Source organism: Phyllobates terribilis, unplaced genomic scaffold (assembly GCF_046119375.1).
Source record: "Phyllobates terribilis strain yellow unplaced genomic scaffold, ASM4611937v1 Scaffold_1__5_contigs__length_1240528914, whole genome shotgun sequence".
In the NCBI taxonomy this organism is placed as follows: Eukaryota; Metazoa; Chordata; class Amphibia; order Anura; family Dendrobatidae; genus Phyllobates; species Phyllobates terribilis.
Window position 1 is genome coordinate 1031905517 of NW_027362761.1, and position 72089 is coordinate 1031977605.

The window sequence follows — 72089 nt, forward strand, 5'->3', positions numbered from 1 at the left end:
CTACACAGCTTGAGGAGTTATATAGATCCATTGTCATACCTAATGCAAGTTAAGATGTGTTCAGCTGACATATTTTGATATACACACTCATGATTTTTACTAATTTTTCATTTTCTTTTTTTCACTGTCTGTGCTGCATTCAAATTATAGTTAGGGTGTTCATTAGGGCATTCAGGAATACCGACGTTCAGCGCTAACATTAGGGTGCCAACCTGTGCAGCAAGGTAGGGTAATTGATAGGGTAAACTAGGGAATTGATAGTCAGATAGTAGTCTGTAGAAATTAGGGTAGGGTATATGGTAGACTAACCATAAATGAAATATCTCAATCACACCCATACAAATTCATTTTAGAATGTTTTTTTGCTGTGTGAGTCTTAGGGGTCTATTTGTCTGTTGGGTCATACCTAGTAAAGTGACATTGGTCAGAATTGAAAAGAATTGACCTGGTCAGAAAGGTAAAAACAGGCTTGGGAGTGAAGGGGTTAAACACTGTATGTTAAGTCTGTATGTTTTTTGTATCCTCCTATATGACACATCACCTTTATTATGAAGTGTGTGACATGCACAGAGCAGGTGCAGGGGGTGTGTAGTTTTCTTGGCTGGAAACAGTTTTAAGTTTGTGCTGCTCAGTGCATTGTCTATTAGGCTGTAATCAAATATTAGGTTTCAAAATAGAGTTAGGTGTACGGCAGAGCCCAGAAAGTAAGGCACGCGTAGACTTCTTCTTTCTTTAATCCCATTATCCAATGACTAAGGTCTCCTGCCCATCTTTCTATGGTGTCCTCTCACAAGGCATGACATAATGGAAAGCACAATAGCTGATGATATTTGGGTGGGTCATGATTCTACTAAGAGGAATGAGGGTAAACATTCATACAATTTAAGCCATGAAAAGAGGCACTTACTTCAGGGACTGTCCATAACATGTGCATGGAATTGTTACATTCCCACGTACACCTAATAGGTGGATTAGAGATTAGAATAATCTTGTTACTGTCCATACACAACATTTCATTATTTTTTTATTGCAAGAACACACTAAATTGTCACATCGATTCAGAGTCCAGACTATATTTTGCTTATTCAAATGAACAGACCATTTAGACAAATTTCATATCCTGAATGTGACTTCAACCTTCTCAACTCTTGACTTTATACCAGGGAAGTTTAATGATCTTGGTTAAAGAGTACCTATACTTTTTTCTTTTCTAATATGTGATGGCCTGAAATGCCCTGAAGATTGGTGGGTGTCTGGGTGATGAAAATCCTACTGATTACTAAAACATGGACGCTGCTCAGGAAAGAGGGGTATAGTATGGTATGGACTCAGATTTTCTAATGAGCCCATACAGCGATCTGTGTGCATTCATGCAAGAGAAGTGCACCTGTGGCAAGTGCTTTCAGTGATGGGTTGAGGCATCGGTACCGGAATGACCACCCTTTAACCCTGCTGCTCTGTTCCTATTTGCTATCCACTTGTACTGTTCAGGTCAATATGACCCGGACTATGAAAGTCTGCTAATTTTGACATTTAGCTACTCTAAGCGGATTATTTGAATACCAGTTGCATTATTTAACTGTATATGAACATGGTTGGCAAAAAATAAATGAAAAATAAAAATTTCAGTTTTCTAAAGAAAATAAAGCGAAGGGTTGTACACGTTCAATTATTGGTATATTCAGGCATTCTTACATTCTGCACAAAAATAACTCATATGTGCTCTACATAAATATTTACTAAGACTAGAACATGTAATATTTGTTTTATCACACAAAGATGGACAAATGCTGCATCTTTTCCATTTTAGGCTGTGTGCCCATGATGCGCTTTTCAAGCGGCAAAAACGCTGCAGAAACGCTTAAACGCTTGGTAGAAGGCCTGCCATGTCCCTCAATGATAATCCGCATGTGCTGTGCACATGCTGCGGAAATTTCCGCTGCGGATTATCATTGCGGAAAAAAACGCAGCACTACCAATTATTTTGCGGAAGTGCTGCGTTTTCGCCGCCATTGACTTGCATTAGAACGTGCCAATTCCGCAAGACTGCATCTGTACATGCGCAATTGGCGCGTTCTAATGTGCGGATGGTACCCGGGTGTGGAGGAGAGGAGAGTCTCCTCCGGACCTGGGTACCATTGAAAACTGTAAAAAAAATAATAAAATAAATATATACTTACCTTCCGGCGGCCCGCGGTGCGCTCGTCCTTGCTTGGCTGCAGTTCGCGATGGAATGAAGGACCTGCGCTGATGTCAGAGTCATGTGACGGGTCACGCGACGCTGACGTCGGCAGGTCCTTCAGTGTTCTGCTGCCGGCAGCCGGGACGGTGACGCAAGACAGCGCGGGCCATCGGAGGGTAAGTATACATTTATTTATTTTTTTTTTTACATTCTCTCAGTAACACTATATAAATCCATGCTGTTTGCATGGATTTATATAGTGTGACCAAGTTGACAAGCACTTTCCAAGTGATGCTAATCGCTTGGAGAGCGCTTGTCAACCCGCATGTGGAAATGCAACTGAAGAACGCTTCACTTCTGCATGTCCCTGGCAGGATAACACATGTACAATCCGCATGCGTTTTTTTCTGCCAGGGAGATGCAGAAACGCTCAGGAAAAAATCCTGAGCATTTCTGCATCGTGGGCACATAGCCTTAGCCTTTGTTGAGCATGCTGCTGAATATGGTTTACTATGGCTGCTGCTCCTTCCCTTTGGGGTTTTAGTTTTCTTCCTAAGATAGATGGCATAACAAGTGACTTTTCTAATTCTTCCAGAAAGTGTCTTTGGTTATGCAGTATACTGGGGTTCCGATCAGGGTTTATTTCACACCATAAAACAAAACCCTTGTAGGCAGATACATCAAGAATGTTATAAAATAAAACTATGGGCCACCGATTGGTTTTGCGTTTGCTTGTGTACGTAGCTATTAGTTGATGTAATGTAACAACTGCCCCTTTGGTGGAATTATAATTTAATATCATCTGCAGCTTTTTGTCATCTTGACTACTTTCTGCATTGTCATGGTGCATTGTGCTTATCAAAATGACCAGTTTGTTTTTTTGGGAAATGTAAGAAACCATTGTTGTATCTCCAGTAAAGTAAAACGTTGAACTATGAACATCTCTTTTACCAAGGATACATTGCAGCAGTTCAGACTTGCTTTTTCTTACAGTGCGCACAATTGTAAGTTTTCGTTTTAGCAACAGGTGCCCCAGTTGGTGCGATGTAAAAAAGTTGTCACATGTCACATTTTGTCCTCTTGGTCCATACGTCAAACCTGAAACGACTTGCATGCCCTGATGCTTTTCACGTTTTTCTCCAGGTTTTTTTCCTGTTTATACCTGAGCGTTTAGAGAGTATGAACTGCTGCTGTCACAAAGTCTCCATATCTTGATGCCGTACTTTGCTGGCTTACTTGGTATATATTGTTTGAACGGGCACCTACCTCAGAATGCCACAAGTTGTTCATCCACAGTGACATTTTCACTAGTATTGTGTAATTTTGGAAGAATCTCTATTTATTCCAAACTTCTCTAATAGCAGGCTATTTATTGGAGAATTATCTGATGTTAGGAGAAGACAATTTTCCTGCCAGGGCAGAAGGCTGCAAGTTCGAAATTACATTGCTTGCATCGGGCTAGTTGTCTGGGTATCGTGCATCATCAGATTCAACTTCAGAATCAGAATTCTCATAATCACTTTCCCCGCCACTTATGTGGTCCTCATCTTTGGACACTTTCTCCAGTTGGATATCTTCTGAATCTGTGGCGTTGGAAGCTTTTACAATTCAGCTCCACTCAATGGACGTCTTCGCCACATTTTTATCGAAACATCCAAATAATGGACACACGACTTTCACAGGGTTAAATGAGAATTGTGGAATAAAATAGCACTATATGAATAAACAACAATAATAATAAAACGGCAACAAAACACTAACCAGTGTAGCAACAATAAGAGTTTATATACTACAGTGAAACAAACTTGCACAGACCTGTACTCAAAGCCCATCCATCTGCAGTAACTTGCAAATGTATCGAGCGCACGGACCGGCAGGAACTGGAGAAATCGATAAACAATAGTAAATGCAATAGATAATCCACAATGATACTATAAATCGTTTACGTGACTGAAAATATGGCAGGAGATCTGTATAAAACACGTATTGGGTCATATTGACCCGAACAGTACATATGCAACAATTATTATTTTATACAGAAAGGGTTAAAATAATAAAAAAAAAAAAAAAAAAACCACTCATAATAACAACACCTATCCATAAACAAACTTGCCTAACCACAATTTGCAGATCCTCATAATAAATAATCTGCGGCTTTACAAACTTTTTTTTCAGGTCAAATAGACCCGAACAGTACATTAGGGTTAAAGGGGTTGGCCACTTTCTGCAAAGTGATTACATGTTGAGCATGACAGACATAAATGTTATACTGAAACATCTCTGGAAAGGCAGTGTGGGGTGAGGGGCAGAACAGCAGAGGTGACTGAAGTTGTTATGTACACACTTCTCAGCAACTGACGTGGCGTGAGCCTTCAAGGATTAATTTACATCAGCTCACTCAATCCAGCACTCAACCTTTGTTATAGGCAATAATGTGAGAATAAATCACTACTCATCAAATGGGATGATGAGTCCCCGAAATATGCTACTGTCTGACAATTAAAAAGGTCACACACTCTCTGAAAGGCTATGGATTCGTTAGAGAATACAAGGAACAAACTTTAAAGTTTTAAGCTTTAATATAAAAAATATAGCGCTCACAAGAAAAGGTATAAAAAGATAAAAATAAAACGACACACAAATATGCAAACCAGTTATACAATAAAAAGGTTGAAACAACAGAAATACCTAAACGTTTCTCCCTAGAGTGATTCTTTGGTTTCCTTGAGTGAAAGAGAAATTAGTTATGGATCATAACCAGCTACAGTTGACCCCCGCATATGAACACCTTTTGTTGTGTGACCCAGCTTTTTATACACTTGGTCCTGGGCTCATAATTCCAGGACGGCCTAGATTTTGATATTAAAATTGCTGACCTGTGACTGGACCATGGGTTAATTTAGGGGCGAGCACATTGCATATTAAATACCTTGTGTCTGTAGCTACCCCCCTCCATAAAGTAAATATCCATCATAGCTACAGTGACCATCCGCTAACTCTTTGAAGCTTGGTTCACTAGGCCAAGGTTTCATTAAAGGGGTTGTCCACTACTATTCAAAATAGCCCAATGTGTTTTTAAGCTGAATAGAAGCTTCCTTCTAATTACCTCCCTCTGCTGTTTCTGCCTGTGAGCGGCGCTATCACGGGCCGCTCACAGGCATCACGTGACCCCCGACTGCAGACGGCTCTGACATCAGCTGATGTCACGTCATGATTCCGGATGCAGCCGGGGGTCCCTCTTCTGCGTTCCACGGTGGCTTCTGGGTTGTGGTTGGGGTTACCCCGCGCGTCACACCCAGCATCCACCGCGCGCTCTCCCTCTCCCCATTCATTGGGAAGCGCACGGTGGATGCTGGGTGTGACGTCCGGGGTAACCCAGCAGCCACTGCAGGGATCCCAGAGCAGAGTCACGCCTTACTTGATGTGACGTCAGTGGGGGGTCATGTGCTGCCTGTGAGCAGCCCGCGATAGCGCCGCTCACAGGCAGAAACAGCAGCAGGAGGTAATTATAAAGAAACTTCTTTTCATCATAAAAATACATTGGGCTACTTTGAATAGTAGTTGACAACCCTTTTAATGACACCCTCCATATTCTTCTAGGAGACCCCCCTATGGTTCTGGGTTCCTGTGATACCAGTAAATCCAGGTTATGCCCTTTTGTGTAGAGACCTTCCTGTGGATGGCAGACTCAAATCAATGTAACTTTACTGCTGTTGTACATTTCCCCTACAGTGCTAGGAGAACTAATAGAAGGGTGTGTAATAGGAAACAACTAAACTCAGCCGTGCTGCCCCTCCCGCCACAGGACCCTTGTCTGAAAAGTGTTAGTCATCTGTGCTAATTATGCAGGAGTTTAGACCAGATTAGGGCTGTCTGTCATACATCTCATAAACCAAGAAACCGGCTCTAAACTATGGTGGAGGCATTCTCTTTTGTCCTTTGAGTGTTGCTGACTGCTTATGATTGGTCAGCATTAAAAAGGATAATAAGTCCATGCCCTCAGAAAAAACTATCTGATAACACCCACTTGGACTTAACTCAGGTGGCAAATAATTTGATACACTTTGCAGCCACTATTCGATTTGAAATGGCTGATGGACATATATGGTCACATTCTTCACCACCAGCAGCCACTGTACTTTGAAGTACTCGTTATGGCAGGTCTCAGATTCTGAGGGACATTCCTGGACTTTAGAGACTTGTTCCTAAACAGCTTGATTCCTCTATCCACCCTGCCTGAGAGTAATTGAGAGGAATCAGATATTCTGCTGACTGCCACTATCCCTTGGTATCAGTTCTGCATCTACGGGATCTATCGCAGGGCTAGAAATCAACTCAGTTTAAGGCTATGGCAGGAAGCCATTTCCATAGAGCTGTGACATGCTCCAGACCGCTTACTGGGAAATCTCTTTTGCGAGAATATCTCATATTGGGTATTTATGTAAAGTATATTTAAAAGAAAATTCTATTTTTTTTTTCGATTTTCCATATAACTATACAAAAAAAAAAATCAATTTTCACGTTAAACAGTAGACTCATAATTAGTGTTGAGCATTCCGATACTGTAATATCGGGTATCGGCCGATATTCGCGGTATCGGAATTCCGATACTTAATTCCGATACTTTTACAATATCGGATACCGGAATCGGAAGTTCCCATAATGCCTGCGCTCTGCAGTGTCTGTGAAGGATGACAAGTTGGATGGCAGCGCGATCCAGCCTGTCATCAGAATGCCATCCCAGCGGGGGAGAATTCTCCTGATTGTTTAAAAGCCGGCGCGCGGTATAAAGCCGCCGGCTTTTAAACAATCACACAGCCCCATACTGCTTCCCCGCAGCCTCCCACCCCGATCCTCCGCTCCCCTCGCCACCTCCCATCCCGATCGTAAGTTAGGACCGGGCGGGGAGCGCAGCTCCAAGGAGCGGGGAGCGCAGCTCCAAGGAGCGGGGAGTGAAGGACCCGGGCGGGGAAGCCGGCAGTGAAAAGACTTCACCGCCGGCTTTCCCGTTCTGTGCTGTGCTTTCCCACCGGTTATTTCAAATGAACAGCTGAGGTATCAGGTGATGCTGAGCAGCTGTTCATTTGAAGTAGCCGCGGTGCCCTCGGAGGGTTCATGTGAGTTCATGCTTGACTGCATTGCATGAACTCACATGAACTTTCCCACGGCCGCACAGGTCAGCCTCACCTCCCAGACCCGTCATGATTAGTGTGTGTGCGGGGTGTGTGTGCGGGGTGTGTGCGCGATGTTTGTGCGGGGTGTGTGCGGGTGTGTGTGCGGGGTGTGTGTGTGCGGGTGTGTGTGCGGGTGTCTGCGCGATGTGTGCGGGTGTGTGCGGTGTGTGTGCGTGCAGGCAGACATAGGCCGATGTGACACTACTACTCCCATCGGCCTATGTCTGTCCCCCGTCCACTCCTGCCAGCAGGATCAGCTCGATGGGAGCAGTAGTTCCCATCAGCCTGATCCTGCTATTTAAATTGCCCTACTGTGTCCCCAATAAATGTTAAATACATGTCATTGGTGGCCAGTGGTTACCTAAAAGAAATTAGTTCATACATTACCTGTCCCCGCCGATCGCCACCTAAAATAAAGTAAAAAATAAAAAACTACACCTATACTCACCAAGACACCTAATTCCCCGAAGCCATCGATCTCCTGTAATAAAATATAAAATAATAAACCACAACCTTATCCTTACCCCTCCGTAGCAGTCCACGAGTGTCCCACGAAGATCTCCAGTTCAGAGCAGCCACATAGAATGTGACCGCTCTGAACCGCTGCCGCCGCTAGAATGACGGGGCCATAAGGGTTCACCGGAGTTCAGGCAGCGCTGCTCCGGTTAGCTCCTTTACGGCCCTGCTGTATCGTGAGAAATTCCCACGGTACAGCAGTGCCGTAAAGGAGGTCTCCGGAGCTGCGCTGCCTGAATGCACTCCGGTGACCTCAGTCAGTGGCTCCCGCTGCCGGGAGCGGACGTGTTCCCGGCAGCGTGAGCTTACAGCAGCCATGCACAGCTGTCACCATCTCCAGATGTGACAGCTGTGCATGGGAGATCAGCGCAGGAACGTGGACAGGTAACTATTATTTTTAGTAAACTAAGAATTAAATAAAATTGTGTGTTTTATTTCAAATAAATTATTTTTTTCTGGGTGTAGTGTGTGTTTTTTCTTTTTAACACTTTGTAGGTTAGTAATGGGGGTGTCTTATAGACGCCCATCATTACTAACCTGGGCTTCATGGCAGCTGGCGCTGACATGAACCCCACCACTATTACCCCCTGCCACCGCACCAGGGCAGCGTGGAAGAGCGAGGCTAAGTGCCAGAGTTGGCGCATCCTATGGATGCGCCATTTCTGGGGCGGCTGACGACTGGTGTTTCTAGCCTGGGAGGGGGCCAATATTCATGGCACCCTTCCTGGGCTATTAATATCAGCCCCCAGCTGTCTGCCTAGCCTTTGCTATTAAAATAGGGGGGACCCCACGTCATTTTTTTTGGGGAGGTCCCCCATTTTAATAGCTAGTAAAGGCTAGGTATTCAGCTGGGGGCTGATATTAGTAGCCTGGGAAGCTCCGTGGGTTTTACCCCCTTCCCAGGCTTCAAACATCTGCCCCAGCCGTCTGCTTAACCTCCGCTAGAGACTAAAATTATGGGGGATCCCACGCTATTTTTTTTTTAAATAAATCCATTATTTTAACACTAAATGACATTTGAGGAGTTAATAAAGATGCAGTCCCTAAATTATTATTTATTTTTTAATTAATTTTTCCCAAAACTTTTGACGTGGGCTTCGCCATATTTTTGTATGCCAGCCAGGTACAGCATCCAGCATCTATGAACGCGCCATTTTCCGGGGCGGCTGCGGACTGCAATTTTCAGCGGGGGGCAGAAAGCTTGGGCCTCCCTGCGCTGCAGATTCCATCCCCCAGCTGCCTAGTTGTACCTGGCTGGACACAAAAATAGGGAGAAGCTCCACGTTTTTTTTTTTTTTTTAATTATTTCATGAAATTCATGGAATAATTAAGAAAAAAAGGGCTTCCCTATATTGTTGTGTACAACCAGGTACAAATAGGCAGCTGGTGGTTGGGGGCAGCCCGTTCCTGCCTGCTGTACCTGACTGGACACAAATATAGTGCAAAGCCCCACGTCAATTTTTTTTTAAATTATTTCAGGAAATTCATGAAATAATTAAAAAAAAATTATGTGGGGCTTCGCCCTATATTTGTGTCCAGTCAGGTACAGCAGGCAGGAACGGGCTGCCCCCAACCACCAGCTGCCTATTTGTACCTAGCCGGACACAACAATATAGGGAAGCCCTTTTTTTCTTAATTATTCCATGAATTTCATGAAATAATTAAAAAAAAAAATACGTGGGGCTTCGCCCTATTTTTGTGTCCAGCCAGGTACAACAAGGCAGCTGGGGGCTGGAATCCGCAGCGCAGGGAGGCCCAAGCTTTCTGGGCCCCACCCGCTGCAAATTGCAGTCCGCAGCCGCCCCGGAAAATGGCGCGTTCATAGAAGCGCCATCTTCTGGCGCTGTACCCAACTCATCCAGGGCCCTGGTGCGGTGGCTCACTAGGTAATAAAGGGGTTAAGGCCAGCTTGGCATTATCAGCTGGCCCTAAGCCCGAAATTCATGGGGTCACGCCAATATTAGACATGACCACCATGAATTTCTAGTAAAGTATTTAAAAAAAACACAAACACCCAGAAAAAAGTCCTTTAATTGAAATAAAGACACAATTCTTTATTGTTCTAAATTAAACCATACTTACCATCACGCCCATTCCAGCTGAAGCCAACGATCTCCTGCAATAAAAGTAAAATAATAAAGCAACCTCATCCTTACCTTTCCATGGTTCCCACGACAGCTTCAGCTCTGCTACATCGAGATGACAGGCTGGACCGCAGCAGAACGCTGCCATCCAGCCTGTCATCCCGCAGACACTGAGAAGCGCAGGCATGCTTGCGCTCCTCAGTGTCTCGCTGTGACGGCATCCAGATGAGCCGAGGTCATGTCCAATGAACTCAGCTCACCTCATGCACGTCACTGACAGCGTGGGAAAATTCTCCTGCACTCAGCGCTTCAGCGTGAGAATTTTCCCACGCTGTCAGTGACGTGCATGAGGTGCGCCGAGTTCATTGGACATGACCTCACCTCATGCACGTCACTGACAGCGTGGGAAAATTCTCACGTTGAAGCGCTGAGTGCAGGAGAATTCTCCCACGCTGTCAGTGACGTACATGAGGTGAGCCGAGTTCATTGTCGGCTCATCTGGATGCCGTCACAGCCAGACACTGAGGAGTGGAAGTATGCCTGCGCTTCTCAGTGTCTGCGGGATGACAGGCTGGATGGCAGCGTTCTGCTGCGGTCCAGCCTGTCATCTCGATGTAGCAGAGCTGGAGCCGTCGTGGGAGCCATGGAAAGGTAAGGATGAGGTTGCTTTATTATTTTTCTTTTATTGCAGGAGATCGTTGGCTTCAGCTGGAATGGGCGTGATGGTAAGTATGGTTTAATTTAGAACAATAAAGAATTGTGTGTTTATTTCAATTAAAGGACTTTTTTCTGGGTGTTTGTGTTTTTTTTAAATACTTTACTAGAAATTCATGGTGGTCATGTCTAATATTGGCGTGACCCCATGAATTTCGGGCTTAGGGCCAGCTGATAATGCCAAGCTGGCCTTAACCCCTTTATTACCCAGTGAGCCACCGCACCAGGGCCCTGGATGAGTTGGGTACAGCGCCAGAAGATGGCGCTTCTATGAACGCGCCATTTTCCGGGGCGGCTGCGGACTGCAATTTGCAGCGGGTGGGGCCCAGAAAGCTTGGGCCTCCCTGCGCTGCAGATTCCAGCCCCCAGCTGCCTAGTTGTACCTGGCTGGACACAAAAATAGGGCGAAGCTCCACGTTTTTTTTTTTTTTAATTCATGAAATTCATGGAATAATTAAGAAAAAAAGGGCTTCCCTATATTGTTGTGTCCGGCTAGGTACAAATAGGCAGCTGGTGGTTGGGGGCAGCCCGTTCCTGCCTGCTGTACCTGACTGGACACAAATATAGGGCGAAGCCCCACATCAATTTTTTTTAATTATTTCATGAATTTCCTGAAATGATTTAAAAAAAATTGATGTGGGGCTTCGCACTATATTTGTGTCCAGCCAGGTACAGCAGGCAGGAACGGGCTGCCCCCAACCACCAGCTGCCTATTTGTACCTGGTTGGACACAACAATATAGGGAAGCCCTTTTTTTCTTAATTATTTCATGAATTTCATGAAATAATTAAAAAAAAAAAATACGTGAAGCTTCTCCCTATTTTTGTGTCCAGCCAGGTACAACTAGGCAGCTGGGGGATGGAATCTGCAGCGCAGGGAGGCCCAAGCTTTCTGCCCCCCCCCCCCCCCGCTGAAAATTGCAGTCCGCAGCCACCCCGGAAAATGGCGCGTTCATAGAAGCTGGATGCTGTACCTGGCTGGCATACAAAAATATGGCGAAGCCCACGTCAAAAGTTTTGGGAAAAATTAATTAAAAAATAAATAATAATTTAGGGACTGCATCTTTATTAACTCCTCAAATGTCATTTAGTGTTAAAATAAAGGATTTATTTAAAAAAAAATTGACGTGGGGCTTCGCCCTATATTTGTGTCCAGCCAGGTACAGCAGGCAGGAACAGGCTGCCCCCAACCACCAGCTGCCTATTTGTACCTGGCCGGACACAACAATATAGGGAAGCCCTTTTTTTCTTAATTATTCCATGAATTTCATGAAATAATTTAAAAAAAAAATGCGTGGGGCTTCGCCCTATTTTTGTGCCCAGCCAGATACAACTAGGCAGCTGGGGGCTGGAATCCGCAGCGCAGGGAGACCCAAGCTTTCTGGGCCACCCCCGCTGCAAATTGCAGTCCGCAGCCGCCCCAGAAAATGGCGCGTTCATAGAAGCGCCATCTTCTGGCGCTGTACCCAACTCATCCAGGGCCCTGGTGCGGTGGCTCACTGGGTAATAAAGGGGTTAAGGCCAGCTTGGCATTATCAGCTGGCCCTAAGCCCGAAATTCATGGGGTCACGCCAATATTAGACATGACCACCATGAATTTCTAGTAAAGTATTTAAAAAAGCACAACACCCAGAAAAAAGTCCTTTAATTGAAATAAACACACAATTCTTTATTGTTCTAAATTAAACCATACTTACCATCACGCCCATTCCAGCTGAAGCCAACGATCTCCTGCAATAAAAGTAAAATAATAAAGCAACATCATCCTTACCTTTCCATGGCTCCCACGACAGCTTCAGCTCTGCTACATCGAGATGACAGGCTGTACCGCAGCAGAACGCTGCCATCCATCCTGTCATCCCGCAGACACTGAGAAGCGCAGGCATACTTCCACTCCTCAGTGTCTGGCTGTGACGGCATCCAGATGAGCCGAGGTCATGTCCAATGAACTCAGCTCACCTCATGTACGTCACTGACAGCGTGGGAAAATTCTCCTGCACTCAGCACTTCAGCGTGAGAATTTTCCCACGCTGTCAGTGACGTGCATGAGGTGAGCTGAGTTCATTGGACATGACCTCACCTCATGTATGTCACTGACAGCGTGGGAGAATTCTCACGCTGAAGCGCTGAGTGCAGGAGAATTTTCCCACGCTGTCAGTGACGTGCATGAGGTGAGCTGAGTTCATTGGACATGAACTCGGCTCATCTGGATGACGTCACAGAGAGACACTGAGGAGCGCAAGCATGCCTGCGCTTCTCAGTGTCTGCGGGATGACAGGCTGGATGGCAGCATTCTGCTGCGGTCCAGCCTGTCATCTCGATGTAGCAGAGCTGAAGCTGTCGTGGGAACCATGGAAAGGTAAGGATGAGGTTGCTTTATTATTTTACTTTTATTGCAGGAGATCGTTGGCTTCAGCTGGAATGGGCGTGATGGTAAGTATGGTTTAATTTAGAACAATAAAGAATTGTGTCTTTATTTCAATTAAAGGACTTTATTCTGGGTGTTTGTGTTTTCTTTTAACTTTGACTATGGGGTTAGTAATGGGGGTGTCTTATAGACGCCTCTCCATTACTAACCTGGGCTTGATGTCAGCTGGCATTATAAGCTGACATCAACCCCAACCCTATTACCCCCTGCCACCGCACCAGGGCAGCGTGGAAGAGCGAGGCTAAGTGCCAGAATTGGCGCATCCTATGGATGCGCCATTTCTGGGGCGGCTGACGGCTGGTGTTTCTAGCCTGGGAGGGGGCCAATATTCATGGCTCCCTTCCTGGGCTATTAATATCAGCCCCCAGCTGTCTGCCTAGCCTTTGCTAGCTATTAAATTAGGGGGGACCCCACGTCATTTTTTTGGGGGGGTTCCCCCATTTTAATAGCTAGTAAAGGCTAGGTATTCAGCTGGGGGCTGATATTAGTAGCCTGGGAAGCTCCGTGGGTATTACCCCCTTCCCAGGCTTCAAACATCTGCCCCAGCTGTCTGCTTAACCTCCGCTAGAGCCTAAAATTAAGGGGAACCCCACGCCAATTTTTTTTTAAATAAATCCTTTATTTTAACACTAAATGACAAGTACAGTAAGCAACACTGTCACTGTACTTCATATATATGTGACTGACATGTTTCTATCTACCTAATCTATGTGTGATTCTCTATTCCTTCTATTCTAAATTGTTGGGTACAGATGCTGAATTGCCGGCCGGCTTTTTTAAAGAGACGGTGCATGAAAACACTATTATTTTTTTAAATAAATCCTTTACACTAAATGACAAGTACAGTAAGCAACACTGTCACTGTACTTCTTATATATGTGGCTGACATGTTTCTATCTATCTAATCTATGTGTGAAGCTCTATTCTGTCTGTTATAAATTGTCAGGTACCGCTGCTGAATTGCCGGCCGGCTTTTTTAAAGAGACGGTGCACGAAAACACTAATATTTTTTTTAATAAATCCTTTACACTAAATGACAAGTACAGTAAGCAACACTGTCACTGTACTTCATATATATGTGACTGACATGTTTCTATCTATCTAATCTATGTGTGAAGCTCTATTCTTTCTGTTGTAAATTGTCGGGTACCGGTGAATGCCGCTGATGAATTGCCGGCTTTTCATGTCATTCTACATTATTCTTAGTTGTTTTACTTCATGTAGAATTAACCTACAAGGAAAGAAAGGGTTTATTTTCATTCCGATATTTGTGTCCCATTGACTTGCATTGGTTTCCGGTATCGGAATCGGCGATATCCGATACTTTTTGGGTATCGGCCCGATCCAATCCGATACGATATTTCCTGATATCGGAAGGTATCGCTCAACACTACTCATAATTCCTGTTCTGTACAGCAAACATTTCAGTCTAATTTATCATAGAATTACAATGACTAAGAACACAGTAGATAAACCAGGATCCACTATTCCCAGTAGGCCATGTCATAGCACCCTCTCCCTTCACAGTGACCTTTGCAGTTATAGGTATATATTCAGACTAGGAGCTGAAAACTAGGAGCCTTACAAAAGATAGGATCTGAGTTCATCTCTGGCTGCTAAAGTACATGTGCCCAATAGGAAGTAGAAGTCGCATATTAGGTCTAGAGGCCAGTGGGAAATGTGCAGGATTTGTAGTTTTAATATAACTAGTGAGATGAATAATTCAAATAAAAAAAATAAATACATTTAACATAACAACCTGAAATAAATATCAGCTCATTGTCCGAGGACACTCATGTAAAACAATAGCACAGTGCACCACTGTAGATGTCCCTTTGTTTATACCCTGAATGTTAGGAGGTAATAAGGAAAATGCCACATACAATGTGCTCCCTCCAGGAATTACGCGGCCCCCTCAGATCCCATCCTTTATAATGCATATTGATACAAAACAAATTAACAAATCGTAAAGACGCATTGGTAGGTTTTCAGTAAGAAGGCGAGACAGTCAATACTTTCATCAGATTCCACTATTCAAGATCTCTAGTGTGATACGGAAATCACTCAAAGTCAAGATTGCTAATATTACTATTATTTATTATAGCGCCATTCATTCCATGGCGCTTTACATGTGAAATGTTAATAATTTACAGAGGTATTTAATCATCAGTCATTGCATCCAAGTAAAACCATAAAAAAGTGTTCAATGGAGAAATGTCACTTCTAAGTGGATGTGATCTCTCATGGATTTTAATAATTGCACTTTCAGATGTGTGTGAACGTGACCCATATAAAAGTCCAGACACGTTTAGACTCTACATACGTGGGAAAAAAATTTCATACAAATTCCATGAAATGATTACATGCAATACACAGTAGTAAAAATAAGGACAGTATCGTTTTAAATTGTAACATCATAGAAAAAAAAAACCTTGACATAAGAATAGACATGGTGCGGTGTTCCCCAATCACGATTCTGTAAGGAGTGTAGATTTAACAAAGACACACATGAGCAGCACCATCTAGTGGCCAAATCAGGTCTTAGAAAAAGCCGTCAGGAGAGAACCTGATAATACAATACAGAAAGCCAGTATCAGCAACAAGTAGTTTTTCATTCCCTAAAAAAGAAAAGTAAAAATGTTAATGAGAAATGTAATTTACATTTATCTATAAACCTGCAACAAAAAAAATTGTTAAACAATGTTTAAGCAGTATTCAAGTACTAAGGATAGGTAGTGGGACAACTCTAAATATTCATCAAGTATAGCTCATTTCTGGCTTAATTAAAATATAGATGACGTTCTAATATATTATCTATATTAGATCTCAATGATTTTCAAGATCTCTGCTTGCTGACATACAATAGCAGTGTTAATGGGATAAGAATCAGTCCTGATGATGGGGATCCCATAGGTGCATTACAGGAGCTGTGATAACTGTACTGTAACTCTCAGGGTATGTTCACACGTGGAATATACACCACAGATTGTCCAAGGCATAGCTGCCACAAATCCCATCTAAAGAAATCTGCAGTGAAAATTGATCCAGGGTTCAGATTAAAAATCGGCAACATGTCAAATTATGCTGAAGATTTTCAACACAGAATTCCCCTTTTGCTATGCAAAAGGAAGAATCCACAGCTAAACTTGCAGCAAGTGCACCTTGAACACATGCAATTTTTTTTTGCAAATTTTGATGGGAATTTTCTGCAGAATATTTGTACATGTTAACGTACCCAAGGTGTAAAGCAAGATAGAATTGCTGTTATTTCACCTGTAGAAGCAGATTACAGATTAAAACAAGTGGGTGAGACTCACGTACAGTACATCTCTCCACATGCGGCAAAATATTAAATCTGCACTTTGCTCATTATGTTGGAGATTAGTTTTGGCTGTCATCACTTTCATGTCCGCATGTAGGGGCTTACTATACGCTGCAGAGTTACAGGCAAATATGTGCACTCATTAGCCCCTGCTCGTGGGCATGGTCTTCTACAGCATGTGCCATAGGAATAGCCCTAGGACCGGTTCCTGTAAATAGCGAGCGCCTGTGTGTCCATCACATGGAAGGTAACAATGAATGTTCCAAATGAATGACTGCAGATGTCTTGCAAACTGATCTAGAAGTGTACTGGAAAACGTCCAACCTTTACTGGATAAAGAACACATATGTAGAACTGCACATCTTGATCTGTAGTAAAAAAAAAAAAAAAGTGAGAGTTCAAAACAAATTTACTTACCCTAATTTCTTTAAATGCTAGAACTCCCCAAAGTGCGGCAATCAACCCAGGACCCTGTGATAACATCATAGAAGAAATCATAAAGCTGTGCAGACAAATGCTAACAGTACTCATGTCATTTCCACCGAGCAGTGGTCTTAAATAGGACCAATCACCAATCTGGAGCTGCCCCTTTTATTTAATAAAACAGTCAACAGCCCCAGATTGGTAATTTGCCTAAATATAATCTATTAACAAAATGGCTCAGAAGTTGCTTTAATGTACTCCCAACATCTGGATTGTGAGATCCCGGCATGCAGAGTGGGATCCCACAACCCTTGGCGGACGCTCCTGCGGTGAAATGACACTAACTGAGCTTTGCCACGTACGTTATCAAAGAGATTCATTAAAGAGGCTCACCACTACCTGGACAACCGCTATTTAAATAGAATAAAAATAATAATATATAATCCTCTCCTGTACTGGAATTGTTCCAGCGATGTTGGTGCAGGGTCTCCCGGGCTTGTATGAAATTGTTATGTCACGTGAGCCCTGCAGTCAATCTGCTGCCACTACTAGGCTGCTATGCCCTCACTTTCTTCGTCTGAACCTCAGACAAATGGAAGCATTGAGAGCGCAGAAGCCTAACAGTAGCAGCTGATTGGCTGCAGGGCTAACCTGTCATAAAAATGTCACGTGAGCCCTGGGAAACTTGTTGCCTTGATTTAAAAAAGGGTTGCCCAGGTAGTGAACAACCCCTTTAAGCTGTTACCGAGCAGTAACTGCTGTAATGATGTTACCATACGGTAAAAGCTTAATAAAGCATGCAACAGTATAATGTGTTTAATGCAAAGAGAGATGTTGCTAGAGGGACCACAGAGGGATTTCACAGCCTGTAAGTTCAGGCCCAACTTTGCTAAAAAAAAGTCAGGCCCTTTCAGAAGGACATTAGGGTAACTTATGAGAGGTATTGTTACTAGATTACTGTATATTTGGAAAAATCACCAATTTGGGGTTGCTCATTGTTTTGCTAAATAAAAAGTGCAATCCCAGATTGGTGATAGGTAGTCTTCTTTGTCAGTTCAAATCCCTTCCTGCTTCATGAATAAAAGCATTTGCGTGTAATGCTGTACATTTATGCACAGGGATAGTGCAGGCTCAGTAGCGGAGTCTGTGCCATCAACAGAGGGTGTCTATGGCCGGGATTGAAAAGAACTCTGATCCTGGCTATTTGACCCCTTAGATGTCAATTATGTCATCCCTGTAAACCAATTAGGTCCTGAAGTATGGTATAATAGTACTCCTGCTATAGCAGTGTATTATGAACAACAATATCAGCCTAACGGCTTAGATGACACAGTTGCGTTCCACTGTGGCATATAAAGGGTTAGACAGCCAAGAACGCCATCATCTCCAATCTGGCAATTGCAGAATTTCACCTAGTAAAATTTTAAGATATACAGGTGCATCTCACTAAATTAGAATATCATCAAAAAGTTAATTTATTTCAGTTCTTCAATACAAAAAGTGAAATTCATATATTATATACAGTTGTGCTCAAAAGTTTACACACCCCGGCAGAATTTTTCCTTTCTTGGCCTTGTTTCAGAGAATATGAATGCTAACAAAAAAATTTTTTCTCCACTCACGGTTACTGGTTGGGTGAAGCCATTATTGTCAAACTACTGTGTTTTCTCTTTTTAAATCTTAATGACGATCAAAAACATCCAAATGACCCTGATCAAAAGTTCACATACCCTGGTGATTTTGGCCTGATAACATGCACAGAATTTGACACAAATGCGTTTGAATGGCTACTAAAGGGAACATCCTCACCTGTGATCTGTTTGCTTGTAATCAGTGTGTGTGCATAAAAGCTGAGTGAGTTTCTGGGATCCAGACAGACTCTTGCATTTTTCATCCATCCACTGACGTTTCTGGATTGTGAGTCATGGGGAAAGAAAAAGAACTGTCAATGGATCTACGGGAAAAGGTAGTTGGACTGTATAACACAGGAAAGGGATACAAAAAAATATCCAAGGAATTGATAATGCCAGTCAGCAGCATTCAAATTGTGATTAACAAATGGAAAATCAGGGGGTCTGTAAAAACCAAACCACGGTCAGGTAGATCAACAAAAATTTCGGCCACAACTGCCAGGAAAATTGTTCGGGATGCAAAGAAAAAGCCACAAATAACATCAGGTGAAATTCAGGACTCTCTGAAAACTAGTGGTGTGGCTGTTTCAAGATGCATAATAAGGAGGCACTTGAAGAAAAATGGGCTGCATGGTCGAGTCGCCAGAAGAATGCCATTACTGCGCAAATGCCACAAAGTATATCGCTTACAATACGCCAAACAGCACAGTGACAAGCCTTCTGGAACAAGGTAACTTGGAGTGATGAGACCAAAATTGAACTTTTTGGCCAGAACCATAAACGCTAAATTTGGAGAGGTCAACAAGGCCTACGATGAAAGGAATATCATTCCTACAGTAAAGCACGGAGGTGGATTGCTGATGTTTTGGGGATGTGTGAGCTACAAAGGCACAGGAAACTTGGTAAAAGTTGAAAGAAAGATGAATGCAGCATGTTATCAACAAATACAGGTGGCAAATTTGCACTCAACAGCCTGGAAGCTGCGCATGGGACGTACTTGGACGTTCCAACATGACAACGATCCAAAACACAAGGCCAAGTCGATCTGTCATTGGCTACAGCAGAACAAAGTGAAGGTTCTGGAGTGGCCATCTCAGTCTCCTGACCTCAATATCATTGAGCCACTCTGGGGAGATATCAAGCTCGCAGTTCAGGTTAGACAGCCCAGGAATTTACAGGAACTGGAGGCTTTTTGCCAAGAATAATGGGCAGCTTTACCATCTGAGATATTAAAGAACCTCATTAACAACTACCACAAAAGCCTTCAAGCTGCTATTGATGTTAGAGGGGGCAATACATGGTATTAAGAACTGGGGTATGTAAACTTTTGATCAGGGTCATTTGGATGTTTTTGGTTGTCATTAAGATTTAAAAAGAGAAAACACAGTAGTTTGACAATAAATGGCTTCACTCAACCAATAACCATGAGTGGAGAAAAAGTTTTTTTGTTAGCATTCATAGTCTCTTAAACAAGGCCAAGAAAGGAAAAATTCTGCCACGGTATGTAAACTTTTGAGCACAACTGCAGAGTCATTAAAGAGTGATCTATTTCAAGTGTTTATTTCTGTTAATGTTGATGATTATGGCTTACAGCCAATGAAAACACAAGAGTCATTAACTTAGTAAATTAGAATAATTAACAAAAAACACCTGCAATAGGCTTCCTAAGCATTTAAAAAGGTCCCTTAGTCTGTTTCAGTAGGCTCCACAATCATGGGTAAGACTGCTGACTTGACAGATGTCCAGAAGGAAGTCAATGACACTAAGTACATGCAAAGTAAATTTTGCATTTCATTTGGAAATCAAGGTCCCAGAGTCTGGAGGAAGAGTGGAGAGGCACACAATCCAAGCTGCTTGAGGTCTAGTGTGAAGATTCCACAATCAGTGATGGTTTGGTGAGCCATGTCATCTGCTGGTGTAGGTCCAATGTGTTTTATCTAAACCAAAGTCAGCGCACCCATCTACCAAGAAATTTTAGAGCACTTCATGCTTCCCTCTGCCGACAAGCTTTTTGGAGATGGAAATTTCATTCTCCAGCAGGACTTGGCCCCTGTCCACACGGCCAAAAGTGCCAATACCTGGTTTAAAAACAACAGTGTCACTGTGCTTGATTGGCCAGTAAACTCGCCTGACCTTAACCCCATAGAGAATCTACGGGGTATTGTCAAGAGGAAGATGAGAGACACCAGACCCAACAATGCAGATGAGCTGAAGGCTGCTATCAAAGCAATCTGGGCTTCCATAACACCTCAGCAGTGCCACAGGCTGATCGCATCCATGCCACTCCACATTGATGCAAAAGGAGCCCCGCCAAGTATTGAGTGCATTTACTGAACATACATTTTAGTAGGCCAACATTTCGGATTTTAAAATAATTTTTCAAGCTGTTGCTATAAAGTATTCTAATTTACTGAGACAATGACTTTTATGTTTTCATTGGATGTAAGCCATAATCATCAACATCAACAGAAATAAACACTTGAAATAGATCACTCTGTTTGTAATGACTCTATATAATATATGAGTTTCACTTTTTGTATTGAAGAACTGAAAAAAATAAACTTTTTGATGATATTCTAATTTAGTGAGATGTACCTGTACTAGGAAACTTTTGGTTAAACTTACATCATTAAATGTAGTTACAAATAAATTATTTCTCCTTAAAAAAAATATTGCAGTTTCTTCAAGGTAACTAAATATAGCTCAGATACCCTGCCAATAAGATATAAAGGTCAGATCTTGCTGAGTAATTGGCTGTTGACATTTACCAGACATACATTTCTACTTTGTGATTCACCCAATATCTTTATATTTATCATGGAGAAACTACTGACCGCAGTTATTATGGGAAAGCTGACCACAGCACTTAGATAGTTATTAGCCAGGAACCAGCAGCAAGTGGCGATTGCCCAGAGGATGCCAGAAATAAATCCTGTAGTATAAAGAAATCAAATTAAATTCATATTCAGGTGAATATACAGAAGATTTTCATGCAATGCTCTAAAGAACATCTTGCATTGTGTATGACATAAAATATATAAGTATAAACTACAGTACAGACCAAAAGTTTGGACACACCTTCTCATTTAAAGATTTTTCTGTATTTTCATGACTTTGAAAATTGTACATTCACACTCTCCTTCTTGGCCAAATAGCCCTTACACAGCCTGGAGGTGTCTTTGGGGTCATTGTCCTGTTGAAAAATAAATGATGGTCCAACTAAACGCAAACCGGATGGAATAGCATGCTGCTGCAAGATGCTGTGGTAGCCATGCTGCTTCAGTATGCCTTCAATTTTGAATAAATCCCCAACAGTGTCACCAGCAAAGCACCCCCACACCATCACACCTCCTCCTCCATGCTTCACGGTGGGAACCAGGCATGTAGAGTCCATCCGTTCACTTTTTCTGCGTCGCACAAAGACACGGTGGTTGGAACCAAAGATCTCAAATTTGGACTCATCAGACCAAAGCACAGATTTCCACTGGTCTAATGTCCATTCCTTGTGTTCTTTAGCCCAAACAAGTCTCTTCTGCTGGTTGCCTGTCCTTAGCAGTGGTTTCCTAGCAGCTATTTTACCATGAAGGCCTGCTGCACAAAGTCTCCTCTTAACAGTTGTTTAGTACATACAATTCATGGAAAGAACAGGTAGTACACTTATCCCAAAACTGGGAGAAAGTCTATATTATATACAATTATAAATAACTTCAATAGAGACTACCAATTTAATGGACTTTTTATAGGCTAAATCGTACAAACAAGATAGTACAAACACGCAAGAAAACGATCAATAAGCCAGTATTTAGAAAAATAATTCAATAAGCTTTATTATAAATAGCAACAAGCATGATTTAGGGTAATTATAAATATAAATATAGCCATTCCGAACCTTGAAAAAAGATTGCTCCACTAAGTACAGCATTAAACATCTAATCCACAATTGAAAAGATACATGTATGTAAACAAATATTGACAATCAATACACATACCAGCGGGTGCATAATCTACCACTAGTCAATAAAGTGCCAAGGTGAGTGCATGTATAGTCATTTCAATAAGAGTATGCAGTCCATCATAGTCCTGTCTATACATACCAAGAAATAAGCGAAAGGGCTGCAGAGAAGAAATGACAGGGCACAGGAGCGTCACATTAACCAGCTGTACACGTGGAGCAACAGCCCCGACGCGCGTTTCGGATTTCCCTTCGTCAGTTGGGATTTCCCTTCGTCAATATTTGTTTACATACATGTATCTTTTCAATTGTGGATTAGATGTTTAATGCTGTACTTAGTGGAGCAATCTTTTTTCAAGGTTCGGAATGGCTATATTTATATTTATAATTACCCTAAATCATGCTTGTTGCTATTTATAATAAAGCTTATTGAATTATTTTTCTAAATACTGGCTTATTGATCGTTTTCTTGCGTGTTTGTACTATCTTAACAGTTGTTGTAGAGATGTGTCTGCTGCTAGAACTCTGTGGCATTGACCTGGTCTCTAATCTGAGCTGCTGTTAACCTGCGATTTCTGAGGCTGGTGACTCGGATAAACTTATCCTCAGAAGCAGAGGTGACTGTTGGTCTTCCTTTCCTGGGGCGGTCCTCATGTGAGCCAGTTTCTTTGTAGCGCTTGATGGTTTTTGCAACTGCACTTGGGGACACATTCAAAATTTGCCCAATTTTTCGTACTGACTGACCTTCATTTCTTAAAGTAATGATAGCCACTCGTTTTTCTTTACTTAGAATTTGTATTATGGCAAGAAAAAAGCAGCTAACAGTCTATTCAGTAGGACTATCAGCTACAGTTAGGTCCATATATATTTGGACAGAGACATTTTTCTAATTTTGGTTCTAGACATTACCACAATGAATTTTAAACAAAACAATTCAGATGCAGTTGAAGTTCAGACTTTCAGCTTTCATTTGAGGGTATGCACATTAAAATTGGATGAAGGGTTTAGGAGTTTCAGCTCCTTAACATGTGCCACCCTGTTTTTAAAAGGACCAAAAGTAATTGGACAATTGACTCCAAGGCTATTTCATGGACAGGTGTGGACAATCCCTTCGTTATGTCATTCTCAATTAAGCAGATAAAAGGCCTGGAGTTGATATGAGGTGTGGTGCTTGCATTTGGAAGGTTTTGCTGTGAAGTAAACATGCGGTCAAAGGAGCTCTCCATGCAGGTGAAACAAGCCATTCTTAAGCTGCAAAAACATAAAAAAAACATCCGAGAAATTGCTACAATATTAGGAGTGGCAAAATCTACAGTTTGGTACATCCTGAGAAAGAAAGAAAGAAAGCACTGGTGAACTCATCAATGCAAAAAGACCTGGGCGCCCACGGAAGACAACAGTGGTGAATGATTGCAGAATAATCTCCATGGTGAAGAGAAACCCCTTAAAAACAGCCAACCAAGTGAACAACACTCTCCAGGAGGTAGGCGTATCAATATCCAAATCTACCATAAAGAGAAGACTGCATGAAAGTAAATACAGAGGGTTCACTGCACGGTGCAAGCCACTCATAAGCATCAAGAATAAAAAGGCTAGACTGGACTTTGCTAAAAAACATCTAAAAAAGCCAGCACAGTTCTGGAAGAACATTCTTTGGACAGATGAAACCAAAATCAACCTCTACCAGAATGATGGAAAGAGAAAAGTATGGCGAAGGCGTGGTACAGCTCATGATCCAAAGCATACCACATCATCTGTAAAACACGGCGGAGGCAGTGTGATGGCTTGGGCATGCATGGCTGCCAGTGGCACTGGGTCACTAGTGTTTATTGATGATGTGACACAGGACAGAAGCAGCTGAATGAATTCTGATGTCTTCAGAGCCATACTGTGTGCTCAGATCCAGCCAAATGCAGCCAAACTGATTGGTCATCGCTTCATACTACAGATGGACAATGACCCAAAACATAAAGCCAAAGCAACCCAGGAGTTTATTAAAGCAAAGAAGCGGAATATTCTTGAATGGCCAAGTCAGTCACCTGATCTCAACCCAATTGAGCATGCATTTCACTTGTTAAAGACTTAACTTCAGACAGAAAGGCCCACAAACAAACAGCAACTGAAAACCACCGCAGTGAAGGCCTGGCAGAACATCAAAAAGGAGGAAACACAGCGTCTGGTGATGTCAATTAGTTCAAGACTTCAGGCAGTCATTGCCAACAAAGGGTTTTCAACCAAGTACTAGAAATGAACATTTTATTTACAATTATTTAATTTGTCCAATTACTTTTGGTCCCTTTAAAAACAGGGTGGCACATGTTAAGGAGCTGAAACTCCTAAATCCTTCATCCAATTTTAATGTGGATACCCTCAAATGAAAGCTGAAAGTCTGAACTTCAACTGCATCTGAATTGTTTTGTTTAAAATTCATTGTGGTAATGTCTAGAACCAAAATTAGAAAAATGTTGTCTCTGTCCAAATATATATGGACCTAATTGTATGTATCCACCTGACTTCTGCACAACACAACTGATGGTCCCAACCCCATTTATAAAGCAAGAAATCCCACTTATTAAACCTGGCAGGGCACACCTGTGAAGTGAAAACCATTTCCAGTGACTACCTCTTGAAGCTCATGAAGAGAATGCCAAGAGTGTGCAAAGCAGTCATCAAAGCAAAAGGTGGCTACTTTGAAGAACCTAGAATATAAGACATATTTTCAGTTGTTTCACACTTTTTTGTTAAGTATATAATTCCACATGTGTTAATTCATAGTTTTGATGACTTCAGTGTGAATGTACAATTTTCAAAGTCATGAAAATACAGAAAAATCTTTAAATAAGAAGGTGTGTCCAAACTTTTGGTCTGTACTGTATATAAATCAAGATATAAATACAATCTTCCATTTGAACTTTAACCAGTCCATAAGCAGAGGACCCCACTCCCCAATAGGCAAGGACAGTTGAGCTTTTGGGGTTTGAAACCTACACTTTTATGTTATCAAAATAATGTTTTAGATCTTTGTTTGTATTACATCGTGCTTTATTTTAATAGTTTAAACTTACCTGAGAATACTTTTTAAAGATGACTTATCAGCCTACACAGCCTATTATTTTTAACGGAAAAACCTAAACTCCCCCACACCCTCCCCAAGCATATTTATATTAGATATAGCTACAAAGATATCTATTTATTTATTTTACTCACTTATACAAGCGTATAGCGCCATTAATTCCACAGCGCTTTACAGACATTATGGGCCATCTATCTATCAATATATATATATCCACATACAGCGGGTGAAATAAGTATTGAACATGTCCCAGTTTTCTAAGTAAATATATTTCTAAAAGGTGCTACTAATATGAAATTCTCACCATATGTTGGTAACAACCCACCCAATCCACACCGGCAAAGAAATCAAGCCATAGATGTCCATAAATTAAAGTTATGTGTAATAATGAGCAATGACCCAGGGAAAAAGTATTGAACACGCTTACTGAATTTTATTTAATAATTTGCACAAAAGCCTTTGTTGGTGGTGACGGCTTCAAGATTCCTCCTGTATGGAGAAACTAGTCACATGCATTGCTCAGGTGTGATTATGATGGTGACCCATTCTTCCACATAAACACTCTTCATAGAAGGAGCCCATGGAACCTTCAGGATTTGAACTCTGAGCTTTAGTTCCTTCCTTACAATTTCTATTGGATGAAGGTCAGGTAATTGACTGGGCCATTCCACGAGCTTTAACCAATTAAGAGTTTCCTTAGCTATGTGTTTGGGATCGTTGTCTTGCTGAAATGTCCACCCTTGTTTCATCTTCATCATCCTGGTAGATGGCAACATATTTATAACAAGAATGTCTCGGTACATTTGTCCATTCATCCTTCCTTCAATATGAAGTTTGCCAGTGACGAATGCTGAAAAACAGCCCCACATCATGATGTTCCCACCTCCAAACTTCAATGCTGGTATGGTGTTTTTAGGGTGATATGCAGCGCCTTTTGGCCTCCAAACATGGTGTGTATTATGGCATCCAAAGAGTTCAATGTTTTTTTCATCTGACCAAACTATTCTCCCAGTATTTCACAGGCTTGTCTAAATGTTGTTGAGCAAACGTTAAACACTCTTGAACATGCTTTTTGTTCAGCAATGGAGTCTTGCATGGTGAGAGTGCATATAGGCCATGAAGGTTAAGTGCATTACTTATTGTTTTCGTTGAAACAATTGTACCTGCTGATTCCAGGTCTTTCTGTCGCTCTCCACGGGTGGTCCTTGGCTATTGGACAACTCTTCTGACAATTAGTTTCACTCCTTTGTCTGAAATCTTGCGGGGAGAAGATGGTTGTGGCCAGTTTATGGTGAAAAGTTCTTTCGACTTCCGGATTATGGCCCCAACAGTGCTCAGTGGATCCTTCAAAGGTTTAGAAATTCTTCTGTAACCAATGCCATCAGTATGTTTTGCAACAACAAGTTGCAAAGGTCTTGAGACAGCTCACTGGTTTTAACCATCATGAGATGTTTCTTGTGTGGCACCTTGGTAACGAGACACCTTTTTATAGTCCATCAGTTGAGCCAGCTGATATTATTTTTCACAGTGGCAGAATTGCTTTCTAATTACTGACAGATGTCAGCTGGTGTCATGATTTTCCATCAGGGCTGTGGAGTTGGTAAGCCAAACCTCCGACTCCTCAATTTCCATGACACCAACTCCAACTCCATGACTCTGACTCCCTCATACATGGCTCATGTTTAAGTGATAAATTTACTGTAGCACAGATTCATCACAGCTAAAAGTCTAGACCCTTAGATCAGGAATAGGACAGACATTTATAGGACATTTCATAACTTTCCCAAATTCTTACGAAAAAATATTCCCCACATACTGCATTGAACTACTGTACCCAATTTACTATATATTTTAGTAGTCAGAGTTGGTCCATTTTATACCGACTACGACTCCACCAAAATGGGCTTTGACTCCGACTCCACAGCCCTCCTTTCCATGGCTTTTTGCACCTCTATTTCTTCATGTGTTCAATACTTTTTCCCTGTGTCATTTCTTATTATTACTAATAAATTAAATTATGGACATATATGATTTGATTTATTTGCCTGTGTGGATTGGGTGGGTTGTTACTGATAACTGGTGAGAATTTCATGCAAAGAGCATCTTTAGAAATATATTTACTTTTAAAATTGGTGATATGTTCAATACTTATTTCACCCGCTGCATAATATATGTACACACACATATATTTCTCAGATATAGGAGATCTCTCATTCCTGACAGTGGATAGTGCTAGGGTGCTGGGGATACTGGGAACACATGACTCAGGTCGGATCTTTCATAATTAGCGATATTTCGAAAAATATTTATTGTAAGGGGCAGGGCTGTGGAATCAGAGTCGATATCCATTTTGGTGGAGTTGGTATAAAATGAACCGACTCCTACAATATATAATAAATTGGTTACAGTAGTTCAATGTAGGATGTGTTATAATTTTTTTCAGAAGAATCTGGGAAAGTTATGAAATGTTCTATAAATGTCTGTTCTATTCCTGATCTAAGGATCTCGGCTTTTAGTTGAGATGGATCTGTGCTGCACTTTATGTACATGCTCAGTAGGAGGCAGGGCTGTGGAGTTGGGAGTCGTGAAGTCGGAAGTCAGGGAAATTGAGGAGCCAGAAGTTTGGCTTACCGATTCCACAGCCCTAAGTAAGGGGTATGTTGGCTTTTCAGATAATGATAGGCCCCAATTTTCAGAATTTAAGGGGACATGGCAATTTTTTTTAATGGATTGTTTTACATTACTCCCTTCTAGTTGCTCATTAGCTGTTGGCCCCAGTTGCAGGGGAATGCAGTCTGCGTTCAAATATGATCCTAGGGAAGCTCACACAAGAAACGCATTCTCTAGCCAGCACATAGAGGTCATGCGATTTGCCATACAGGTACGTGTAGAGAACAATCATGAAGGCAGTGACTGTAATAAGCCTTCTCTGACTTCTGCTCAGGGGGGTCCAGGTGTCAGTTCCTTCTTTTACTGATTCACATTTTTTGTGTTACTTGCGCGTCAGCCCAATGTTTAAAGATATCGGTGGCCATAAGAATCGATCTTTTGAATCAGAGCAAAAGGCTAATATTTATTCAAAGTACATGCCAGGTAGTAATGGTTCTTGAGAATGATTACTAGTGGACTACATGCAGACTTGTGTCCTTGAGCACACTTACCAGGCAGTATCGCTTCTGGATAGACTTTGGGATGGTTCTTCATTACAGCACAGTAAATAAGGAAGTATACAGTGCTGGTGATGAATATCCCACTGAAGTGTGCAAACACATAATCAAGATCTGAAAGAGAGAAACCACATCACTTTAGCCACTTCCCAATATTTCCATTTTAAATCCATCAAATGAAAGAAAAAATAGTGTTAATGTTTCTCAAGTAGCAGTGAAATGGTCATCAAGTATGTAAGCAGTTAACAAGCAAAAAGTTCACAGCAATTTACTACCAGACATAAAATGATAAAACCTAAGCTAGAAACAAAATGAACATATACCCTGCTGTAAGTAAGTAAAAGCAGTAGTGCATATAAATAACATAGGGTATTTAGTAAACACTGTGTCACAAAAGAGCTGTCCAGTGACCAGGGAACAGGGGCTCCTATCCTGTCCCTAACACTAGGGGGCGCCCTAGCTCGCTCTATTCCCCGAGATACCTCTGAAGGTGAGGATGCCGGGGCCTCAGACCTCGCCCTAACTACTGAGTTAGTCCTCTGTCTGTTCTCCTCCCCCATCCAGGGAAGGGGGCGCTACTGTGCACCGTAGTACACCAACCTGACAAACAAGGCTACACAGACAGGGGTTAACAGAAAACTCCAGGCACACTAAATATTCACTCACATATAACAGAGGAAAGCATAGGGGTGTGAAGGTAGGGGGATAAAACAAAATGGAGAAGGATAAAGTATTACCACGCATACAAACCGAACAACAGTCACTAATAATTTCTCCAACTTTCTTTCTCATTAGAATTCCTCTCCCTCAGTTAGCCATGCAGCAAATGCTAGCTCTGTCAAGGATTAGTATCAGAGCCCAGATTATAAAGGGAAAAGGAGTGGCTAACCGTGCTCAGCTGTGAGCACTTCCAACATGGCCGTTTAACCCCTGTTCTGCCAGAAGAAATAAAACATGTTTTAAAGTGCTTCTTCTCGGAGCCAGAGTAGGAGCCATCAGACGCTGCGGTCTTCTGGCTCCACCTCATTGCGGTAACCCCATGACACACTGCTTTTGATCAAAAAAGCATAAAAGTCATCCCACCAGTGGCCAAGGTGTACCCAATCGGGACAGTCCTAACCTCTAGCATTAAAACCTTACCATGTGTCAAAAATTACCTCAATGTGAATAATGGCTGATCAGCACCGGACCCAGCTATGGACACCCAACCATAGAAGCTTTATAAACGTAATGCCCAGCTCAAAGAAAGGGAGTGCAAGATCCTAAAGCAAAGCTGAAAGAGATGAGCCGGAGTATACGCTGGTATACATGCAACGTGTAGGAGCATGTTTACACTGGCAATTAAACAGGCAAAACCTAAGACAGAAAAAAGTAAATATATACCCTGCTATAAGCAGAAAGCAATAGTGCACATAAATAACATAGGGTACTATAGGTTTTAATACCAGAGGTTAGGATCGTCTCGATTGTGGACAACTTGTCGCTGGTGGCATGGCTTTTATAGAGGAAGAGATGCGTCCAGCTTCAGGTAACTTGTAAAATCCAAAATCTTTATTAAATCAGTTAAAAAATATGTGGCTGGACAAGAACCATATTGTCACAACCCCGTGGGGGGTATGACCAGAGCAAATGCATTTCAGACCTAGTGATCCAGATATAGAACTACATTGCAATGATTAAGAACCACTAGGTCCGAAACGCATCTGCTCTGGTCATACCCCCCACAGGGTTGTGACAATATGGTACTTGTCCAGCCACATATTTTTTAACTGATTTAATAAAGATTTTGGATTTTACGAGTTACCAGAAGCTGGACGCATCTCTTCCTCTCTAATCAGTTTCCCAGCGGCTCAGCTGGCTCTTTGCACTCCGGGAACTCCGAGGGTGAGCTGACTCTTTATTTATTGTGTTTTCATGGCTTTTATACTTTTTTTTTTAAATAAAAAACAGGGTTTACGAAGTACCCTATCTTATTTATAAGCATTATGTCTTTTTACTTACTTACAGCAGGGTATATGTTAATTTTATTTCGATCTTAGGATGCTTTCACATTGCGCTTATCTTCACGTTCGTGGGTCCCGTCAGGGCTTGCATCCGAACCCCCCTCCCCCGCAAAAAGGGATTTGAACGTATGCGCTGCCTGAGCCATAGACTATAATAGTGCCAGCAGAGTACACAAGCTCTAACGTGTATCATTTTCAGGCAGACACAGTTTTTTTTTTTTACTTTTTATTTCAGTCCCTTGAAAGGACTTGAACCTATATATTATATACTGCAATACTAGTAAACTTCACGAGACGACGAAGATAAAATTCAATGCCCATGCCATAGGAAGTTCTGCCTTAAAAGGCGTTGCCCACTTTATCCTTATTTTAACAAAAATAATACTATATTCCACTTACTGACGTATGGTTATTACGAGTTCAGCACAGACGACCTGCTCTGGGAATTACAGCCCCTTTATTTTGTACAGTCGATTCCCTGCATGCACATGATGCTCTGTTCCACAAATGGGGCCACTAATGAAGGGGCAGTGACCAGGCCTGCCCTACTTAAATGTGGGACCACTGTAAATAAATGTGAATTATGGGGTCACCGTTTCTTTTGACTGCAAAAGCAGCAAGACCACAGAAAAAATATATGGAAGTTGCAAAGTTTATTATTTGTTTGAGGTCTAAGGGGTAACGTTTCTCCTTGTGGAGAGTGACATACCAACTCTGGCATGTCAAGGTAAGGAGGCTAAATTCGCCGTGCAATGCTCCTCTGGGAAATTTAATATGCAAATTGCCTCTTCAGAGAAAAAGAGGACTTGAACTCTATAGCGCCACCTATTGGAAGCAGCAATCCTACAAGTCACATTCAACCCTTTAACGAGTCGTGAAATATGACTTAGGATAAAAGCCAAATCACGACTCGTTAAAGGGTTGATTGTGACTTGTAGGACTGCTGCTTCCAATAGGTGGCGCTATAGAGTTTAAGTCCTCTTTCTCTGAAGAGGCAATTTGCATATTATTTTTTTGAGGGACTTATTAAAAAAGCACCAGGAAAATCCCTTTACAATGCCAAATGTGCTTACTCTAAACACATACAAATTCGGAATTACATTTTTCTTACCAAACTGACTTGATCCAGCATATATACTTTCATGGTTCTTACTGTGGTCTTTGATGTAAAGAACTGGAACAAAGCTGGACCCATAGAGAACTCCTGCTCCTACCGCCATTAATGACCCTCTGTTACAGACAGAAAGGACAAGAGGAAAATTAGTCATCTTGCTGTTAAAGTAAAATATACTTGGAGCCCCTTAGTTCATATTAGTGAACTGCATTAATGAGTTGTTCCCTTTCAAAAGTATTTTTCCTATAAGTTCGTTTAGTAGAAAAAAAAAAATCAGAGTCTCAATGGCAGCTCCCGATGTCTGTTGTCTGCAGTGCTGACGTCACATCAACAGCGCTGCAGAAAACTTAATTTAATGGCTCTGCCGGTGTAGATGGCACAAGCCACTCAGAGACGTTGATCTCGGTTGTCTGCAGCGCTGTTCACGTGATGTCAGCTCCTGAGCGGCTTGTGCCGTCTACAAAGGAAGAGCCATTGAGTTCAGTTTTCTGCAGCGCTGTTGATGTGATGTCAGTGCTGCAGATAACAACAGACATCGGGAGCAGCCATCGAGATGAAGCACTAGACCGGGACATGGTAAGAAAAGTTTAACAACTCAGGGCACTTATAAGAAAAACTTTTCTGAAAAAGGACAACACCTTTAAAAACAAATTCAAAAAAAGAAAAAACTGGCACAAAAACTGCATGTGTAATCATCCCCAGTGGCCTAATCATCAGTATGCTTTATACCTTTTGAGAAGCGGTAAGTTTACCATCTGATATAACAATATGTCATGCAGTCATTGTGAGTAGATAACTAGATGATTAATATGTGGGCTCATTGCAATCCATATAACTCAGACATATAGAACTGGTCATGGCAGAATGGTCCGAGGCGGCCATCTCTTTACATTTCGCCTATTGTACATCTGAATATGCTGATGATTTGCTTTTTTAATGAACACGATTTGCTTACATTATTCGCCTCTGTAAAGGTGATAATTGGTCCACCCATGATGAATCTGTAACAGCGTCTTCCTGAGTGTTAATCTGCAGGGAAAAAAAAAATCTGTAAAAATAATATACTGTAGGAAACTTTTCTACAATATATGTCCAATTTAAATTCCTCGCAACTTTGTGCAAAGTATTCACAGCAGCAAAGATTGTGTCTGTCGTTGTTGCCCGAATGAAAACGCTAGTACATTGTTACAAACTCGCAGTTGTGGAGCACGAGGTTTTCAAAACTGGGTTTGAACAAGAATGTTTTTTTCAGTGTCACAAACTTGGTAAACTAAAATCCAAAAGTACATTAAAGTCAATTTCCAGATATAGAACACCGATGGTATATCATTAGGATAGGTCATCAATATCATTTGGTAGGGATCGGACTCTCAATATCCCTACTGATCAGCCATCTGTAGGCACCGCAGCCACTTCAACATCTATAGTGTGTTCTCAATGGTGCAGGGTACGCCAGCATTGTACCATTCACTTTAAGGGGAGAACGCTGCAATGCCCTGCACCACCGCTACCAAGTACACACTGTGCAAGTAGATGGCACAACACAAAGAATGAAGCAGTTATAGCACTTGTAAAAGTACAGCAGCCCTTTGATCAAAGTGGAAGGTAAAAGCTGGTTTCCCACTAATCTCATATTGATCTACAGAATAGGTCATAAAAGAATGATCACTAAGGTTTTGCTCCCATGATGAGTATTTGGTGAATTTTTGATGTTGCAGATTTTCTGCACCAATTACGTAAATTAGTTTACTTGTGTTTTTTACATGCGTTTTTACAGCTGCAATTTTTGTCTTTTTTTTGGCAAGTCGTGTTTTAAATACAGTTTGTTTATGATACTTACTGGCATTTGGATTTTGACAAAACGTTATTGATACAGACGTGTGCAGATTACATGCAGAAACGCCCTAAAAATGCATATGCGTTTACACCTGCGAATTTTCTGCATCTAATGCAATTCTATGGGAAAAATCCACACATAAAACTCAATGCACCCACAAGAGAAATTGGCATGTTGGGCATTTCAAACACGCACAGCAGGTCAGTTTATATTTCGTACAAAATAAAAAAAACAATCTCACTGGGTGTAAGACTTCTATAAAGCTCATCCATATGCAGCATCAACAACTCATCAAGTGTCCCATGATTCATGATGTTGAAGTACTCCGGGTCCCCTATGTGAATACAGCAGTGGTAATACATGTGTACTACTGATCTTTAACTGACAGACAGTGGGGTGCACCACCAGAGACAAGTGGGGTGCACCATTCAGCTTTCAGTCAGTCCCACAGACAATGAATGGAGCGGTAGTGAACACCACTTCATTCAAATAATGTCCATGGGCCAAACCCTAGAAAAGACTAATTTAGTCATTAAAAGTTCTCAGCAGCCACAGTAAACTTTCCCAAAAAGTGATAAAGAAATATGATAAATATCTTCATTTTTTGCTAAAACCTCTACTCTTTCCCAACCAGATAAATAATACATTTGTACAGCAATATGGAAAAGAGAAGAGACATGTATTCTACCCACCAATACAAAGGGCTGTAACAGAAGGAGGTTTGTAGAATACGTACACTATTCCTGAGAAGTGGGGTGCTTTCTGATTCTGGGGTAACACTTTTTACTTCAGTTTTCACAAACAGAAAAATAATTGCACTAAAAAGCAAATACAGATGTTGCATTTAAAATAACCAGAATAAATCAAACACGTTTCACACTTCTAAATAGCCACAATCTGCAGAGGGATAATTTTTTTACTGATTTCCTAGAATATAAGGTATAATGTGTGCACACCCCTTTAACACATGGTACTCCTGGCACATAAGATCATGGCATATGAGATAATGGTAGAATTGTGGGAATCATAGACAGATATTTTGTCCACATCATCTGTCCATCTAATGTCAAAGTGAACTCCCCCTTGAGCTACTGTAGTGGTGCGGACGTGGGTTTCATTGATCTGATAAGGTTTTTTAGGTGCTAACGCTGCAGTCTGTGAAGATTGTACTTTTAGGCCAGGGCATCACGGCAACGTGCCATGTGCCATTTGAGATGGAATTGCGGAATCTCCTCTAATGATTTCCTGCATTGCGTCCTGTAACCTCCAGCCACTGCGACACCGAGTTGCAAATTTTTCCAAACATGTTGGATTTTCTGCTGCTGCGAGCAAGTCGCCTGCCGTAGATGTAATACAATTTGCATTCGACTGTGTCTTGGCTGTTTTTTCACAGCAAGATCACTTCTCTAAAATGGTAACGTGTGACAGCAAGTCGCAGCCAAGTAGCACAAATATTTCTGGTCGTGTGACTTGTTTGAGAAATGGAGTCGTCATGTGCTCCATCATCACAAATACTAATGAGCCAGGAATAGTCAAGCAGGTGTTTGTTACCCCAGACTAGTCCTATATGGACGTGTATTGATACTACGGTCCTAGCATGACAGGTATTGTTTGCAAGCTGTCAATCGTGGTCACGGAGGAATGATTACAAGTTCCAAGGCAGGATGAATCTGTGGGAGATACACAGGCAGGGATAGTGCTGCCTCATTAGCACGATTCTGTGGAATACATATGTCTACTGCAAAGATTGCAGAATAACTGAGCACATGAGATAAAAGAATCTAGATTCATACCGTAGTAGTGGTCATTGACAATGAGGGATCTGACGGGAACACTTTAAAGGGTTTGTCTGGCCTTGGGCTACGAGTCTGCAGTCACTATGTGACTGCAGACTTGAATCCTCACATCTCACGCACTGCATGCTGTGAGAATTCTCCAGTGCCAGAAGCAGAGGCCGCATGACCGCAAGTAAGCGATTTACACACTTGCAGTCGCGTCTCAACTAGACGTGTGTGACCTTGCTCAATGCAAGTGTAATGATTGATGCCGGACAGGTCTAGTCAGAATGTGGTCAGAAGTATGCAAATCGTACACTTACGGTCACATGACTGCCCGCTCCAGGCACTGGAGAATTCTCACAATATGCAGTGCGCGCGATGTGAGGATTCACAAGTCTGCAGTCACACAGAGTGACTGCAGACTTGTGGCCTAAGCCTGGACAACCCCATTTATACTTTTTGGCTATGACAAACAAATTCATTATTTCCCCTCTGTATGTATATGGTACTATCTCTGGGTACAGCAGTAGGTTTCGCTCCAGTTCCTGTGAAACTACAATTCCAGGGTATGACCTTACAGCTGCAGACGGCATGCTGAGAGTTGTAGTTTTACAACAACTGGGATGAAGTAAGTCGTTGACCCCTGAAATATCATTTGCAGATAGAAAAATTGATAACAGGTAGCGTGCAGCAGGTTGCTTAGCCTGGATCTAGATCTTTACAGAGGGGTAGAGGATATATTTGGCATGGAAGGTGCTAACTTAAGAATTTATTTCTAAACTTTACAGCCATGATTCATTAAGCTGTAGTAAGACACCTTAAGGGTACAGGCAGATGGCCGTATAAATGAGAACAAGATTGGAGCGCAGTGCACAGACTGGCCGGCAGCTCTACTGACCCAAGCGTGACAGGTTCATGTATGTATTCCTATGCAGCTGTCATGCTCGGAAGAGCCGATGGCCAGTCTGTGCACGGTGTTCCGATCTAAGTCTGCATTAAACTGACAGCACCTTAAATAGTCACGTAATTTTGACGCTTGAATCATGAAGTGGTGTGTGCCTCTTACTCCATCATGCCTCTTCATTGAGATTAGGTGTACAACACCAGTCTTAATGAATTGGGGCCTATGTCCTTTTGTATTACTCCCAAGATGCATGCTAAAATTAATATCTCACAATCATAAGAGGGAGATTTAATAATAGGTTGGAAAATATCCTGATGTAATACATAGCTCTTTTAGGTGTGCGTGATATTCTCTTGTAAATACTTATTGGCAATAGCATAGCTCACACAGTCCACTTTGTATCATCTCAATTTTAGGTTCAAATTTTGTGCCGATTTCAGTTTTTCTAGTTGTGGAGATCACCATTAAAAACAAAACAGAGGTGAAGCTCTAAATCCATTTATATAGATACACTGCTCAAAAAAATAAAGGGAACACTCAAATAACACATCCTAGATCTGAATGAATGAAATATTCTCATTGAATACTTTGTTCTGTACAAAGTTGAATTTGCTGACAACAAAATCACACAAAAATCACCAATGGAAATCAAATTTATTAACCAATGGAGGCCTGGAATTGGAGTCTGCCCCAAAATTAAAGTGGAAAAACACATTACAGGCTGATCCAACTTTGATGTAATGTCCTTAAAACAAGTCAAAATGAGGCTCAGTATTGTGTGTGGTCTCCACATGCCTGTATGACCTCCCTACAATGCCTGGGCATGCTCCTGATGAGGTTGCGGATGGTCTCCTGTGGGATCTCCTCCAGGATGGCACATCAATGCGAGCTGTGGCAAGAAGGTTTGCTGTGTCTGTCAGTGTAGTGTCCAGAGGCTGGAGGCGCTACCAGGAGACAGGCCAGTACACCAGGAGACGTGGAGGGGGCCGTAGGAGGGCAACAACCCAGCAGCAAGACCGCTACCTCCGCCTTTGTGCAAGGAGGAACAGGAGGAGCACTGTCAGAGCCCTGCAAAATGACCTCCAGCAGGACACAAATGTGCATGTGTCTTCCACAAACTGTTAGAAACTGACTCCACGAGGGTGGTATGAGGGCCCGACGTCCACAAATGGGGGTTGTGCTCACAGCCCAACATCATGCAGGAAACTTGGCATTTGCCACAAAACAGTCGCCACTGGCGCCCTGTGCTCTTCACAGATGAAAGCAGGTTCACACTGAGCACATGTGACAGACGTGACAGAGTCTGGAGACACCGTGGAGAGCGATCTGCTGCCTGCAACATCCTTCAGAATGACCGGTTTGGCAGTGGGTCAGTAATGGTGTGGGGTGGCATTTCTTTGGAGGGCCGCACAGCCCTCCATGTGCTTGCCAGAGGTGGCCTGACTGCCATTAGGTACCGAGATGAGATCCTCAGACCACTTGTGTGACCATATGCTGGTGTGCTTGGCCCTGGGTTCCTCCTAATAAGATAAGATAAGATAAGATAAGATATACTTTATTTATCCCGGAGGAAATTGCGGTATCACAGCAGCAGAACACAGATCTCGAACATGACACATATGATAACATAACATTTGGAATGCTTTAGACATTGCTTTTCAGACATTTGTTAAACACCCCCATAGCTGTTGGAACAAACGATCTCCTGTATTTTTCCTTTTTACACCTTAGTTGTATTAGGCGATTGCTGAATGTGCTCTTCTGTTTCGCAAACAGTTCATAAAGCGGGTGTGTGTTGTTGCCCATTATAGCTCTGCACTTCTTCTTAATCCTATCCTCTACCACCTCTTCAAAAGTCCCAAGCTGTAGGCCCACCGTCGCGCTAGCCTTCTTTATAAGTTTGTTGAGCTTGTTGGCGTCAGCAACACGCACACTGTTACCCCAGCAAATTATTGCCGCAAAGGTGGCACTAGCCACAATGGATTGGTAGAACACCTCAAGCATTTTGCCACACACATTAAAAGACCTTAACTTCCTTAGGAAGTACAATCTACTCATCCCCTTCTTGTAGACCTTCTCCATGTGGCACTTCCAGTCTAGCTTGCTATCCAGGTAAACCCCCAAATATTTGAAACTGTCCACCATCTCCACATCCTGACCGTCAATGGTAACAGGTAGGCATACCTTCTTGCACCTTCCATAGCTCATCACCAACTCCCTGGTTTTCTTAACATTTAGTTCTAGATGGTTAGCCTGGCACCATACTACAAAGTCCGCAACCACCCTTCTATATTCCTCTTCATCCTGGTCCTTCCCAATACCGCCAACTATCACAGAGTCATCCGAGTACTTCTGGAGGTGACAACGGTCTGATTTATACTGAAAGTCAGCTGTGTACAATGTAAAGAGGAATGGCGACAGCACTGTTCCCTGCGGGGCTCCGACACTGCTCAGTACACTATCTGATGTAGCCGTCCCCCACCTAACAAACTGTGGCCTATCCGACAGGTAGTCAATTATCCAATTCACAAGTCCCTCATCCACCGCCATTTTAATCAACTTTCCACGCAGTAAGAGTGGCTGTAATGTGTTGAACGCACTAGAGAAATCAAAGAACAAAGCACGCACTGTGGTTCCATCATTGTCCAAAAAGGAATGTACTGTTTGTAGCAGAGACGCTATAGCATCGTCCACCCCCAGTCCCTGCCGGTACGCAAACTGAAGAGCATCAGTATGCGCCATCACCCTCGGACACAAGTGAGCAAGTACTATTCTCTCCAAGGACTTCATCGCATGCGATGTTAAGGCCACCGGTCTATAGTCCCCCGGGGAAGCCGGGAAGGTAGTCTTGGGAACCGGCACCAGGCAGGAAGTCTTCCATAGCACTGGTACTCTCTTTGATTGTAAGCTCTGGTTAAAGAGATGCTGGAAGACAGTACACAACTCATTTGCACACACTCTGAGGACACGTGGACTGAGACCGTCAGGCTCTGCTGCTTTGCCAATGGCCAGCTTACTAAACTGGTCCCTCACATCATTTTTGGAGACCGAGAAATGATCTATTTCACCCCCTGTTAATTTAGCTAGTTGTTCCCCGGCCTCCTCCCCCTTCCCTGCTGCTACCGCACCTTTATTGCTGAATCTATTGAAGAACTCATTCATTTCATTAGCCATTCTAAGTCCACCACCCCCCTGCTCCGACCTTGCCTTAAACCCAGTCACTAGCTTCATTCCAGCCCACACCTCTCTGGAGCTTTTTTGTGCAAATTGATTTTCTAATTTAACTCTGAATGCCTCACGAGCAATCTTAATTTTCCCCTTTAGGTCTCGCTGTATAATTTTCAATGCCTCCTTGTCCTTCCTTTTAAAAGCCAGTTTTTTCATGTTTAGTAAATGTTTCAACTCTTTTGTAATCCATGGCTTATTGTTTGCATAACACCGAATCTCTTGAACAGGTACTACAATGTCCATACAGAAGTTGATGTAATCAGTAACTCTGCCAGTAATCTCATTAACATCACAATTCTCTTTCATGGTACACAACTCCTCCCAGTCTGTACAATCAAAGCAGTCTTGTAACGCCTCCTCTGCTGCTGGACACCACTTCCTTATCTTTTTAATTGTCACTGGTTGTTTGCGGACGTCTGGTTGGTAAGCAGGAGACAATAGTATGAGGTTGTGGTCAGATTTCCCCAGGGGGGGTAATGCAGCCGATGAATAAGCATTCTTAACATTAGCAAAGAGGAGATCCAGTGTGTTGTTGTCCCGTGTAGGACATTTGACATATTGATAGAACTTTGGTATTGCAGATGAGATCTTTACTCGATTGAAATCCCCAGAAATTACAGTTAGAGAGTTTGGGTGTTTAGTCTGAAGCCGGGCCATCACCCCTGACAACACATCCCCAGCAGCCTCTGGGTTCGCACATGGTGGTATATACATCACAACTACAATAACAAGAGTGAATTCTCTAGGCAGATAGTAAGGCCTGAGGCCCACTGCTAACAGTTCAATATTTGGACAGCAATGTTTCTCCTTAACAGTTACATGCCCCTGATTGCACCATCTGTTGTTAATGTAGAGTATCACTCCTCCACCTTTTTTCTTGCCGCATCTAACTCTCTCTCTATCAGCCCGAACCATTTGAAACCCTGGTACCGAGACACATGAATCTGGGACCTCCTCATGCAGCCAGGTTTCTGTAAAGCACATGAGACTGCATTCCCTAAACTCCTTCTGGGTCTTACTCAGAGCCAGCAGTTCATCCGACTTATTTCCCAGCGATCGTACGTTACCCATGATAATGGATGGGACCACTGGTTTAAACCTTCTCCTCCAGGACTTGATCTTCTTGCCTGCTCTGCAGCCTCTGAAAGGTCTCCTTATTTCCCGTGGAACATTCAGTATTGCCACTGCTGGAGAAGACTTTATCCTGCGCAGTTCCAGAAGACGATCCCTAGAATACACTGCTCGTTTAGCAACAGACCTAGGGTCCACCATCCCGTCATTGTTTCCACCCGTCACACCAGTCCTCTCCATGGCAAATCGTATGCAGTGACCTCCACCGCTCACATATGGCTGTATCCCTGTCACAGGCTGTGGGTAGCAGCATGCATCCTTCAGTAGCATTAGCTGAGATGGTCCGTATTGCGTGCCCCAGAGTGTCTGTACCTGCAGGAGACTTGTAAGTGGTAGAGGAAGATCCAGGTGCAGATCTCGTGCTGTGTGCCCAGCAGCAGTTGATAGTGTGGGAAGTGTTGCATCTTCCATCCCCAATAGACAAGTATACAGGAACGTTGCAATCCAGAGAAGGTAATAAAATAATAAAATAAAATAACTGTAACAAAACTGTAACTGAAATAAAGTAGAAGCTTCTGCTGCTGCAATGGGCTGCCAGTAGTCCGGCGCCGTATTGTCTCCACCAATACAGGACAATGCCAGACCTTATGTGGCTGCAGTGTGTCAGGAGTTCCGGCAAGATGAAGGCATTGAAGCTATGGACTGGCCCGCCCGTTCCCCAGACCTGAATCCGATTGAGCACATGTGGGACATCATGTCTCGCTCCATCCACCAACGTCACGTTGCACCACAGACTGTCCAGGAGTTGGCGGATGCTTTAGTCCAGGTCTGGGAGGAGATCCCACAGGAGACCATCCGCAACCTCATCAGGAGCATGCCAAGGCGTTGTAGGGAGGTCATTCAGGCACGTGGAGGCAACACACAATACTGAGCCTCATTTTGACTTGTTTTAAGGACATTACATCAGAGTTGGATCAGACTGTAGTGTGTTTTTCCACTTGACTTTTGGGGGAGACTCCAAATCCAGGCCTCCATTGGTTAATAAATTTGATTTCCATTGATGATTTTTGTGTGATTTTGTTGTCAGCACATTCAACTTTGTACAGAACAAAGTATTCAATGAGAATATTTCATTCATTCAGATCTAGGATGTGTTATTTCAGTGTTCTCTTTATTTTTTTGAGCAGTGTATATTAAACAATGCACTGAATGGTAAAAACTATATAATAGAAATGAATAAAATGATATTCATGGGAAATATTCACACTAACCTAATGGCTATTGTGACATTTTTACTTACCAATACCCCGAGTGCATCACAGTCACATTGTATATACACTTAAATAAATCACCACTATAATCACCAAAAATAACAGAAAATACCTTAATGCTGAGAGACCGGCTCCTGCATAATTCAAATACGGCCTTTCCACCTCTTCCGGATTTATTCCAAACAGTCCAAACCTGTGAATACAAAGTCTTGTAATCTGCACCCGGCATCCTAATGCTCCAGCAGCATGAAGTAGTTCCTTACTGGCCCAGTGTCAATGTCTCTGGAGACGTGCATCCTGGGAATTATGGTCTGCACACTGGGCTACATACGGTTTTATGGCATCAAATCACCTGTCCGACTGCATCTCAGGAGAACGGCCAAGTTGTTACAGATGCGAGTACAAGCTTATTGTCTCCAATGTTTCCATCAGGAGTGGGACAGACCGGGCTATTATGGCCTTAAAGAGAACCCGTCACCATGAAAATGCCGTCCAATCTGCATGCACCATGTTATAAAGCAGCGGGAGCGGAGTTCATTGATACAAGTTTGAGAGAAAAGATTCAGTATAACCTGTGTTTTCATCATTCACACCTCTGATCTTTCTGGGATTTTGGGTCCAGTCGCGGTCCGATCAGTGACTGACAGCTGTCTCTGTATAAGTGTGCATATAGAGACAGCTGTCAGGACTGTCCACTGGACCCAAAATCCCAGAAAGATCAGAGGTGTGAATGATGAAAACACAGGTTATACTGAATCTTTTCTCTCAAACTTACATTCAGTCTGATCAGCTTTTACTGCTCTATAACATGGTGCCAATAGATTAGAATGCATTTTCATAGTGACAGGTTCCCTTTAATGACACAATTTGTTCTTTTACATTTAAAGAAGCCCTCATCCTCCTCCTCCTCCTCCCATCAAAGTTTTTATCCTCTTAATATATTGCAGCCATCATATTATATAGCACTGTGTACTTACAATTGCTCATTTTGCCTTTCTACCCAGCTAATTCTTCTCTTTTCCATTAGGTCTATGAGATCACGTGATTAAAAACAGACTAGCTGAATCCTTCAAAGCTCTATGTAGAAACAGGAGGTCAATTTTCCCAGCATGAGTCATGAGTCACTGCAAAAGTCAATGGCAGGGGGGAGGAGGGAGCAGCAGAGTCAGGAGTTGAATAAGGGAATGATTTCTGCAGGGAAAAATACTTCCAGTTTCTACATAGAGCAGAGAAAAGAGAAGAATTAGCTGGGCAGAAAGACAGAATGAGCAATTGTAACTACACAGTGCTGTATAATATGATGATATATTAAGGGGATAAAATCGCTGACGGGAGGAGTGCTTCTTTAAATATTGTGATGTTTACCTGGAAGCAAAAAAAAACCCCCAAAACATGATATCCTTATTTTGCGGCCATGGAATTATTACAGTAATATCTATTTTATATAGTTTTCTTTATTTAACTTTTTTTGCATAATACAGGAACTTTAAGAAAAATCCTTTGTTTTTTTTTGTATCACTACCTTCTAAGAGCTATAGCCTTTTATATTTTTTTGCTGAAATGGCTTGTTTTTTGTGGGTCGACACATTTTCCATAGGTAACATTTTGGGAACATGACTTTTTGATTACTTTTTATTCTGGAGGCAGAATGCACATAAACAGCAATTTTGACATTTATTATTGTTTAAAGGGGAGGTCCACCTTTAGGGACAATCTTTGTTTCTAACTTAAATTAATGTAACAGGGGGTAAAAATCATTTTAGCAATTGGTTTCAATAAAAATTTTGTGCGGTTTGCCTCCTGTAGCCGCAGTATTACATTGTCTATGCAGAATGAGGTAACGGGGTCAGCCACATTATATTTATTTTATCAGATGTGTTGAGGACATGATTTATGGCACTTAATATTATATAGATATGACAGGTTCTCCTCCTGCTCTTGTTCCTCCCAGACTGCACCGCTCTTCTGTCCATACAATGGCTGCTCTTGGAGGAGCATATGACCAGACCTGTCCATCAGCCTCCTCCAACTGAAAACCTCACATGAAAAACTGCTTTTCTATTGGAGGAGGCTAATGGACAGGACTGGTCACATGCTCATCCACGAGCAGCCATTGTATGGACTGGAAAGCAGTGCAGTCTGTGAGGAAAGCTGAACTAACAAAAGCAGGAGGAGAACCTGTCATACTTACAGTGGGTACGGAAAGTATTCAGACCCCTTTAAATTTTTCACTCTTTGTTTCATTGCAGCCATTTGGTAAATTCTAAAAAGTCAAAAAACTGAAAATATCACATGGTCATAAGTATTCAGACCCTTTGCTCAGTATTGAGTAGAAGCACCCTTTTGACCTAGTACAGCCATGAGTCTTCTTATGAATGATGCAACAAGTTTTTCACACCTGGATTTGGGGATCCTCTGCCATTCTTCCTTGCAGATCCTCTCCAGTTCCATCAGGTTGGATGGTGAATGTTGGTGGACAGCCATTTTCAGGTCTCTCCAGAGATGTTCAATTGGGTTTAGGTCAGGGCTCTGGCTGGGCCAGTCAAGAATGGTCACAGAGTTGTTCTGAAGCCACGCCTTTGTTATTTTAGCTGTGTGCTTAGGGTCATAGTCTTGTTGGAAGGTGAACCTTTGGCCAAGTCTGAGGTCCAGAGCACTCTGGAAGAAGTTTTTATCCAGGATATCTCTGTACTTGGCCGCATTCATGTTTCCTTCAATTGCAACCAGTCGTCCTGTCCCTGCAGCTGAAAAACACCCCCATAACATGCTGCTGCCACCACCATGTTTCACTGTTGGGATTGTATTGGGCAGGTGATGAGCAGGGTCTGGTTTTCTCCACACATACTGCTTAGAATTATCACCAAAAAGTTCTATCTTCATCTCATCAGACCAGAGAATCTTATTTCTTATAGTCTGGGAGTCCTTCATATTTTTTTGAGCAAACTCTATGCGGGCTTTCATATGTCTTGCGCTTCTGTCGGGCCACTCTGCCATAAAGGCCCGACTGGTGGAGGGCTGCAGTGATAGTTGACTTTTTGGAACTTTCTCCCATCTCCCTACTGCATCTCTGGAGGTCAGCCACAGTAATCTTGGGGTTCTTTTTTACCTCTCTCACCAAGGCTCTTCTCACACGATTGCTCAGTTTGGCTGGACAGCCAGGTCTAGGAAGACTTCTGGTGATCCCAAACTTCTTCCATTTAAGGATTATGGAGGCCACTGTGCTCTTAGGAGCCTTGAGTACTGCAGAAATTCTTTTGTAACCTTGGCCAGATCTGTGCCTTGCCACAATTCTGTCTCTGAGCTCCTTGGGCAGTTCCTTTGAGCTCATGATTCTCATTTGGTCTGACATGCACTGTGAGCTGTGAGGTCTTATATAGACAGGTGTGTGCCTTTCCAAATAAAGTCCTATCAGTTTAATTAAACACAGCTGAACTCCAATGAAGGAGCAGAACCATCCAAGGAGGATCACAAGGAAATGGACAGCATGTGACTTAAACATGAGTGTCTGAGCAAAGAGTCTGAATACTTATGACCATGTGATATTTCAGTTTTTCTTTTTTAATAAATTTGTGAAAATTTCTACATTTCTGGTTTTTTTCAGTCAAGATGGGGTGCAGAGTGTACATTAATGAGAAAAAAATGAACTTTTTAGAATTTACCAAATGGCTGCAATGAAACAAAGAGTGAAAAATTTGAAGGGGTCTGAATACTTTCCGTACCCATTGTATATAGTAATAGGTGCCACAAAATCAAGTCCCCATCACATCATTTTAATGAAACGTTAATGCAACAATTGCATGCATTTAAATGGGTATTCCTATATACAAGATCCTGTCCCAATATGTAGCAGGTGTAATAATAATATTAGCAAATATCATCAATTAGAGATGTAATATAGTTCAGCATTAACCCCTTAAAGAGGTTGTCCGGTCACAGTGCATTGATGACCTATCCTGTTGTTTTGAATAGGAGCTGTGCTGCAAAGGTCGGCAGCGGCCGCTACCCATTGAACGGAGCTGTAAAGTACAACTCTATTCTGAATGTTTACATCCGGGGGCCGTCTCACCAAATGACTGATGACCAAAAGAACAATTCATAATTAGTATCCGTGCGTTCAAAATGACCCACACTCTACAACTTTTAACATTTTTTATTTTTTTATGTAAAGAGCATAAAAAAGAATACTTACACGGGTATTCCCATCTCCAAGATCCTTTCCCAATATGTAGTAGGTGTAATAATATTCACTAATCACAAATACTTCCAATTAGAAATGTAACCAAGCAATGTGAACTGAGGTCTAAGATGGTAGACATGCAAGAAATAGGAGCATGTTCAAACTAGCAAAAAGAAGCAAAACCTACAAAAGACAAAAATATATCTCATACCCTACCATCATTATATATAAATGTAAAGCAAAGTTGCATAATAAATATAGGGTACTTAGTGAACTATTTTTGATCAAAAAAAGTATACAAGCCGTCCCACCAGCGGCAAGGTGACCCTAAATTGGGACGGTACCTATACTGCCTATATTAAAAACCTTACTGTATATCAAAGTTGAAGTAATGCATATAAAAGGGTAGACAAATAGGACCGGGTCCCAACTCCAGACCACCTAGGCCCGTGGTAAGCTACATATATACCAATCAGCTCAACAAAGGGGATGCCACACCCTTAAATTGCACAGAATGCAAACAAGACAAAAAACCAAGCAATGTGAACTGAGGTCTAAGATGGTAGACATGCAAGAAATAGGAGCATGTTCACACTAGCAAAAAGAAGCAAAACCTACAAAAGACAAAAATATATCTCATACCCTACCATCATTATATATAAATGTAAAGCAAAGTTGCATAATAAATATAGGGTACTTAGTGAACTATTTTTGATCAAAAAAAGTATACAAGCCGTCCCACCAGCGGCAAGGTGACCCTAAATTGGGACGGTACCCTTTGTTGAGCTGATTGGTATATATGTAGCTTACCACGGGCCTAGGTGGTCTGGAGTTGGGACCCGGTCCTATTTGTCTACCCTTTTATATGCATTACTTCAACTTTGATATACAGAAAGGTTTTTAATATAGGCAGTATAGGTACCGTCCCAATTTAGGGTCACCTTGCCGCTGGTGAGACGGCTTGTATACTTTTTTTGATCAAAAATAGTTCACTAAGTACCCTATATTTATTATGCAACTTTGCTTTACAATTAGAAATGTAGTATAGTTTTTCTGATTCACTATGTCTCTTTCCTCAAGTGCAAGCATTGCAGGACCTTAGCTATCCATGGTTACGACCACTGATAAAGTGACAGCTAGTTGCTAGTGGTCGTAACCATGGATACCCAAGGTCCTGTAATGCCTGCACATGAGGAAAGACATAGCAAATCAGAAAAACTATACTACATTTCTAATTGGAAGTATTTGTGATTAGTGAATATTATTACACCTACTACATATTGGGAAAGGATCTTGGAGATGGGAATACCCGTGTAAGTATTCTTTTTTATGCTCTTTACATAAAAAAATAAAAAATGTTAAAAGTTGTAGAGTGTGGGTCATTTTGAACGCACGGATACTAATTATGAATTGTTCTTTTGGTCATCAGTCATTTGGTGAGACGGCCCCCGGATGTAAACATTCAGAATAGAGTTGTACTTTACAGCTCCGTTCAATGGGTAGCGGCCGCTGCCGACCTTTGCAGCACAGCTCCTATTCAAAACAACAGGATAGGTTATCAATACACTGTGACCGGACAACCTCTTTAAGGGGTTAATGCTGTCATCTATTAATGTATATGAATTCTATATAGATTATATATGTAATACAGTGTTCATAAGAGGACATTTTAGGGGGAAATTTATGAGCATTCTGAACCAAGATTTTAACCCTTTCTAGTGTACATGCCATGTGACATATTTGCTAAGGGGTTTAGATACTTTTTACACCCCACCAGACACTACTAAAGACAGAGTGCCTAAAAAATGTAGTATGGATAAAGATCTGCTCCAGTTTTCTAGTTAAAAATTGTCTTAACCTAAACCAAAGAATAACTGGTATAATTACTAGACAGTCTAAAAAATGCACCGGATTAGCAGCCAGCATGGGTCACTGTGACAGATTTGCAACATTTTAAGATTGTCTAGTCTGAATTTCTGCTCTGTATTATACAGAATTTGTCAGTCTGCCCCAAACTTTTCAACAAGGCAGATTGTCTTAGCTAGTGCAGACTTAGACCAGACAGTGTTAAAATGCGCCAGATTTATCATAGTTATGCGCTTTGATAAATGTAGCGCATCTTTAAATTATCCACTCTGAGATAACATCACATATTCTTCAGCTTACTTTGCTCCAAAAATGTGCACCAAGATTGTAAATATATACATTGTCAGTACCTTGAACTCGCCCAGCCAGTAAGAAGGTTTGTAGAAGCCCAAAGAAGAAGTCCTAATCCAAGTCCTATTGTCTTTACAATTGGAACGACTGTTATATTACCTGGAAAGAAAAAACAACATTACACAGCGGCACAAATATCTGATGTTAGATGTGTTTTCCACAACAAATAGCCCTCTCTCTTAAGCTCAGTCATTCAATCTAGTGCAGGGGTACCCTGAGCTGTTGGTATTTTGATTGACAGCTCAGCTGTCCAATCTGAGACTGGGAAGTGCAGACCTTCCTTCAGTTGTTTCCTGTTCCAAGTGATTACCCAGCTACTTTGCTGAGCTATCAGTCCCAGTTCTCTGCCAGACGTAGCATTTGCTCGGTGTTTTGCCTTGTATTCCTGTGCTCTGCTTGTTTATCTATTGCTGCATGACCTTGGACCTCGTTCTGACCATCCATTTGCCTAGCCCCTTTGCTCTGATCCGTTATCTTCCTGGTATTTTGACCTTGGATTATGACCTGACTTCGCCTTTCTCTTTACCCTTTAGTTTACTACGTGCTCTCTGGCTAGATCCTGAACCATGTGAAAGTCAGTAATGGCCAGTGATGGTGCCCCCTCGGGACCTAACATTTATTATCCATCTACAGCTTAGAAACTCATTAAACAAAGGCAGGCCTAGCAGGACCCTAAAATAGCCATAATACTATGTAGATGAGGGTAATGGCACAGAAGCAACATCCTGATGAACAGTCACTCACACACCCATCATCCATGAAGGTGTGGGGCAGAGGTTAGTCCCAAGGTTACTTGTAGTGCACCACGCTCTCGAATAGCAATTAGTGCCGCCTAAACTATTACATCAGTCAGTCCGCCCAGCACCTTCTAAGTGCATCACACAATGACCTGACAATCTCTTCTGTATGTATTATTTGTTTGATAAAGGCCATTCTTAATAATTCAGCAGCTGATTAAAAGCCAGTTCCAGCAAGACGCAAAAAAACCCACAAAACTATATGGGAAGATTCTACACATTCAACATACTAATGAAAAGCCGGTCACATACCAAACATTCATGAGACACACGACAGTTTAGCATTTCAATTAAACACTGATAAGGCATCATATAGAAGTGGTGCGTCCATCATGCTCTAAACTAGCCTCTGAGACCAGTGAGAAAATCACAAGATCTTTTTTTATCAATACAGATTGTAATATAAAAAAAAAAAGCCAATTATTTTTAAAAATACATTTAACATAAAAATAAAAATGTAAACAATAGTTTATTTTCTGATGATATATTCCCTTTAAGTGATAAATGATCCTGTAGATGCACTAATCACTTATACAGGGCTCTCCAGCCAGGCGGGTGGACAGCAGCGTACTGCCACTCCACAGCTGAGTGATGATCTGCTTCACTCCACTGTGACGACACAGACAGAAGTGATTTTGGCTTGTATCCTTGAGACACATTATGGAACGTTGCGCTATTGTTGTACTTTAGTCAGAACAATTGGTCGAACAATAGGCTAACGTACAAAAAGCTTTCTGGTGTGCAAGGTGGTGACGACATGTTTTTTTCTGTGCTCTCATGAAGAAAATGTAAGGCATGCTCTAAAGGCACATTTAGAGGGAATCTGTCAGCAGGTTTTGCTATGTAATCTGATAACAGATTGATGGAGAGGCAGAGAGTCTGATTCCAGCAATGTGTGACTTACTGATTTTATTGAAACAGAAACATACAGTCTAGTGTTTTATCAGCAGGAAATGTACAGGACTAAGTGTCTCGTGACATGTAGTCCTCCTGCTCTGTATAACCCTGCCACCTCCACTGATTGGCAGCTTTCTGCCTATGCACAGTGTACACAGAAAACTGCCAATCAGTGGTGTGGGAGGGGTTATACAGAGCTCAGCATTCATAGAACTGGGAGATCTGCAGCAGAGAAAACAGCATGAAGACCAATACATGGTACACTGTGGTAATCGGGGTCTCAGCCTCTACATCATTCTGCTCTCAGATTACATAGCAAAAACTTGGTGACAGTTTCCCTTTAATAAAGTAAGACTCTGAAGACACATACGTAAAACACTGTGAAAGGTGGCAGGCGACCATTGTTTGGGCCAAAAAGTGGCAAAAACGGAATAAAAACTAAATGTGCTTTTTTTTTTTTTTACCTGTAGCCCAAACACAGCCTCCAACCATAGCGAGAGGCCAGAACCTGGGACAACGAAGAATTAAATTCACCACTAAAGCCACTATCCATATTGACGCGCAGAGAATCCACTGGAAGAACATGCCTAAAGACAGAAAGCATCAAATCAGTGGCAGGAAATGAAAGCCATCATCTTCAAGATTCTCATGCTTTTATAAGATTTCCACACAATTTAAGCTAAGTGCACATTGCGTTCCTAACCACTATACTCCTCAGGTATATGATTGAAAATGACCCCCTTCTGGATGGCTGAAATGGCATAACAGGGCTCCATAGAAATAAAACCTGTACAGCAAGTTATACATTTCTTATGATGGCCCTCCGTACAGGAAAGTGCATACCAGCCATATACAGGTGAAAAGACAGCTCTGCTGGCCTCTAGTGAAGTGAACAACGGGCTATGGAAACATTAAAGTATATGCCAGGAGCTTCTCCCAGCGTACACACTTGCCTAAGGGTACAGACACAGATACATACAGTGCCTACAAGTAGTATTCAACCCCCTGCAGATTTAGCTGGTTTGATAAGATGCAAATAAGTTAGAGCCTTCAAACTGCAAACAAGAGTAGGATTTATGAACAGAAGCATAAATCTTACAAATCAAAAAGTTATGTTGCTCAGTTGAATTTTATTAAATTTTAAACATAAAAGTGTGGGTCAATTATTATTCAACCCCTATGTTTAATATTTTGTGGAATAACCCTTGTTTGCAATTACAGCTAATAATCGTCTTTTATAAGACCTGATCAGGCCGGCACAGGTCTGTGGAGTTATCTTGGCCCACTCCTCCATGCAGATCTTCTCCAAGTTATCTAGGTTCTTTGGGTGTCTCATGTGGACTTTATTCTTGAGCTCCTTCCACAAGTTTTCAATTGGGTTAAGGTCAGGAGACTGACTAGGCCACTCCAACACCTTGACTTTTTCCCTCTTGAACCAGGCCTTGGTTTTCTGGGCTGTGTGCTTTGGGTCGTTGTCTTGTTGGAAGATGAAATTACGACCCATCTTAAGATCCTTGATGGAGGAGCGGAGGTTCTTGGCCAAAATCGCCAGGTAGGCCGTGCTATCCATCTTCCCATGGATGCGGACCAGATGGCCAGGCCCCTTGGCAGAGAAACAACCCCACAGCATGATGCTGCCACCACCATGCTTGACTGTAGGGATGGTATTCTTGGGGTCGTATGCAGTGTCATCCAGTCTCCAAACGTCACGTGTGTGGTTGGCACCAAAGCTCTCGATCTTGGTCTCATCAGACCATAGAACCTTGAACCAGTCTGTCTCACAGTCCTCCAAGTGATCATGAGCAAACTGTAGACGAGCCTTGACATGACGCTTTGAAAGTAAAGGTACCTTACGGGCTCGTCTGGAACGGAGACCATTGCGGTGGAGTACGTTACTTATGGTATTGACTGAAACCAATGTCCCCACTGCCATGAGATCTTCCCGGAGCTCCTTCCTTGTTGTCCTTGGGTTAGCCTTGACTCTTCGGACAAGCCTGGCATCGGCACGGGAGGACACTTTCAAAGGCTGTCCAGGCCGTGGAAGGCTAACAGTAGTTCCATAAGCCTTCCACTTACGGATGATGCTCCCAACAGTGGAGACAGGTAGGCCCAACTCCTTGGAAAGGGTTTTGTACCCCTTGCCAGCCTTGTGACCCTCCACGATCTTGTCTCTGATGGCCTTGGAATGCTCCTTTGTCTTTCCCATGTTGACCATGTCTGAGTGCTCTTCACAAGTTTGGGGAGGGTCTTAAATAGTCAGAAAAGGCTGGCAAAAGAGATCTTTAATCCACACATGTGAAGCTCATTATTCTTGGTGCCTGAACTACTTCTTAAAACTTTAGGGGGACCAAACAGAATTCTTGTGGTTTGAGGGGTTGAATAATAAATGACACTCTGAATTAACTTTTAACGTTTTTAAAAAAAAAAAAAAAAAAAACACAAAAACAAAATTTGCTGCAGTGCATTTCCCACTTCCAGGCTGATCTACAGTACAAATGTCACAATCCCAAGTTAATTCCGCATGTGTCAACCAGCTAAATCTGCAGGGGGTTGAATACTACTTGTAGGCACTGTATATATTTTAGCGCGTCCTGTGTCGGTTTGTAACCAAAATATTGCCGCCATGTGGTTGAATGATCACATAAAGTGCTAAGGCATTTATACACATTGGCATTGGGACCTGATTTCTAATTATTTATACCGTACAGGACACTGTGGTCCGCACCACCAGCAGAGTAGGGGGTGTGGAGGGAGACCGATGCCGCATCACCCACTCACCAGTGTAGCGGAGATTGGGTCCTACTACACTCAGTCAGTGCCCACATCGAAGCACTGTACAGGAACATACAGCGTGACGTGGGTGGTACCAAGCAGGAGGATAAGGATGCCATCGCCTCCACACTCACTCCACTGTGCCCTGCACTCTGCAGTGTGGCGGCGAGCGGCCCCCCGCTATACTAACCTGCGAGTTTGGCTCAGTTGCTCCGGCTTCACCAACCTGTGGCCTGGCCGCTCCTTCTGCACTAGCCGCCCACATTGATGTGCTGTTTGTAATTCCGCTAGATCATTTTCATGAGCATGGATATTATATATACATATACCCTGCAGTCGTTGCACTCTGCCCATAAGTGGATGTATTCTCTATTGCACCATCCTTGTACAAGCTATTAGTATCCATATATGTCAGTACATGAGCAACATTCACCAAAAATACACAAACCATGGTGACGTGTACACCAGGATTTCTTACCATCTCCAGTGTCAAACTTCTTTACAGGGACAAAGTTAGACCCAAATAAAACAACCGATATGACGGAGGATGTGAAGCCGAGGGCTAAATGAGAGCTGTTACTGCTGTCAGTATGGTTACTGTCCGTCAGCCAGTCCTCCATGACTCAGTTTCTATGGGATCTGTCTCTTGATCTACAAAATAAAAATGAAAAAAAAACGTCTCTTTCAAAAGAAAGTCATAAAAAAAAAAGCTACACGGCCAAACGTCATCATCACATGTAGGCGATGGTTACACAGAGATATCAACCCTAAAATGTCCTGTTTTCTACTTATATTTAGCATATACCATGTACAGCCACATCGGTAACCCATAGACTTAATGGCATCTATTTATCACCCATCATGAGCTTTTCAGCAGCTACTATAGCCTATGGGTGACAGATGGCCTTGGATCACCCATTTGATATATTGGCATCAGTTGAACATATATGTTGTGAATAGTTATTGAAGAGCTCATCAGGTATATATCTTATTGATGCCTGTGATGCATGTTATAAGGTGGCATCCATCACTGAGAGATGGAGTAGCCTAGCCTTCCCCCTAGCAATGCTCTGTGATCTGAACTGCTGGACAACAGACTCAAACATTATAGCAGTGATCCCCAGCATGCGTAACTTCAGCTGTTTATAAACTACAATTCCCATCATGCCGTTAGCTGCAGACTGTCCAGGACTGACGGGAGGTGGAGCGCCACAGGTCAGGGACCACTGCAGTATAGCAGCAGAGATTTGTGCATGAACACCAATACATGGTACACTGCGGTAATCGGGGTCTCAGCCCCTACATTGCAGAAAGCGAATGAAGAAGAATCAGTTCTGAAGTGGTGGGGGTCTCGGGTCGGACCCATATACTTATTAACATTCACAGGATACGAGATCATTTATTGATAGGCTGATGGGGGTCTGAGACCCACAGAAGGGAGCAATTTTATCCCCACTGGACAGAGCAGTAGTGCAGATGATGAGCCGCCACTCCTGTTATTAACTATGGGGCTGTCAGGCCCCGCACTCGGCTTTTCCCGGCAGCCCCATATGGAATGAATGGAGCGGCGGTGAATTTGCACCCTGACAGTCCATTCTAACAGGTCAGTGCGTCACCCAGGGGTCTGCCCCACCACCACCAATCAACAGTTATACCCTATACTGTGGATGGGATCATGGCTTTCACAGGACGACCCCTTTAAGGAAATATAACTTAAAAAAAAATCACATTTAATTTATTAAGTTAGCAGTTTTAAAAGCATAACTGCAAGATGTCCAAGAACGATGGGAGTTGTAGTTTTGTTACAGCCGATCAGGGAACATTCATGTAGTAAAATAATAACGATGTGTTACAGTCTGTCCTTATAATAGAGCGCTTGTCGCTCACTGTCTGGTGCGCTGTACTGGCCCGCACCTAACATCACTGCAGACAGTTACTGACACCGTGCAGAGCTGCGGAGAGACCAGACACAGGCGCAACTCACCGGCTCTGCGGCTCTCACCCCCGGACTCAGCGCACTGGGCTTTGTTTCCTCATGCAGCCGGTCAGGTGACTTTCTTCCTGATCACGTGACATAGAAGTCCGGTTCTGTATTGTGTCTGCTCACCTCCTAGCGCGCAGCCGAGAAGCAAAGCAGATGGGCGTGGTCTGTAGCTGCAGCCCGGCTGTTCTGGTGTGCGGTCAGGAAGGGGCAGTGCTGGTGTGCTGTCAGGAAGGGGCATTTCTGGTGTGCTGTCAGGAAGGGGCATTGCTGGTGTGCGGTCAGGAAGGGGCAGTGCTGGTGTGCGGTCAGTAGGGCCATTGCTCGTGTGCGGTCAGGAGGGACAGTGCTGGTGTGCGTCAGGAAGGGGCATTGCTGGTGTGCTGTCAGGAGCGGTATTCCTGGTGTACGGTCAGGAGGGGCATTGCTGGTGTGTGGTCAGGAGGGACAGTGCTGGTGTGCGGTCAGGAGCGGCATTGGAGGTGTGCGGTCAGGAAGGGGCATTGCTGGTGTGCGGTCAGGAGCGGCATTGCAGGTGTGCAGTCAGGAAGGGGCATTGCTGGTGTGCAGTCATTAAGGGGCATTGCTGGTGTGTGGTCAGGAAGGGGCTTTGCAGGTGTGCGGTCAGAAGCGGTATTGCTGGTGTGCGGTCAGGAGGGGCATTGCAGGTGTGCGGTCAGGAGCGGAATTGCAGGTGTGCGGTCAGGAGCGGAATTGCTGGTGTGCGGTCAGGAGCGGAATTGCTGGTGTGCAGTCAGGAAGGGGCATTGCTGGTGTGCAGTCATTAAGGGGCATTGCTGGTGTGTGGTCAGGAAGGGGCTTTGCAGGTGTGCGGTCAGAAGCGGTATTGCTGGTGTGCGGTCAGGAGGGGCATTGCAGGTGTGCGGTCAGGAGCGGAATTGCAGGTGTGCGGTCAGGAGCGGAATTGCTGGTGTGCGGTCAGGAGCGGAATTGCTGGTGTGCGGTCAGAAGCAGTATTGCTGGTGTGCGGTCAGGAGGGGCATTGCTGGTGTGCGGTCAGGAGCGGAATTGCTGGTGTGCGGTCAGAAGCAGTATTGCTGGTGTGCGGTCAGGAGGGGCATTGCTGGTGTGCGGTCAGGAGGGGCATTGCTGGTGTGCGGTCAGGAGGGGCATTGCAGGTGTGCGGTAAGGAACGGTCCTTGTGCAGAGGGGGATTCGCTGCATTTATTACTTTACTAATCTCATCTCTGTCTACATACAGCTTCCACCAGTGTAAATTACTCACAAGAAGAAATGTTATTGCGTTTGGGTCACAATTTAAGCAATAAGGGCAATATTCTTTAAACATGCAAGAACTGCATTTTTTCTAATTGAGTTTTTTGGAACTGAAAATATACACTGCTCAAAAAAATAGAGGGAGCACTTAAACAACACAATGTAACTCCAAGTCAATAACACTTCTGTGAAATCTACCTGTCCAGTTATGAAGCAACACGGATTGTGAATCAATTTCTCCTGCTGTTGTGCAAATGGAACAGACAACTGGTAGAAATGATCGGCAATTAGCAAGACACCCCCTATAAAGGAGTGGTTCTGCAGGTGGTGACCACAGACCATTTCTCTGTTCTCATCCTTTTTAGCTGTTGTTTTGGTCACTTTTTCATTTTGCTATTGCTCTCACCCTTAGAGGTACAGTAGCATGAAGCAGTGTCTACAGTACAACCCACAAAAGTTGCTCAGGTAGTGCAGCTCATCCAGGATGGCACATCAGTGCGAGCTGTGGCAAGAAGGGTAGCTGTGTCTGTCAGCACAGTGTCCAGAGCATGGAGCAGATACCAGGAGATGTGGAGGGAGCTATAGGAGGACAACAACCCAGCAGCAGGACCGTTACCTCCTTTGTGCAAGGAGGAACAGGAGGAGTACTGCCAGAGCCCTGCAAAATGACCTCCAGCAGGCCTCAAATGTGCATGTGTCTTCACAAACGGTTAGAAACCGACTCCATGAGGGTGGTATGAGGGCCTGACGTTAACAGATGGGGGTTTGGCAGTGGGTCAGTAATGGTGTGGTGTGGGGTGGCTTTTCTTTGGAGGGCCGCACAGCCCTCCAAGTACTCGCCAGAGGTAGCCTGACTGCCATAAGGTACCGAGATGAGATCCTCAGACCCCTTGTGAGACCATATGCTGGTGCGGTTGGCCCTGGGTTCCTCCTAATGCAGGACAATGCCAGACCTCATGTGCTGGAGTGTGTCAGCAGTTCCGGCAAGATGAAGGCATTGAAGCTATGGACTGGCCCGCCCGTTCCCCAGATCTGAATCCGATTGAGCACATCTGGGACATCATGTCTCGCTTCAACCATCACGTTGCACCACAGACTGTCCAGGAGTTGGCTTATGCTTTAGTCCAGGTCTGGGAGGAGATCCCACAGGAGACCATCCGTAACCTCATCAGGAGCATGCCCAGGCGTTGTAGGGAGGTCATACAGGCACATGGAGGCCACACACAATATTGAGCCTCATTTTGACTTGTTTTAAGGACATTACATCAAAGTTGGGTCAGCCTGTAGTGTGTTTTTCCACTTTAATTTTGGGGGTGACTCCAAATCCAGGCCTCCATTGGTTAATAAATTTGATTTCCATTGATGATTTTTGTGTGATTTTGTTGTCAGCACATTCAACTTTGTACAGCACAAAGCATTCAATGAGAATATTTCATTCATTCAGATCTAGGATGTGTTATTTGAGTGTTTCCTTTATTTTTTTGAGCAGTGTATTATGGAACTGTGGGAGGTGATCCTCTGTGTGTGTTTTGAAGGCTACGGTGGAGTACCACTATTAGCAGCAGACCATGTGGCTTCTTTGGGCATTGTCGCCACCCTCCCATGTGACCTCTTTGGGCATTGTCGCCACCCTCCCATGTGACCTCTTTGGGCATTGTCGCCACCCTCCCATGTGACCTCTTTGGGCATTGTCGCCACCCTCCCAGTGTCTTGACTCCAATGGTATCTCCGTCCTTAGAAATGCCGACTGAATGGCATCTCTCCTGCTCCTCCATTTAGCCTGTATGTGAGTATCAGCACAGCTGGCGCAATGACATCACTGGATCATGCCTGCTGCGCAGAGCCTCAGTGCACACAATTCATAGAGGAGAGCAGTGCAGCAGGGCTAGATGAGAGTTTTTTATTTTGTCAGTCAGTACTTAAGGGAAACTGAAAACATCATATGTTTATGAGGGCTGTGGGGGCAATCATACTGTATGGGGCGCTGTAGAAGCCATCATACTCTAGTGGTCTGTTGAGGCCATTATAACTGTGTGGGGAGGGGGCTGTGGGAGCCTTTGTACTGCGTGTGTGTGTGGTGGTGGGGAGGGGATTGCGGGTGCCATCGTACTGTGGGGGGTTGTGAGAGCCATCATACTGTGTGTGGTGGCATCTTACTGTGGGGGCATCATACTTTGTGTGGGGAAGCTATGGGGGCATTATACTTTGGGGCGGTCACCCTACAGTGTGGGGGCATCATACTATGTGGAGGGCTTTGGAGGTGTCATACTGTGGGGGTTTCATACCAAAATTAGGACTTTTGCTATGGTGCCCCATGAATTCTGTTTTTCTATATAGACCAGTGCAGTAGTATAATAAGATAAAATCATTTAAGCCGGCCATACACATTAGATGGCTGTCAGACGAATGATCCTTTGGCTCATAATTTGTCTGACAGTCATCTATTTCATACATAGCTGCTCTCACTCGGCTGAGCTCTCCTGTGTTTTTATGAGAAAATTGCTTCATAGAATCATAGAATGGTAGAGTTGGAAGGGACCTCCTGGGTCATCTGGTCCAACCCCCTGCTCAAAGCAGGATTCACTAAATCATCTCAGACAGATGTCTGTCCAGCCTCTGTTTGAAGACGTCCATTGAAGGGGAACTCACCACCTCTCGTGGCAGCCTGTTCCACTCATTAATCACCCTAACTGTCAAAAAGTTTTTTCTAATATCTAATCTGTGTCTCCTCCCATTTAGTTTCATCCCATTGCTTCTAGTCTTTCCTTGTGAAAATGAGAATAAAGATGATCCTTCTACAATGTGACAGCCCTTGACATATTTGTAGACAGCTATTAAGTCTCCTCTCTATTAAGTCTTCTTTTTTGCAAGCTAAACATTCCCAAATCCTGCAACTGCCCATAGTCCCGGCGTGGAGGGGAATGAATATGCCGGCAGCAGCTTACCTCGGCATCTGAGAGCGCGCGCTGCTCAGATGCTGACATGAGCTGCTGGCAGACAGGACACAGCAGCGCTGGAGCAGAGGTGAGGAAGGAAGGTGAGTGTTAAGTGTTTATTTTTTGTGTGTGCAGTGAGGGGGCCACACATACCAGGATTGGAGGATGAGGGGGGCCACACATACCAGGATTGGAGGATGAGGGGGGCCACACATACCAGGATTGGAGGATAAGGGGGGCCACACATACCAGGATTGGAGGATGAGGGGGGCCACACATACCAGGATTGGAGGATGAGGGGGCCACGCATACCAGGATTGGAGGATGAGGGGGGGCTACATATACCAGGATTGGAGGATGAGGGGGGCCACGCATACCAGGATTGGAGGATGAGGGGGGCCACGCACACCAGGATTGGAGGATGAGGGGGGCCACGCACTCCAGGATTGGAGGATGAGGGGGGCCACGCACACCAGGATTGGAGGATGAGGGGGAGTCACGCACACCAGGGTTGGAGGTTGAGGGGGAGTCACGCACACCAGGGTTGGAGGATGAAGGGGAGTCACGCACACCTGGATTGGAGGATGAGGGGGAGTCACGCACACCTGGATTGGAGGATGAGGGGGAGTCACGCACACCAGGATTGGGGGATGAGGGGGGACACGCACACCAGGTTTGGGGGATGAGGGGGAGCCACGCACACCAGGATTGGGGGATGAGGGGGAGCCACGCACACCAGGATTGGGGGATGAGGGGGGGGCCACGCACACCAGGATGGGGAAATTTACCAGTAGCTGCTGCATTTCCCACCCTAGGCTTATACTCAAGTCAATAAGTTTTCCCAGTTTTTTGTGGTAAAATTAGGGGCCTCGGCTTATACTTGGGTCGGGTTATTTAAAATATACGATATTTTAAAATCAGTGAGTAGGTGGTGCCCATAATACTGCAGGACTGTGGGGAGAATTATACTATATGGGGGCTGCATTTTACCCTATGGGGTGTGTAATATACTGTATGGAGGACTATGGGGAGTGCATTATATTCTATGGAGGACCATAGGAAGTTTATTATATTATATGTAGGATTATGGGTGGCGTATTATACTATATGGAAGGCTATGTGGGGCCATTATAATAATTTGGGGGCTATGTGGGGAGGCCATTATACTGTCTGAAAGTAATTATACTGTATGTATGCGAATTATACTGCATGGAGGGCTGTGTGGGGGTCACAGTTGGGAGATCATACTGTGTTGGGGGTCACCATATTTTGCCCTGGTAGTTGAGGTGGGGCAAAGTAGGGTCGTTATACTGTGCATCTGGAGGCTAATATGGAGAAATGCACCATGGGGGTATCATACTGTGTTTGGGGGGCACTTTTGTTTGCATAATACTTTATGGGGGCAATGAAAGAGGAATCTAAGACTTCAGCAAGAGGAAAATTACTAAGTAGAGGCTGAAAAGTTGTGAGATCTGCTCTTCTGTGACACAGACAAATATTTATTTTATTTTTTTTTGAGGGCGGGCCCAATTAGAGCTTCTGCTATGGGACCCCATGATTTCTATGTACGCCCTTGCTGCCGATCGATTATTTCTGAGAAAGCATTGTGATTAGTAGTCTGAAATCAGACATGCACGATCGATATCTCCCCTGACAATCAGTTGGCCGATGCCCTCATACACATTAGAGTGTCGGCCCAACCTGCCGATATCGGCGGATGCAGACGACATTAGTCTAATGTGTATGGGGAGCTTTACAGTTGTAAAGATAAGGGGTGATGTAGGTTACTGGGACTTGCTCAGAAACTAATGACAGGTGGACCACATAGGTTACAAATGCAGCAATTAGAGCTTCACTTGGTATTTCAGGCATAGTAAAGCACAGACATTACAACAAAGAAACATTTACACCATGTATACAGATCGAGCATTCAGTACATGATGGGCAGCATCCCATGTTATGTGATGCGTCTAACCTCTGTCTGCCAATATTATTCACTGTGCAGTTCCAACCATTCTCCATCTTCCATCTTGTCTTTACAACTGTATTTTCTCTTATTCTCAGTGCCATGATCACATATTTTCTCTCAGCCATGGTTCTTCTCCAGACTTTGCGTGGTATAAAATTGTAAATATAAGGGGGAACACCGAAGGTGTTTGGAATTGCGCAGCGAGTAATACTGACAGTTGGTCAACAAAGGTTAAATGCACCACAGGTGCAGCAATACATCTGCTGTAACTTCTGCTGTGTACGATGCTTGTGCCTTAAATGCCAAATTTAAATGCCAAATAAAGTTTTAATTACTGCATTTTTAACCTCTGTTGTCCACCTGCCATTATTAGCTGCTGCGCAATTCCAAACAACCTGCATCTTCTCTCTGCTCTTTACAGCTGTAAATGATTTTCTGTCTGAGAGCTGACCCAAGTGAGCATCGAAGGAACTACAGGTCTTACCTGCCTCTAGTGAGGTGTCCTTGACTCCAACCCCACCTTAGACATTATAAATAATTATTTTCTCAGAAAGTCCTAAAGGAGAATAGCTGTACTGGTCTGTACAGAAAGTCTGTGATCTGAGTCATAAGTGCAGTTGGGTTATACAGCAAAATAGCATTGCAAACCACACCTGTCAGATAGGTTGAGAAAGCCATTGTCAGACTGCTTTGGCAATGACTTATCTCTAGCAGGAACAAAAGAATCCACCATTTGAATCCAAACTGCCCAATCTCAGAAGCCTACAAATGGGCATTTACACTGAAAGATGATCATGAGCGAGCATTGCTAAAATGCTCTTTTCGTGATTCTTTTGCCATGTAATGAGGCTGTTGATCACTTAATGAACGATCAAACTACTCATTCATCAAGTGAAATGATCTTTTGTGCAGCATAAAAGATCATTTTTTCTAGATGGTGCATCATCCTGTGTAAACAGGACTCACACTGCCGAGAACTGTGGCAGCCTGTGTGTGCTGAGCAATCTACTATAGACTGAATGCATGTTTACACAGGTACACCAAGGCAACCAATCAACCACCAACTGTAAAAGTTTGCTGATCAGAGCTTGGATTGAGCTGCTGATCAGAGCTTGGATTGATCCACCAATTAGTCCATGTAAACTGACCCTTAGTCTCCTGACTTTGCATTCTCCACTAGAAGAAATTTCATTCCTTATATTCTATCTCAGAGGCCTATCACCCTGCAAAATCAGATCTCCTGCTTTACACTGATGAGGGACAAACACCCTGAAACATCTGGAAATGGAGTTACTGGTTTGGCTATTTTATAAGTAATGTGGCAAGGCTCATTAATGGTGGATATGGACTTTTAGGATTGCTACTTCCAATAGGTGAAGCTAGAGATCCAGTCCTCTTCCTCTCTGAAGAGGCTATTTCCATATTTAATATAAGAAATTATCACATATCTGATTCAGGTTTCCTTAGATACTTACAACTATACTACGCGATCCAGTTGGAGTTCGGCTCCTTACAAATCTCCCCTGCCCTCTCCTGTTTAGAAGACTTACTTTGTACACCTGGTCTCACAAAGCCCTACAGAAGCCTTTATGTGATTAGTGCCCAAAGCAAAGAAGTTCTTATATCCAGTGTATTTCACTAGTGGTTTAAAAAAATGGGTATTCCTGAAAGCAATGTATGTTTATGTTGCCAGGTTGGGCAGGGCACATTTCTCCATGTAGCATCAATCTGTGATAGTTTCACCTTTTATGCTATGTGCTTGCCAATCTGCTGTCCAGGATGCAGGCGCTGATGCCTCCTGTCCTGCACCTGTCGTTGGACCTTCGCAGGTGCAGTCAGCAACCACATCCACTTCCTTGGGTCAGCACAGCGTTTAGCTGTCCCTACCCCAGGCCTTGGAATGCAAGCGGAAATACGCATCCACCCAGCCGCAGGCCCAAACACTAAACAGCAACATTTCCAGACTGCTTGCCTTGGAAATGTTGCCATTTAGGCTTGTGGACACAGGCTTTCCGCAACTTCATAGCGGCCGTCCCTTGGTTCTTGCTTACCAACTGCCACTATTTCTCCTGTTAGGCCTTACACAAGCACGTGTCCCATAACATCACCTGTCCCTTGACCAACGCAGTTACTGGGAACTTCCACTTAACCACCGACACGTGGACAAGTGCTTGTGGCCATGGATTCTACATTTTCCTCGCTGCACACTGGGTGAACCTAGTGGAGGCCAGGACCAGTTCGGACTCTGGAACGGCACACGTGCTACTGATGCCTAGAATTGCGGGACCTAGTTTCATCAGGGTTTCCCGCACCTCTTACATCAGTTCCTGCACCCCCCTCCTCATCCTCCATCTCCGAATTGTCATCTGTATCAGTCACAAACTGGAAGCACTGCCGCACTCCCTCGATGAAGCGGCAACAGGCTGTACTGAAACTAATTTGTTTAGGTGACAAACAGCACATCGGCGCACAGTTGTTGAAAGGTCTCACAGACCAGACTGATCTGTTGCTCTCACTGCTGAACCTACAACCAGGCATGGTTGTGTGTGATAATGGCCGTAATCTGGTGGTGGCTCTGAAGCTTGGCAACCTCGCACACATACCATGCCTGGCTCATGTGCTCAACTTAGTGGTTCATCGGTTTCTCAAAACCTACCCAGATTTGCCTGAGCTTCTTGTGAAGGTACGCCGCGTGTGCGTCCATTTCCGCAAGTGAGCAACAGCTGCCATTGGTCTGGCAGTCCTGCCAGCTCACGGACTGGTGTATGACGGGACCACGTACTGGTGTATGACGGGACCACGTACTGGAACTCCATATTGCATATGTTGGCAAGGCTTTGTGAGCAGCAGAGGGTAGTAGTTGAATACCATCTACAACATGCCCGTCAGTATTCCGGTCAAGCTCCATACATAAGAACTGGCAAGTAGGCATGGATGTCTGACATCTGTGAGGTTCTCCAAAACGTTGAGGAATTAACCAAGATGGTGAGTGGCAATGACGCCATAATCATCATAACCATCCTGCTTCTGTGTCTACTCAAACACTCGCTGATCACATTTAAAGAGGAAGCTTTGCATGTGGACTAGGTGGAGATGGAGGAAGAAAGAACACAGGGTGATACTACCCAGCCTCATCTCATATCAGCTCGGATTTGGTGATAATGAGGAGGAAGAGGAACAGGAGATGGTTGCCTGAGCTACAGAGGGTACTACCCACACCAGCTTCATCCTGTCTGTTCGATGGGCGGAAGAGGAGGAGAGGGAGGAGGAGATGGAGAGTCGTCCTCCTGATGGCAACAGGGAAATCTTGCCTGTTGGGAGTCTGGCACACATGACTGACTTTATGTCCCGCTGCCTTTCCCGTGACCCTTGCATTATACACCTTTTAGCCAATACGGATTACTGGTTGTTCACCCTTCTCAATCCACAATACAAGGAGAACTTTCCATCTCTCCTTCCTGTGGCGGAGAGGGCTAGTAAAATGGTGCAATACCAGGAGGCCCTAGTCAAACAATTAGTACAAAAAATCCCATTTGACAACACTGGTGGCAGTGGTCATAGTTCCTTGGACAACTAAGGAGTAGAGATGAGGGAGACGCACACCAGGTCCAACAGAGGCAGGGGAGGACTATCAAAGGTCTTGGACAGTTTCATTACACCCTCCTAGTGCCTAGGCCTTGATACGCGGGGTACTCTGACAAGGAGGGAAACGTTTTAGAAGAAGCTGAAGGAGTACCTAGCCGACCGTACCAGTGTCCTCCGTGATTCTTCTGTGCCGTTCAACTATTGGGTATCCAAGCTGGGCACCTGGCATGAACTGTCCCTCTATGCCTTGGAGGTAATGGACTGCCCTGCCGCTAGCGTTTTGTCAGAGCGGGTTTTTAGTGCCGCCGGGGGCATAATAACTGATAGGCACATCCACCTGTCAACTGAAAATGCTGACAGGTTGAGTCATCAAAATGAACAAGGCCTGGATTGGCCCTGTCTTCCCAACACTACCAGATGACAGCAGCGGAACATAAAGCTCATTCTAATGATCCTTATTTATTGGTGTATTCCTATGCAATCCTTCCCACCGAAAAAAGGGTATATGGATCTTGTTTTCTTTTTCGTGTCCTCCTCCTCCAACATACTGGATCATGATGCAACCCTAGCAATTTTTGCAATGTGTGTATGATGCCCTACTACAGAACTTTTATACAGGATGTGTATGAGGCCTATCTCTACAACTCTCTTATGCACAGTTGAAACCAGAAGTTTACATACACTACATATAAAGACACATATACATGTTTTTCTCAATATCTGAAATGAAATCAGAATAAACCTTTTCCGTTTTAGGTCAATTAGGATTACCATCATTTTTAATATTTGACAAATGCCAGAATAATGAGAGAGAGAGAATATTTTAAGGCATTTTTATTACTTACTGCAAAGTCAAAAGTTTACATACACTAAGGTTACCATGCCTTTAAACAATTCTGGACTGCCCATATGATGCTGTCATGTCTTTGGAAGCTTCTGATTTTTTGTTTTTTTGGCAACATCTGAGTTAATTAGAGACACATCTGTGGATGTATTTTAATGCACACCTGAAACACACTGCTTCTTTGTGTAGCAACATGGGAAAGTCTAAAGAAATCAGCCAAGATATTAGGAAGAGAATTGTGGACTTGCACAAGTCTGGCTCATCCTTGGGTACAATTTCAAGATACCTGAAGGTGCCTCGTTCATGACTACAAACAATTATACGCAAGTGCAAACAAAATGGGAATGTCCAGCCAGTAAGGAGACGGGTTCTGTGTACCAGAGATGAACGTGCTTTGGTCCGACGTGCATATTAACCCTAGGACAAAAGCAAAAGACCTTGTGAAGATGATGGCGGAAGCTGGTAAGATTGTGTCAATAACCACAGTGAAATGAGTACTGTATCAACATGGGCTGAAAGGCCACTCTGCCAGGAAGAAGCTATTACTCCAAAAGCAACATAAAAAACACAGATTAATGTTTGCAAATGCACACAGGAACAAAGACCTTCATTTTTGGAGACATGTCCTGTGGTCTGATGAAGCTAAAATTGAACTTTTTGGGCATAATGACCATCGTTATGTTTGGCGGAAAAGGGGAGAAGCTTGAAAGCCTAAGAACACTATCCCAACTTTGAAACACGGGTGGCAGTATCATGTTGTGGGGTTGTTTTGCTGCAGGAGGGACTGGTGCACTTCTCAAAAAAGATGGCATCACGAGAAAAGAAGATTGTGGCAATACTGAAGCAACATCTCAAGACATCAGTCAGGAAGTTAAAGCTTGGACAGAAATGAGTCTTCTAAATGGACAATGACCCAAAGCATACTGCCAAAATGGTAAAAAAAAAAAAAAGAGGCTTAAGGATAACAAAGTCAATGTTTTGGAGTGGCCATCAAAAAGCCCTGATCTAAATCCTCTTGAAATGTATGGGCAAAGCTGAAAAGGCAGGTGCAAGCAAGGCGACCTACAAACTTGGATCAGTTACATCAGTTTTTTCAGGAGGAATAGGCCCAAATTCTGACCAACTATTGTGAGAAGCTTGTGGAAGGATATCCCAAACGTTTGACTCAAATCATTCAGTTTAAGGGCAATGATACCAAATACTAATGAAATATATGTAAACTTCTGACCTTGCAGTAAGTAATAAAAATGTCTTAAAACATTCATTATTCTGGCATTTGGCAAATATTAAAAATGATGGTAATCCTAGTTGACCTAAAATGGGAATAGTTTATTCTGATTTCATGTCAGATAATCCACAATTTCCGCAGCATGTGCACAGCACATGCGGATTATCATTGGGAAACATGGCAGATATCTTAACAAGCGATTTTAATGCATTAAATCTGCTTCGTGGGCACACAGCCTAAGATTATATTTACCAGTGAATGTTTTTTTCACCACTGAAAGCAATGAGAAAGTGTAAACATGCAGCAAAAACGCTACGTGTGAACATAGCCTAAGGGATGGAGGAGGTGTTTTTGTTCTTTTTTCCTCTTTTTAATTTTGTCTTATATACAAGTCATTATATACAAGTCATTATACAGGAAATAATGTTTCCTAACATATTCTCCTATAAAATCCATTTTCTTTTTGCTTGTGTATGTTTTATTGACAGTCTGTAAAAGTGGCGCAATACTCTGACAACCTAGTTCCCAACGGTTTCCTGGCAGTCAGAGATGCATCCAGGCATCTTCCCCATGCTGTTCCCATTCCATTTGAGCGCTGTTTCCATCCATTTCAACGATTTTCCTCCCTCACCCAGACCTGGGAGGTTCTACCGGAAAAATGCTTGTTTTCCATTAAACTCGTCACTAAAGTTGAGCCCGTGCGAGCGTCCGACCTGCTCGATTCCAGTATCGTGCACTACAGCATTTTAGTTATCGCTCATCACTAGTCAGCATAAAAAAAACTCGACATGATTTATTTTAGTCTCACTTGTGGACTAAACTTTCCCATCCAAGCAAATAGGTCTGCAAAAAAAAAACAAAAAGCCTGTAAACACGCTGATGCCACGGTTTGCTAAGATAGCTGATAATGCTTTAGTTAGTTTCAAAACATTCAAAGTGAAGAACAACTTCAATATTTAGAAGGTTGTTGCGCATGTAAAATCCCTGGGGTTGAAATAGGTTATTGAAGTATAATATGCATTACAAAGAAAATAATGATTACAAAAAATTGCAAATAAAACTCCTAATTTTGAAAGTCATCAAACCCGTCATGGAGCTAATGTGCTGTTACGTGTATAATACCTATTACAAGTTAATGCTCTGATATTCTCAGTGTACTTAGTAAACTTGTGCATAAATCAATAATGCCACCAATGGACCAGCAGAGGTCCCCATTGCCATTCCACAATTTCATGCTGTAATCTCACTACATAATGCATTGTATTTGCCAAATTCTACAGCTGATCATGCCTCTGATTTTTTTTTTCTTTTTGTCTATTATTAACCTTTTTACCTTGGACAATCTTATAATTTACAGATGAAATTTCACTACTGGTTAAAGTTGCATAAGTGCAGAAGAAAGGAAGAGCTGCCGTATCTGTTTAGGTTTCGAGTAGCTCGTTGAGACATAAGGCAGGTCTTGTGACTATGTTCTAGTTCAGCAGAATGTAAATGTGAGATCTACATTTCACATCCCATGATGACTTTTTTTTTTTTACAAATCTACATTTTTTTCACACATCGTGAGAACGTAATTCACGTACAACGTCGTTCATATTTTATACAGTTTTAATTTGACAACATTGTTTTTTGGGAGAAATGGCCATGACTGAAAAATAGTTAAGTTTGCAATGTATTTGCCTTACTATTAGTTCCCACAGTGCAGATATGCCATGGTCACCACCAATCTCTGTATATGCACTGATGTGGTGTCCTCATCTGCTCCCAGTGGATGTTTTGCCCATAGTGACATCATCCCAATGATTTTTCCCGTGCTCATGTGACGTGTTGTCCTTCTATTGGTATATTGCAATCTTTACTGCTCTACAGTTTTATTCCTTGGAAATAAAATCTTCAGTCCTGTTGGCCTATTTCAAGCCAGTGGTAGAATATGGTTACTGACTTTTGGCAAAATACAGTAATTTGTATTTGTATGTCCAGCTGTTTCTGGGTTAATTTATTTAGTGTTGCTGTGGTATATTCTGACCTTCCAGGCAACCTAAGGTCACAGAGCTGCAGTCTCATCTCTGGATTTTGTTGCACTGCTCAGCATCGTGGGTGTTGGATGAATCATTTTACTTAATATTCAGCAGGTCAAGTGTGCTTCCAGTGATCTGTCTCAACCCAGTGCTTCCATCTTAAAAGACATACAGATGTGAAATTTTCATATTTCTTTGCCAGCAGCGTAAAGGAAAAAAAAATGTTTGTCACAAGTTCAAGACCGGGTCATCTAGCCCCATTACTCCCTTCCTGATCATTTACGTTTTTTTGTTTTTTTTTCACATAAGCAGTTTAATGAGCTGTCAAATATTTTCTCGGTCAGATATTCAAATAATGTTTGCATTCTTTTTTTTCATGATACATGGGGTCTATTGTTTGTGATTTTTATACTCTTATTTTTTTGTCGATACTGGAGGATATCTGTGGGAAAATAAAAGAAATTGGTTTCTCTCTTTCATGTTTTTTCACATTTTTTTCATTGACCTCAAAGGACTACTTAAATAAATTTTAAAATTTCTTCCCTTTTCCATTACTTCTCTATATTGTTATTTTCTTGCATTGGCTGCGGCTATTTTTTTTTTGCTTATTTTTCTGTTTACTATTTGTTTATTTTTCACTTACTGACCATTTGTATTTTGGGGTAAAAATCATTTATGCTATTGGGATTCATTAAGCATTTTGCAACATTTGGATTTTACAGGCTCTTTGTTTCTCTGCACATTCAACCTAAGTGTTTGTAGCCATAAATCTGCTGAGAGGAGCTCAGGAAAAAGACACATAAGGCTATGTGTGCACGTTCAGGATTTGAAGCAGAAATTTCCTGAGTGTTTCTGCATCTCCTTGGCAGGAAAAAACGTGCGTTTTTGACGCATTTTTTGAAGTGTTTTTGTACATCAATGAATGCTTTTTGGAGCTAAATAAAGTTATTTGGTGGGACATTGCTTAAACCCTTGGATTACAATCAGAACTGGGGTGAGTATATTGGTTAATTTAAATGATTAAAGAATGTGCCTGTTGTATTTCAAATAAAGTGTTTACTCTGTGTCTGTGTGTTTATTTTACTCTTTACTTTACTTTAATTCGGTTTGGTGATAAAAGGGTCTGATTGACACCTTGTCATCACCAAACAAAAGAGCTAGGTGTCAGCTAATCCCAATGTTATTATCATTTCCATTCATGTAATTTCTGGGGCATCTGTGAGCTGCTATTTTTAGCCTCAGAAGGTGCCAATAGGCAAACATGGTCCCTGGCCATTTTTAACAGCTCACAGCTGTTTCATTAGCTGCTGCGTCCCCACAAACAGCAACAAGCAGCGCTTTGGACACAGTGTATTTTTGCTGCGTCCAAAACGCAGTGTTCTAATGCCGCACTTTTGTTGTCGGTACATCTGAATCCACCGCATATAATAACACTATATAAATTGACATGCTGCGGGTGAGTTTGGGTACATGGCCATGATCAGGAGCCGCTGCAGGTTTGACGCTGCATGTTTATACAACATCAAACCCGCAGCATCCAGATGTTACAGCATAGTGGATGGGATCTCTAGAAATCCCATGTCCACTATGCGTGCATTAGAGGCTGTGGATCACCCGTGGACACTGACATGTGGTGCATCTTTCAGGACCGCAGCATGTCAATTTCTCTTGTGGAGTCGCTAGTCTCTGCAACAGAAATTTGACCACTAGAATGTATTGAATGCGGTAAATACGCATGGTTCAGTGAACACGTGAACACATGGAAAAAAAATGCTGTGGGCTCCCGCTTCATTTTTATAACCAGCAGAGGGAATGGCGACCGCTGGGGGCTGATATTAGTAGCTGTGGAAGGGGCCATTAGCCAACAATGTTCCCTGGCTATTAATATCAGCCCATAGCTGTTTGTTTAGCCTTTACTGGCTAGATTACAGGGGGCCCCAGAAAAATATTTACGTGGGGTCCCCCTATAAAATCTAACCAGAAAAGGCTAAACAGACAGCTGCAGGCTGATATTAATAGCCAGGGAAGGGGCCATGAATACTAGCCCCCGCGCAGCTATTAATATCAACCTTCAGCAGTCCCAGAAATGGTGCATCCGTAAGATGCGCCAAATCAGGCGCTTGACCTCCGCTCTTCCTACTGCCCTGTAGCGGTAGCGAGTGGGGAAATGGGGTTGGGGTTCACGTCAGCCTTGTATTAGCGACTGACGTGAAGCCCAGGTTAGTAATGGAGGGCATCTATAAGACGCCCCCATTACTGCGTAGTAAACTTATAGCAGCCTTTTCAATAAATACACTTCCAGAATAAAGTATTTTAATGAAATAAAAAACATGGTTTTAAAATAAAATTTATTGCGCTGTCAGCCCCCAAAGCCTTCGATCTTCTGAAAAAAAAAGTTAAAAAACAAAGCATATCCCTCAACTATCTGCCGTCACGACGCAGTCCATGATTCCGTCACAATTGTCCCTCGGCGATCCGGGTCACTGATGTCACTGCTGTAGAAGACAGCAATGTATACTGACAGGAGTGTAAAATCACTCCTGTCAATGTACATTGCTGCTGCAGGAGTGAGGTCACTGGGGTTCATCAGCTGAAGATCAGCTGATCAGCCCCGGTGAGCTCACCACCATGGGAACATTCTTCAAAATGTTCCCATGGTGAGGTCATGTGAGCGATCAGCTGCTCTCAGCTGATTGATGACCACATTAAAGTTAAATGGGCAGGGAAATCAAGAGCTTGGAAAAACCAAATGTTGCATAAGTTGTAATAGAATCCCAATTTCAAAAAGTATTTTTGGCCAAAAATACATGTATTTAACTTTAAGTTAAGGACAGCACGTTTAAATACTTTTTTTATTTTAAAAATCTGATTTGCCCTGGAACTGGGGCTGGTATACTAGCCACAATTACATTGAAAACTCCACCTCTCACCTGCATAGCAGAGCTGACTGGGTCTCTTAGGACCCAGCAGCTCCTGCTTCCTCCCTACACCCAGCAATCACATGACTACTGGGTAAAATGAGAAAGTCGTTGGCATTTTATATTCTGTATACAGAGTGCTTTTTCAGCGTTTTGTATACAGAGATTGGCAAGGCAGAGACGATAATAAACCATCTCTGCCTTCTCTTTTGGGGATCCGATTGTGCCTGACTATCAGCTTCCTGCTCCTGAAAGTGCACAATGTGGTGCAGCTGCTCAACTATTTATTGATGGTTTAGAAGGTCACTGCAAACTGCCCAGATGTTTAACATCTATGGGTGATAGAGAATAGTAAAAGTGAGTCATACCTTCAGCATTGTAATCAACACCTTTGTTCTGCAGAAACTGAAGTTCAATCAGATATGCTAATTGGGTGTTCGGGGCACCCTTGTCGTGGCCAAGAGGCTAAGTGCACAGTTCCTTCCACTAGTTTTGCATGCTCCACCTTCTTTACTGTGGATTGACAGTTTTGGATTGCCTGAGCTTTCTCTGCAGACCGTGCTCTCTCCAAGCAAGGCAGTGCTGTCAATCACCAGTGAGGGAAGCAGAGACATTAGTTTTGTGCATGTAGAGTATCGTATTA

At 43.0% G+C, this 72089-nt stretch overlaps 1 protein-coding gene across 5 annotated transcripts; it reads right to left on the reverse strand.

Annotated features, from left to right (window-relative positions):
• Positions 1-15195: 15195 nt before the first annotated feature.
• Positions 15196-54908, reverse strand: TMEM144 (transmembrane protein 144). 5 transcript variants are annotated; one of them, XR_012247797.1, is made up of 14 exons: positions 54716-54908; positions 53210-53382; positions 50424-50546; positions 48265-48364; positions 41984-42064; positions 34356-34437; positions 32738-32811; positions 31780-31898; positions 28660-28779; positions 21308-21405; positions 18652-18752; positions 16837-16890; positions 16333-16370; positions 15196-15715 (listed from the first exon to the last, which is right to left on the reverse strand). XR_012247797.1 is itself a non-coding variant. In XM_073644790.1 (13 exons), the coding sequence occupies exons 2-12, from the start codon at positions 53349-53351 to the stop codon at positions 16878-16880; spliced, it is 1053 nt and encodes a 350-aa protein (XP_073500891.1). In that variant the 5' UTR covers positions 53352-53382; positions 54716-54907; the 3' UTR covers positions 15197-15715; positions 16837-16877. The 5 variants fall into 5 exon arrangements, 4 of the variants coding, with proteins under 4 accessions (XP_073500891.1, XP_073500914.1, XP_073500905.1 ...); XM_073644790.1 differs by lacking the exon at positions 16333-16370 and having other exon boundaries at positions 15197-15715; positions 54716-54907; XM_073644813.1 differs by lacking the exon at positions 18652-18752 and having other exon boundaries at positions 15197-15715; positions 54716-54903.
• Positions 54909-72089: the final 17181 nt, after the last annotated feature.

What these genes read in the sequence shown, in the direction of transcription:
- TMEM144 (XM_073644780.1), bottom strand. Translation starts at nt 53,351, where the DNA reads ATGGAGGACTGGCTGACGGACAGTAACCATACTGACAGCAGTAACAGC. An exon ending in CCCCACTTCTCAGGAATAGT is followed by an intron (nt 32,812 to 34,355) that starts GTACGTATTCTA and finishes TTTTCCCTGCAG; the next exon opens with ATTAACACTCAGGAAGACGC. An exon ending in TAGCATTTAAAGAAATTAGG is followed by an intron (nt 15,716 to 16,836) that starts GTAAGTAAATTT and finishes TTTCTTTTTTAG; the next exon opens with GGAATGAAAAACTACTTGTT.